General features: G+C 33.6%; 6 protein-coding genes, 2 long non-coding RNA genes, 1 other non-coding gene and 1 pseudogene across 14 annotated transcripts; all 10 read left to right on the top strand.

Moving 5' to 3' along the window:
• The first annotated feature begins 12 nt into the window (after positions 1 to 12).
• Positions 13 to 6,465, top strand: LOC144567379 (uncharacterized). Of its 2 annotated transcripts, none has more exons than XM_078317505.1 (7): positions 13 to 211; positions 3,070 to 3,362; positions 5,189 to 5,330; positions 5,687 to 5,793; positions 5,882 to 5,944; positions 6,018 to 6,086; positions 6,186 to 6,465. In XM_078317505.1, exons 2-7 carry the CDS (start codon positions 3,099 to 3,101, stop codon positions 6,276 to 6,278), a joined length of 738 nt encoding a protein of 245 aa, XP_078173631.1. In that variant the 5' UTR covers positions 13 to 211; positions 3,070 to 3,098; the 3' UTR covers positions 6,279 to 6,465. The 2 variants fall into 2 exon arrangements, with proteins under 2 accessions (XP_078173631.1, XP_078173632.1); XM_078317506.1 differs by lacking the exon at positions 13 to 211 and adding an exon at positions 2,169 to 2,188.
• A 7,061-nt stretch (positions 6,466 to 13,526) lies between these two features.
• LOC144567584 (uncharacterized) lies at positions 13,527 to 15,541 on the top strand. Its single transcript, XM_078317749.1, has one exon. The coding sequence runs from the start codon at positions 14,332 to 14,334 to the stop codon at positions 15,412 to 15,414; it is 1,083 nt and encodes a 360-aa protein (XP_078173875.1). The 5' UTR covers positions 13,527 to 14,331; the 3' UTR covers positions 15,415 to 15,541.
• A 2,606-nt stretch (positions 15,542 to 18,147) lies between these two features.
• LOC144567359 (ubiquitin-conjugating enzyme E2 4-like) lies at positions 18,148 to 21,116 on the top strand. Its single transcript, XM_078317482.1, has 6 exons — positions 18,148 to 18,447; positions 18,547 to 18,626; positions 18,930 to 19,044; positions 19,462 to 19,514; positions 19,623 to 19,751; positions 20,795 to 21,116. The coding sequence occupies exons 1-6, from the start codon at positions 18,404 to 18,406 to the stop codon at positions 20,938 to 20,940; spliced, it is 567 nt and encodes a 188-aa protein (XP_078173608.1). The 5' UTR covers positions 18,148 to 18,403; the 3' UTR covers positions 20,941 to 21,116.
• Positions 21,117 to 23,994: 2,878 nt separating this feature from the next.
• On the top strand, positions 23,995 to 24,097 carry LOC144567889 (small nucleolar RNA R44/J54/Z268 family; annotated as a pseudogene).
• Positions 24,098 to 36,243: 12,146 nt separating this feature from the next.
• Positions 36,244 to 37,620, top strand: LOC144567412 (putative methyltransferase At1g29790). The gene is made up of 2 exons (XM_078317545.1): positions 36,244 to 36,882; positions 36,973 to 37,620. The coding sequence occupies exons 1-2, from the start codon at positions 36,292 to 36,294 to the stop codon at positions 37,513 to 37,515; spliced, it is 1,134 nt and encodes a 377-aa protein (XP_078173671.1). The 5' UTR covers positions 36,244 to 36,291; the 3' UTR covers positions 37,516 to 37,620.
• Positions 37,621 to 39,754: 2,134 nt separating this feature from the next.
• On the top strand, positions 39,755 to 41,168 carry LOC144567418 (LDL receptor wingless signaling/trafficking chaperone). The gene is made up of 3 exons (XM_078317551.1): positions 39,755 to 40,095; positions 40,547 to 40,675; positions 40,774 to 41,168. Exons 1-3 carry the CDS (start codon positions 39,805 to 39,807, stop codon positions 40,927 to 40,929), a joined length of 576 nt encoding a protein of 191 aa, XP_078173677.1. The 5' UTR covers positions 39,755 to 39,804; the 3' UTR covers positions 40,930 to 41,168.
• Positions 41,169 to 50,073: 8,905 nt separating this feature from the next.
• LOC144567317 (UPF0496 protein 3-like) lies at positions 50,074 to 52,777 on the top strand. 4 transcript variants are annotated; one of them, XM_078317422.1, is made up of 4 exons: positions 50,074 to 50,291; positions 50,440 to 50,502; positions 50,747 to 51,240; positions 52,002 to 52,777. In XM_078317422.1, the coding sequence occupies exons 2-4, from the start codon at positions 50,451 to 50,453 to the stop codon at positions 52,557 to 52,559; spliced, it is 1,104 nt and encodes a 367-aa protein (XP_078173548.1). In that variant the 5' UTR covers positions 50,074 to 50,291; positions 50,440 to 50,450; the 3' UTR covers positions 52,560 to 52,777. The 4 variants fall into 4 exon arrangements, with proteins under 4 accessions (XP_078173548.1, XP_078173545.1, XP_078173547.1 ...); XM_078317419.1 differs by having other exon boundaries at positions 50,075 to 50,284; positions 50,417 to 50,502; XM_078317421.1 differs by having other exon boundaries at positions 50,075 to 50,311; positions 50,417 to 50,502.
• Positions 52,778 to 53,049: 272 nt separating this feature from the next.
• TRNAP-CGG (transfer RNA proline (anticodon CGG)) lies at positions 53,050 to 53,121 on the top strand. Its single transcript has one exon. It is a non-coding gene; the product is annotated as a tRNA-Pro (tRNA).
• Positions 53,122 to 54,822: 1,701 nt separating this feature from the next.
• On the top strand, positions 54,823 to 55,340 carry LOC144567003 (uncharacterized). Its single transcript, XR_013515337.1, has 3 exons — positions 54,823 to 54,941; positions 55,026 to 55,137; positions 55,272 to 55,340. It is a non-coding gene; the product is annotated as an uncharacterized LOC144567003 (long non-coding RNA).
• An 11,285-nt stretch (positions 55,341 to 66,625) lies between these two features.
• LOC144567002 (uncharacterized) lies at positions 66,626 to 71,126 on the top strand. Of its 2 annotated transcripts, none has more exons than XR_013515335.1 (3): positions 66,626 to 66,759; positions 70,024 to 70,074; positions 70,437 to 71,126. It is a non-coding gene; the product is annotated as an uncharacterized LOC144567002 (long non-coding RNA). The 2 variants fall into 2 exon arrangements; XR_013515336.1 differs by lacking the exon at positions 66,626 to 66,759 and adding an exon at positions 66,775 to 68,444.
• Positions 71,127 to 71,509: the final 383 nt, after the last annotated feature.

Genomic DNA, 71,509 nt, shown 5'->3' with positions numbered 1-71,509 from the left:
CTCACTAGTTCTTTCCTTTCTTACTTTTATGCTCTCTGTCATTATCTGCTCTCTCTCTCTCCCCCTAAGACCCAACTCTGCCTCGCCTCGCCCCTCTCTCTATTTTTCCCTCAAATTTCCCTAAAAAGACATTCTAAAAACGTTTATTCGAGCACATTTTACCAGATCCGGGGATTTCTCGGCGAATTGGTGCCTGGTATCTGGCTATTAGGTATGCAGATTAAATATAAGGCCTTTTTTAGATGATTTTTATATAATCTACTTCACATAGTATAGTACAATGCAGTGTTTTTCTCACTATTTCGTAAAAAGCTTTTGAATTATGTTGTAATATTTTGAAGATCCGTGCATGCAATATTATGATCTCTACTGTCATTGATTTTATGTTTTTCTTTGAGTTTGAAGCAAATACGTGGTTTTTTTCCATTCTGACTGAAAGAAATGTTTGAGATTTAGCTTTGTTCTGGCGTGCTTTGTAAATTCAAGCTTAAATAAAGATCAGTATTGATTTCCTATGCCGTGTGCGATGTTCCATACCATGTTTTTTGGAGTATTGCGGTTATGATTTCTTTGTTTTTGCATGTACTAAATCTGAGGAGATACTACAATTGGTATAGGCGAATCATTGGGCATAAAAATATTTTTCCCTCATTTGTGGATTTTGATTTTGACCACATTGGCGAGAGCTGTCCTTTCATAAATGTAAATTTTTATTGTGAATTTCCAAAATCAATTTGATGTTTTTGTTTGTATGCACTAAAATCACACTGAATTTCCAGAAAGGTCTTGTCAATCTTTGGTACAATAGTAGTTTGTTCTTTTTCAGTTCCCAATAGTCGTATAACCCTAATTTCGAGTAATATGGTTAGGTTGCTAATTTTGGAAATATTAAATTGTTTCAAGTTTCTAGTATTGTAGTTCTTATAAAATTGGGTAATTTAAGCATCCATTCTTATGTTATTCTTATCATGGCTATTTCAATTTCAAAAACTACAATGTTTAATCATCATCAGTCAAAGTAGCATTTGAAAATGTTGGGTCAATAGGCATCATCAGTTGAAGAAACTGCATGTAATCATACTTTGGTTTGATTGAAACTTCAATTTTGTTAGAACAATCTTAGTTGCTATTATCAAGACCTTGTGATACTATGCATATTCTATTGGAGTGCCTTTTTGATATAAAGAGCTCAAAATATTTCATTGAAGTTCTGATTTTGGAAGCTTTGTCCCTTGAATTGGATCATTTAAAAGAAGTGGTACTTTGAAAATGTTGGGTCAATAGGCATCATCAGTTGAAGAAACTGCATGTAATCATACTTTGGTTTGATTGAAACTTCAATTTTGTTAGAACAATCTAAGTTGCTATTATCAAGACCTTGTGATACTATGCATTTTCTACTAGTATTATATTGGAGTGCCTTTTTGATATAAAGAGCTCAAAATTTTTCATTGAAGTTCTGATTTTGGAAGCTTTGTCCCTTGAATTGGATCATTTGAAAGAAGTGGTTTAATTGGTTAAACTGAATTTATCTTGATTGTAATTGATTATTTCTAGAACTTGTCTGATTGTTATCATGGTGCTATTTCCTTATTCCTTCCTGGTTATTGCACAATTGCATAAAATTTCTACTAAAAAGTTATCTTATTTTAGCTGCGTCAATCTGATTTCATCAAAATCTCAAGACTAACAAATGAGATATAGCGACCGGATAGTCATATTGATTTAATTGTCATTAGCTTGAGCTCTGGAAAATCTTGGTATTAACTTCTTGCATTTCAATTTCAGTCATTATTTATTTTCCAATATGGCAAAAGTAGCAGTACTGAACTTGATGGGTTCGGATGTATTGGGGAAGGGGGGTATGCATGGTTGTCACATAGTTTCATATGTTTATAAATAGGTTATATTTCATATACTTTTTCTTCATCTAAAATAAGTTAATATTTTATTATTTGACCTAGCTTCACTATATATATCAATTGAAAGTTGAAACTAGATAGTGACCCTTCACGAAAAGTCAAATCTTGTTTCCTGAATTGTGATCATCTCTTCTCTACTCAATTCTAAGAAAATATTCTAGGGCTAAATTTATTTATGAGCTGTATGAATTACAAGTTTAAGAGAGCTTTTGGGTGAAAATGAAAGATGGAGAGAGATCATGGTGACTCGGTCTAACTACATGTTTGTGAGTGTGGTTCACTCTTTCTTTGTATAAGATTTTCCCTTTTGGTTGTTACTAAAAGCTTGTCGAAGTACGGAAGTTTCTTGATGCATGTTAGGTATCGTGCTGTTTTTACTGAATGTGATAAAATAGTGGCATGTAATAAATTTGTGCCATTCCCACGTAAGTGGCAAGCCATAAACAGTGTTTAGTTTCCCATGTTTAAATAGCTGCAAAATCATTTTTACATACATTGTTTCCTCTTGTGTCTATCATGACGAACCCTCTTATGTTTATCATAAAGTTCGTCAAAAAGTCAGAAATTTCATCCATACTACATTACAAATTTTTCCCATGTAATTTTTCTAACTTGTCTGTATCTTGTGGTTGGACAACTAGGCAAGATTAATTTTTTTGTATTAGGATGTATAAATAAAACTATATATATTTACATAATATTCTAGCTAGCTCTCTGTCTTGAATATTTTGTTTCAAAGTTTCATTGGAAATACCCTATTCAAGAGAAGAAAAGAAGTATCTAAAGGTCAACATTATTATTCCATGTGATTACAACATCATCGGAACTGATAAACCAAAACATTTGCCCTGAATGATTTTGTATGCTTTATTAGACGGATTTTTTTTTTGTTTTTTTGTTTTGTTGTTTATAACATTAGGTATTGTCCAAATGTTGAAGTCCTTTGTGTGTGATACTTTTGTCCTATGCATGGGTAAATTGGCCACATTAAGATTACCATCTGGGGCCATTATATTGGAATAATACCAAATTGAATTTATGGAATTTTAAATAATGTGCCGGGCAAACAGCATGAACTGAACCTACACATTGTGATTCCGTGCTCCAGAATAAAAATGCACAAACTAACAATTATTAATACTTTCAGGGGGCACACATGCATTACTGTTCAATGCTATGATGGAGGCGGGAGGAAGTAGAGTAATGGAAACAGAGTTGCGGGCAAGCCAAGTGCAGACACCAGTGAGTCACAACCACCACCACCACCATCATCGTGCAGTGACACATCATACCTTCAGAGAGGAGAGTGGAGACGAGGAGCTCTCAGTGTTGCCGAGGCACACCAAAGTCATTGTCACTGGAAATAACAGGACCAAATCTGTCCTTGTTGGTCTCCAAGGCGTTGTCAAATCCGTCGGCTTGGGCGGGTGGCATTTTTTGGTAAGTTATTATTTTTGTTTTTCTTTTTGTGGTGGGAGTTTCATGCATTAGAATTAATTTATGTGGTAGGAGTTATTCGTTCATATGAATTAATCTGCGTGATTATTTTAGCTGGATGTATGTCTTACTTATTTTTAGCTGGTGCATAGTTAACGCAGTATTAGACAACTTGCATAGAACTCCTAGCTTTTTACACTTAAATTGCAAAAATGCCCTTCTTTTGTCCTTAGGGACCAAGGAATAGGATGCATGGATACGGATCTATGTGTCATATCTGATGCGATACAGATACTGCAATATGGTATACAAAATTTTAGGATAATGTTTAATACATATGTTCTTTTATTATTTTTTATCACGGTGCAAAGTTTATTGTTCTAAAATAACTATTATAATAACATATAAATAAATCCCAAAACTATATAATGCGAGTTAATAACAATAAGGGTAAGAAATGGCTACTAGGGAAGTTTCAGGAATGTGAATAAAATGGTTTTCCTTTGTTTTCTTTTATTTTTTTCTTAATGAAATGGAGTATTAAAAACTTTCTGAAAATAAAAAAGTCAAACTAATTGGGAAGTCCAGACCTTTTCATTTAGTCTCACATGGATTGCTGAGCTAACATATCTGGTCCTTGTTCTATAGAAAGGTGGAAGTGAAACATCAAGAAAGCAGGAAAAGGAAGTGTGCGTATGTGTGATTATATGTGGCTGATAAACATAGCCTAGTGTGTGCCTGACCATATCAGTTCAAATGTTATATATTTTGATATGCCAGCTGGTGTATCTGATATCTATTGTATGCATATTTCATATTGCACACGTCTTAGAGACGTGTTAGTCAGGCATATCTTTTAGCCTAGGTAAAAGATTAATCTTTCCTTGTCGTTCAAGGGGTAGTCAGGCATATTAGAATTCTTTCTTTTTTCCTTTTGTTGTTATCATTTTGGGGAAATAAGGAAATTAATGTACCCTTGAAAGGATAGGTAAATTTTTAATATCATTTTCACCCTTTGAAATATGAGAATATGTATCCTTGACCATGGAAAATCATATTTATATTCTCACTACAGCAATCATATACAACCTTCTATTTTCCAATTTCTTTGAAGAGATGTGTGGAGTACCCCTCCTTCCACATTGCTTATCTCCCCCATATAGGTAAAACCAGGTTATTGGGCATTTTGAAAAAAAAAAAATGTATGGAAGGAATATATACTTATGTTTTGCAGGGACAAATGGACTATTCCTGTTTTGAACTAGTTCAAATTTATGGAACTTTAGTTCAAAATCGGAGTTCTTTTCTCATAATTTACCTGTTATCACTATAATCATCAATACTTTATTGTCATATTGGCCATACTTTTATGGATGGAAATAAATCTGCTGCGACTCCAAAGAATCGCAGGGACTCTGTTATTTCAAATCCAGCCCTTCATTTTTTGGAATGCACGAATCTCAAAATCAATTGTTTTTATGCACGGACCTCAAAACAAATGAAGGGCTGGATTTGGAATAACAGGGTCACTGCGATTATTTGGAATCACAGCAGTTTTATTTCCTTAATGGATGGTCATGCTACACTAAGGTTTTTTTTTGTATATATCACTCTTAGCGGGTAAAATTGTTGTATAGTTTTTTGAAAAATTAGTGATGTCATTTAGGTAACCATGATTGCCTGTATTGTTGTCCTTTGTGTAGAAATTCTCCGACTTACAATGAAAAGGGAATTTTAATTACATATTTCATTTAATCCTCACCTGCTGCACTCTTAATCCGAAATTTTTAATAGAAGCCCTAAATTTCTTTGGATTAATTGGATGTTAGGTGCTGAAAAATGGGGAGGAAGTGAAGTTGCAGAGGAATGCATTGAGCGTGTTAGAGCCACCAACTGGCAAGGAAGATGATGCCGATTGCGACAACTCTTTTTGTAGCAGCTCTGACAGGGGCGACAAAGACATTGATTACAGTACGTGTGGGCCGTCAATTCTTGTTTTTTTTAATTGCATTCTTTCTTTTATAGCCATGGGATTTAGGTCTCCTCTAGTAAAGTACAGTAAAAGTTATTGGTAATGTTGCTACTTGCATGCAAAAATTATAAACATAGGCCACTGAGTCCACACCTAATTTGTGAATTTCTAGTGGAGTAAATATTTTGTTACATTCTTGTGGTATATATTTCTGAGATTTTGATTTAGCAATGTATGTGGATGCTATGTGGATGTTATTTTGTTATTTTGAAAGGATATGCGTCCAACTGCACATGCAATGAAAGTTATTCTGACCATTAGGTACTTGTATTTAATTGTCTAATTAATTTTACAGCTAGCTTAGACTACCAGAAATCAACTAAGCCTAGGATTAGGCACACCCGACCAGCTAAGCGAAGCCGGCAAAAGGATCCCCACTCACATAGCCTGAAGCCGCAAGCTGTGAGCATATTATATGATCATTAGTTATAGTCACTTAAACATTAGCTTCTAGAGTCCTGTAGACTATAAACATATTGTTGACTTACAGAGGATAGATCTGTCGAAGCTCGGGACTGCTGCCTTATGGAGATATTGGAAGCACTTCAACTTGGTAATGCAATTATTTACTAATTAAGGTGTCTTTGCCAATCGACTATTTGGTAAATATAATTTTGCTTTTATAGATTAACTTAGATGCAAATCTTACAAAGGAGCAGCTTCTGCATGGTGTCCGTCACCATTTCCTATCAATGGTAATTCAACATTTTAAGGTTCAATTACAACAGAAACCCTTTTGATTATTATTATTATCAAATTACTGATACATTTTTTTTTAAAATGCCCAAATTTAGCAATTGGACGAGATGCAGGTTATTATGAGTTTCATCCAGTCAGCAAGGCGCGTGAAGGTGATTAACTCAGAGGCCGAAGGGCCTGTTAGATGATCAAATAATAATAATATAATGCTGTCAGAGAGATTATGTTGGAATGAGATAAAATTTTCTATGTTGTATGCTTGCAGCAAAATATGAACTTGAATTAGCGTATCTTACTCAACTAATGTTATTATTGTTCCATTTATTTTTACTAATTTATCAGGCTAAATACTTTCAGAGCATAGTTATTCTGGTATTGGTCTCTCTTCTTTCTACTAATTTTGGTGCGGGTGATGATCGCTTAATTTTTTAATTGTGGTTAGTCCTGATAGTAAATGTATCAATGAGAGAGCCCTTCAAAGTTTCACAATTGAAACCATTTGATAAGAAAAATTATTGGATCGCTCATTACTAGTTTGGATTCTTCCCTTGTGCTTGAATTAGATGTCGATCGTCAGATTTTTGTTGAACAGCGTCAGATCTTCAGCAATCATTGCTTATCCTCTCTTAGTTGTAGATGCATTTTTTGATGAAACATGAATGTGGTTGCGGTTGCAATTTAAAGATGACCAGAAAGTGCTGATTTAATAAACAGCGCCTGGCTCTGAAAAGTTGTGCTTCAATAACCACCGACAGATTCTACACCAAGTCAAGTTGTACGCCAGATCCAACAACCATTAATTGAATTGAATGAATCTAAACTTTTAGGAGGACATTTCAAAATCTCTCAATTTTAAAAGAACAAACTACTAACTTTTGGTATCTGGCTTCCTTTTTATAATATTTATTTATCTTTCAATGGTTATTGAGAGCATAAATGATTAATGCATAAAAATTATCGGCATCAGTTAATTTTTTAAAATTCTTGTTTCCAGAAAAACAGAACCAAAATACATAACTTCTCACTTGTTCAAAAGAGGTAATTATATATAACACTTGATGATAGTAGTTTTATTTTTCTTGACACTTAGATATTTAATTTAACAAAAAAAAATGCAGCCATGAGGCATGCAAAACAACTAGGATGGTATGAGAATAGTGCTATTCTCATAATAGCAATGCTATTCTAAGCCAAGTCCATCCAAACAACCACACTTGCTATTTCGAACAAGTAGAACAATGCTATTATGTTGTTCCAACAAAAAGTCGGAATAGCGATTGTTGCAAAGAGTGCAAACTCTATTCCAAAGAGTGCTTCCAAATAATTTTTTAGCTATTCCGAATAGTTTTGAGTTAGCGCTATTTTCAAATAGTAGTTATTCTAACTATTCTTAATTTACTATTCTCAATAGTAGCTATTTTAGAGTGCATCCAAATGTACCCTGGGTGTGTTCTTCTCGAGCTAAAAAAGAATCATTAGATAAATGGCATAAATGGATAATTAGGCCATTTTGCTTTCTATGATACTGTTAGGTTGGAATTATTACCAAACTAAGTGATGATTGCTTCTTCGCTTTTCTCACTTTTTGATGGCAAGGATCTACTAAGATCTCAACCCCAACCCCATGTGCTATCACAGCTAGAGGTGCTACTTTTACCCGATTACTTGGATCTGATCCGGAACCGACCCGGATCCGATTAATTTAGATAGGGTATGGTTTAAAAAATATAACCGATTAAATTATGGGTACGGTTACAAAATTAATAATTTAATATCCGACCTGGATCCAAACCGAAACCGATACTGTAATGGGTAGGATATGAGTTTCATTTAATTATCCTACCCATAACCGAACCCGACCCGATACCCGTATAAATACCCGATAAAACATATATTAATAACTATTAATATATAAAAATACAACTTTGCATATTAAATTTTGCATAAGCCGTGGTGAGCCCAGTACTTTTTTGAATGTGAGAAAATAGAATGCAGTCACATATTCGCTATGTTTATACACATAGATGGATGTCAAATTTATTCCTTCGATAACAGCCGCATTAATTTTTTAAATAAAATTTATTACTATGAATACATCCTTCAATAGTTGCCTTGATATCCTCTACATAATAATGGAAATTTATTGCTCTCATTGATATGTCATTTCTATAAATTATTAGTATTCTATTCATAGATTTTTTAAACCATAGAAAAGAAAATCGTCATCTCCAATATTTTACTTTCTAAAAATTATCTCTTCTTCAATATTTTTATTTTCAAAAGTTATTTTCTCTCCATCCTCCTGATTTTTTTGTGACATATACCCGCTCCAGATCCGGAACCACCCCGTATCCGAACCGGACCCGATAATCTACAAACAAGTTATGGGTATCTATCTACCTGTAACTGAAAGACTGGATCCGAAATATCTACGGGTAGATAGGTATCTGGATCCGGACCCGACCCGATTTGAAACAAATAAGTATTTGGATCGAAATTCGGACCCGAACACTTTTAAGATACGGGTCCAAATATAATAGTATCCGGACCGGACCCGACCCGATAGCACCTCTAATCACAGCTTTGCACAAAATTAATTTTGACTTGCATCTAATTTTCTCTAACCTCTAATTTTCTTAACTAATAACGAGTATATATTTTTTGTTCTCCGTTTTATCTTCATTTTACTTTTATCCCAAGGAGCAGAGAGCATTTAAACTAGACTTTAAAAATCAAAGAGCCTTTTTTTTGTTTTGTTTAGTAAAGGTTGAAGATCAAGCACTTAACTATTTAATATTCACAAAAAAAAATATTCAGATTTCAAACTTGCGACTTTTCATACGAAGAACGTTATCTTTACCACTAAATTAAAAACTAATTATCTTAAATCTGTAAATTCACATAGCAAGCATAACACCCAATTTATGCAAATTACGTCGAAGAGCTTGCTGGAACTTAATAATAAACAGGGCGGGTTCCACCATTCATGAATGAGGTCAATTGACCCCTGTTTTGTTTAGAAATATATGTATTTATACAAGATTTTTTATATATTAGAGTAAAATGGTATGAATACTATGAAATTGATTCTCATTCACAACATGAAAATTTTATATGATTGATCCCCATAATTCGAAATTATAGCTCCGCCCTTGATAATAAGTACGCTAGTTATGATTTGTGGGCATATGGTTACCTAGAAGAATACTAGGCTGTGGCTTAATTTCTTAACAAGTTTATAAATGATGACTTAATTTCTAGTATTTTCTCACAATTACATCATGAAACTACCCAATATCTCATTATATCCTAACATGATTTTGATAATAGGATTGTTTTGTTTTGTTTTTTTTCTTTTTGGTCCATCCACCAATAAATGCACATCAGATCGGTTTGCAAGTATCAATCCTAATTTTTAAGAATTTTTACATAATTAGTATTTCAGAGTTCAGACAAGTAATTATTAATAGGTGAGTTTGAGGTGAAATTAGACCTACGAAAGTTGAAAGGCTTGTTATCTTAATATATTACAAAAATGCATCAATTATTGTTCAACCACTTATTTGTTATAATTACGGTCAACATGTGATTTCCATTCTATTTTATTTATGCAAGTCATCCTATAATTCGAGTAGGATAAAGTATACTAATATGTATGACCATGTCAGTTGGTGTGTCATGAGCCCGACATTTTTATTTTTACCTATTTTTTAAAATATTTTATTAAAAATAACGATATTTTAGAATTTATTTTAAAAATACTCAAACCATAGAAAATATCCATGGTTTGAGTTTTTTTTTTCTTTATATTATATATACATATATACATATACATATATTATATATACATATATCATACATATATTATATATGCATCTACACATATTATATATGAGGAGGGATCCAATTACACCCTTTTTTGGTGATACCGAATTACACTCTCCATTTTTAAAGTTTTCAAATTTCAAACAGTCGATCCAAACCGTTCAACATAATGGATATGTTAAAATGTGCTTGTAGATCAAATTTTACATTTTTTGAATTTTTTTTACTATTTATTAAGTATTTAACAAAATCGCTATATTCAAACTGTTGAATTTTTGTACCCATCTTAATTTAGGTGTAAAAAAATTCAGAAAAATGTAAAATTTGATCTGCAAGCACATTTTAACATATCCATCATGTTGAACGGTTTGAATCGATTGTTTGGACTTTGTGAACATAGAGTGTAATCCGGTGTCACCAAAAAAGATGTAATTGAATCCCTCCTCATTATATATACATATACATATATTATACAAAAAATGAGTTTATCAAAAAAAAAAAATCCAAACCGTGGATATTTTCGACTGTTTGTGTATTTTTAAAAAAAATTGTAAAGCATGGTTATTTTAATAAAATATTTTAGAAAATTGGTAAAAATAAAAATGTCGGGTCACGAGCATATTTTTGCGTTTGTTTAGAATAATTCTACGTGCGGATGGGTTGCTAGTTGCTACGCTGGTGGATCTCTGCATAGTTTGTTATTTTCTTTAAAATGGGCCCTGTAAATTTCAGTATTTATTATTTAAAACATATTTTTCCAGAAATTAAATTTGTTATCTTTGTTGGGTCTGCAAATTAAACCTCTGTACAGTTACTAAAGAGTAATTTGTAACTTAACAACTGTTTTGTATCAATGAAACGAGCCTAGCAGTCTTTTTATATTAAAAAAAAAAAAGTTACTAAAGAGTAAAAATAAATTATTTACATAAAGAATATAGTTCACCAAAAGAAAATAAAGAAAGATATAATAAAATGTCACATGAAAATGTAAGTTTCCATGAAAGGAGGATAAGTTTGGTTGTCATGTGAAATTCTTTTGCATATTCGATAAGGACCCGGAGTTTGGCTCGTCTCCAATTGTAAGAGAAACTATATCTTTATCTAGATAGAATTAGGTGGAATGATTTCTCAGTACCCATCAAAGCCTAGCTTTTATAATATAAAGGGAATTTTATTGCCCTGTCTAGATTTGTCCATATTCTTCCAATAATTATTGTACATAATTCTTTTAAAAACTGTCTAGAGTGGTCAGTAGTTCACTAGTTTCATTTTTTTTTCAAATTTTAATTTTTATACATAATTTTTATTTGAATTTTGAATTTCTCACAAAAAAAATATATTACTCATTGTCATTAGATTATAGTTTGAGATTATCGGTTATATGCAATCTTGTGGAGAGCCTTAAAGATGTAAAAAAAAATATGTCGTGACACGACACGGTACCGGTCATGTGTTGTGATTTAAGTGTATATATTTGTGACAGTGTTGTAAAAAATATCCGTTTAGGTCGATTAATCGGTTGATTAGTTGTTGGCGATGATCAAATCGTTATTATTTTTTCGACTAATCAGCTGATTATTTTTTAATACTACCGATTATTCTCAATTATTTCTGATTAATCGCTTGACGGTACCTTGTCCGTCTGACGACTGTATACTGTTATTTACAACATTGGTTTGTGATTAAGTGTCTGTGTCATGATCATTTGCGTGACACGACCATTAAAAAAAAATAACAGGACACGACACAACATGCGAACTAGTTTGATCATGGCACGTGGTCGCACGAGTTCCGCATGATAAAGACTATTAGATCTCAATTGATTAGTGAATTTTTGAATAAACTAACTTAAATTATGAAAAAATAATTAAACGTAACTAATTACAACATGCCTTAGTCAGAGTGTGATTAATGTGTCGTGGTCATTTCTTTGAATTTAGTCACAATACGATATAATACATAAAAGTCTGACTTAATCACAGTATGACAGAACACAAATTTACATTCTTAGATAACATATTCGAGGATATTATTTTAGTTTTATGATAACATTCCCAGAAATCCACCAATAAATTCAAATCACGCAATGTCAAAATTATGCATTTTAGATAGAATATTGCATAGTCTACCCTATTTTATTTCTCCTCTTATAATTATAGCAGCGATGAAACTGCTCTATAAATCAAACTTGATCTGAACCGTCGAATTTAACAATCGATTTAAATCTTGTAGGACCATCCAAAGATTTTCGTATAATTAAAGGGGATATCACTCTGAATCGAATTATAGAAAGAATAATACAACACGAACAATAAAAATGAAGTCTTTAGTTTCAAATAAATTGAGATAAGCTATAAATAAAACCCAACGAAAGTCCCAAACAAATAATAATAATAATAATAATAATAATAATAATAATAATAATAATAATAATAATAATAATAATAATAATAATAATTATTATTATTATTATTATTGTTTGAATTCAATGTTTATAAGTATCATCTGAATGCATATTTTGAAGATTGAGTGAGTCTATGGTACTATGCATATCACGGGTTGTTACCGTGCTACGGCTCTATATTCGAGTTTTCAAATCCTAACGGTTGATCTGAGCCGTTCATCTTGTTCTCCATATTAATATGTGTTTGGAGACCAAATTTTACATTTTTTGAAATTTTTTTACTATTTTTTTAGATATTTAGAAAATCACTTGATCTGAAAATTCTGGACCATCCAAAAACAGTGATTTTTAATAAATCTAAAAAAATAGTAAAAAAATTTCAAAAAATGTAAAATTTGGTTTCCAAACACATATTAATATGGAGAACAAGATAAATGGTTCGGATCGACCATTAGGATTTGAAAACTCAAATATAGAGCCGTAGCACGATGCCAAATCGTAATATGCATAGTACCACAGACTCACTCTTGAAGATTTATCATTTTTTAAGATCGAAAAAATCATTTTGAGATGTATGAATTCAGAATTATTAAGGTATATTAATATGGTTTCTCTAACACTAAAGTTACTTTTGTTAATTCTTATCAAATGAGTTCGACCAAAAAATATGTTTTACAATAGCAGAAACTTTAGTGATTATTTTAATTTGCTCTAACTTTAATTACTTCTATTATCACTATAATTTGCTATCTTAAGTGTTACATCACAATAATTGTCAATTATAAAATTTTTGCAACCTGATGCCACTTTTCTAAACAGGTTACTAATTTAACAATCTTACAAAAATTAATACTAATTCTATACCTCTCTGGCTTAATATTAATAATAAATATTTTAATTGTTTTGCGGTGCTTGGACAATAAGGAAAATTCTTGCTGTGCTTACCTGTCACGTTCAATGCAGATTTGCACCGTAACGATCTTAAATCCTTGTGGCGCCGACTTTTAAAAATATAAATTCACACGGTTTCATAATTTAATTAGTCCCCACCCGCCGCATAAAATCTCATTTTCTTTTCACTTCTTCTCTCTCTGTTCTCTCTCTCTTTTTTTAGAGAGATCCTCTGGCAAAGCATCCGAGGTGCATCACTCCATCTCCCTCTTAATAATAGCCAACAACTAAAAAAGCCAACAACTTCTGACTTCTCCGTGCTTCTTTTCTTTGATTCGGAAGGGTAAATCAGTCATAATACCGAGAGGCATTTAGCTATTCTTCTCTTCTTCTTTCGATCTAATACTTGCCTGGGTTGCAAATGGACGACATTACGGGGTCCACATGTCAGTGATGAACCACAGAAACACTACATCAAGCACGCAACAACAATTCCGGTCTCACAGTACGCGCCGGCGATTTAATTAGGCCTCGTAAATCAGGCTAGAGAGAGAAAGAACGAGAGAGAGAGGGGGTCACTCCGCGATCGATACGAAAAGGTCCAACCTTTTCTTCTAGGGTTTGGATTTAGAATAGAAAACAAAGAGAGAAAAGGGTTTTAAAAAAAGATGTGCACGTGGAAAGTTGCGATCTTTGCATAGAATTCTCCACAGACTCGACTGGATGCGACGACCTCCTTTCGATTCTTTCCGTTCTCATTCTGCCCCAAAATTCACTTTGTTGAATAGAAGCTAAGCTCTCCAATTGCTTCACATTTTAATTTTATCTTTGGTGCTCATTCCCCCAAGAATTTAACCTTTTCTCATTGTTCGGTTCTGTTAGTCTATGCCCCAAATTCCAATTCGTCTTGGTAATTTGGCATTTTGGGTGAATTCTTTCGCCTTATTTTGCTAATATTTAAAATCTATGAGGTTTTTCCCTAGGATCTTTGCATTTCCTGGGTTAAAGCCCTTTGGGAAATACTCGAGTTTTATACATAGGATTTTGGGCTTGACCGACTTGAAATGTTAAACCTTTTTGGAGTTATCTGATCTTAGAAAGACCCCTTTAAAGCCCCCAAAATGGAGCCTTTGCCCCAAAATGGAGCCCTTGCACAATGTGCAAAACACCCCTCTCAGCTTTTCACTGGTGTCTGCTCTTATTGCTTGATGGAGAGGCTCTCTAGTTTCAATTCGGCACAACCAAACCCTAATTTGAACACGGCCACCACCTCTTCGCAAAGCTGTGAAATCGAAGAAATTCAATCTGTTGCTGCCTCGCCCAATGCAGAGAGAATCACAAATAATAAATCTCCTGAGGTTAAGATGAGAAAAACCCTCCTTTTGTTGTTTCAATTAGATGATGCACGGGAAAATGTTTCTCGAAATGAATCAAATGGAGAGGAGAAAATTTTCAAAGAGCCGCAACAGTGCTTAAGTTCTGATCCTGTAACAGCAATTTCAGCAGGTGGTGACGAAGCCAAGTTGAAGGGAAAAGGCGCCTCCTTTCGGCTAAGTTCAATTGTTCCAAAATGGAGAAAAAGAGAAGCCATCAAGCCCAATCATGTAGACTCTGACCAGCGGGATCCACTTGACCAGAGTGAAAACCGGCATAGTTTTAGGTACCCATTAGATTTGCCAAGGCATTCATGGGATGGTTCAATCGGTAGAGCCATGTCTTGCCCTTTTGCTTGCTTGGAAGAGAGAAAATCAAGACGGAAAAGAGGTGGTATGAGTGAAGAGAGGCAAGAAACCATGAGTGAAACCCTAGAAAATGGCAAGATTGACACTTCTGTACAAGTTTTGGAACGGTCTTTGTCAGAGTCCGGTAAGTATAGAGATAGGAAGTTCACACGAGGATCTTCTAGAAGATTCCGGCGGCCAGTCATGAGGAGTAACGTTACCAGCAGTAATGTTATAAAGAGTAATGGAGATTCGGGTCCGAAAATTGACCCAAAACCCGATAACTCGATCCCAGCTGATGTGAGGAGGAAGAGGGAAATAGGGTTTGGTAGGAGTAGGAGTGTGCATTATCAGTCACCCGGTAATTTAGATAATAATGGGCTTTTACGGTTTTACCTGACCCCTCTAAGATGTAGGAGCATGCACAAGGGTAGGAGGCATAATTCTCGGTTTTTTGCGGGTGGATTGTTTGGTTTTTTCTAATTTAGAAACTTGTTATAGGATGATAACAGCAAGTGTACACATCTGACTCTCAAGGTTTAAACTTGTTGGGGGTTATACTTCTTTCTCTAACAATCTTTCTGATATAATAAAATTATGTCCATTGTTAATTTAATGTTTTTTTTTTTTTGATAGTTTATTGTTGAAATGCTTCTATTGATTGTATAATTCAAATTCTAACTTTTATGTACTTGGCTTACATTATTATGCTTGTTTAGGTGATAAGGACATGATTTTTTTTTTCTTTCTTCTTGCCTTGTATTTGGGTAAAATGATATTGAATTCTCAAATAACCAATAGCAAATCATAGAAGCACAACATGGTAATACCAGTTCTCTTTACTGGTGCGATGTTTTGCATCATGTATGGGTGAATGCTAAACTGATACCTTTGTGACCTGACAATGCCATATCTTGGTGTACCAGTTCGTACCTAATTTTTTACTTAATTAGTGGGTACAATATTCATGAATCTAACTGAATGGTAAAATGTTATTATACTGGTTAAGATCTTGGTATGAGCTTCTCAGTTGTATTGGTAAATATGTATGAATAAAATATTTCAGCTTTATATTTGAACTTTTACTATCATGATATTTGGTGTCTGCGGATGACTTTTTTTTTTTTTAACAATTATCTTAGCAACTCAACTTGTGCAGTAAATATTATTTCTACTGAAATGGCTTTAGTAACTCTGAATATCATTTTTGTTCAGGTGAGATTTTGTTAATATTTTTTCATGTCAAACAGTAGATAAAAACCTAGAGTGCAGGAAATAGACACTGCATTATTCAATTAAAATTTTATTTTTTAAAATGGGAAATTCGGATATCCATCAAAATTTTCAATTTGAATATTTACCTGTCCAAACTTAATATTTGAAAATATATATCCATCAACATATTAAGAGTTGGGATATTTACCTGCCCTTTTCTCTTTTGTTTCTCCGGATCCCTCCTTTTTTTTTCCCCCTTCTTAGAGACAACCCCTGTTCCCCAACAACAATCTCCCTAATCTCTCTCTCTCTCTCTCACACACAAAAAGCTTGGTTGTGGGCTAGTGGCTGTCAAAGATCTCTCTTTTTTTTTCAAAAAGAGATGGTGGTGGTGACTGGTGAAATAACGATTGAGTGAGGCTATGGTAACATAGTAATAATATATGATCCTCCCGTGCATATCTCTATTTTTGAAGTTTCAATAGTCGATCCAAACCGTTAAACATGATCTCCATATGACAATATATTTGAAGACCAAATTTAATATTTTTTACAACTTTTTTATATAGGTAGAAAATCACTTGATCTAAAAATTCTGAAACATATGAAAGCACAGTGATTTTCTACCTATTTAAAAAAATAATTTGGTCTCAAAGTACATTTTCCATAAATGGAGATCGTATTTAACAATGTGAATTAACTTTTCAAAATTTGCAAATAGAATGTAGATTGATCCGTAATATGTATGTTATCATTGCATCACTCATGATGATTAATACATTAAAGAAGGATAATATTTATAGCAGTAAGATATAAACTAAATTCGTTAATCGTTATATATGAGAGCACAACATCAGCTCTAACTAAATAAAACATTTAAATATAAAAAACTGAAATTATTAAATCAAAGTACAAACACTAAAAGTGAATCATCATCGGCCAGTACCAAAAAGTTAATTAGTGGTAGGAGTGAACGTCAGTTGTAAAATTCTGGATTTTCCTTCCTCGAAAGAAACCGATAAGTTGAAAAATAGAAGTTCCAGCATCAGCTTGTACAGGCAAATTTTTAAAAAGATGAACCCTGTATTAAAAAGTGGATTGGAACAAAAATCAATATTTGCTGTGCGAATGAGCATAGAAGATATAAATTTTATGTGCTTTAGTTTCTGAGAAAATGATTATCAAACAGATTGTGCTACCTAAAGAATCATAATTGTCTGCATCATAATGTATGCTTAATTTTTGTTTTCTTATACTGTCAAAGTAATTTTATGAGCTAAATACCTATCATTTTTGCTCAATTTCGCTCAGGCGTAAATGCGCAATTGGGTTATATAAGTGTCTAAGTTAGGCCTGCTTAGGCCTTCCTGCACTGTTGGGCTTAGGTGTAGATGACAAGTGAGGTACAGCACTGCTTTGTTCAAGCTCCTAAACCTTCGTATCCCCTTAAAGTTGTTGTTAATGATGTATATTAATTGTTTATTCTAATCTACAGATTTGGTCAGTAATGCTAATTCATTACCATCATTACTTTATTAGGTAAAGGATTAATTTTTGATTCATCCAATTAAACTTTCCATAAATTGACATGTGAAATGCTCAGCCGGCAGCCCGGCACTACAGAAATATAATTATTTTTAATCATATCAACTTTCTGCATTTCAACATGTGATCATTTTCCACTCACCACCATAGGCTAAATTTATTATGAAACCATACAGTGATCAATTATTCAACTTGTATTTTGGAAAAAAAAAAATGTGACCACCAATTTTCTTTGCTCAATGTTGACATTCTTAAGCCAACATACACAGTACTTATTATAGAAGAAACTTGTTGTTTTTTTTTTTCACAATAATCTTTAACATTTGGGATAATTAATTACCCTATAATTAGATTAGCAAAAGATAGGAGGGATGTCAGATGGTTTAGAATTAATGCAAACAAAATAGCATGGTAAAAATATTAAAAAAAAACAAAAGAGATGACCCTCAATGACTCAATGAGTACAATAATTATTAAAAAAAATAACAAGAAAAGAAGAAAAACAAAATTAAATAGAAAAATGGAGATTAGAATAATAGAACAGCACCTCTAATCTAATCAAGCGTTTCTCCCTTCTTTATCTTTTTGTCCCTTTCCACTGTGCCTTTCTCATCTCCTCCGTCTCTCACAGGGAACAACCCAGAAGAAAATTTTGGAGAAGAAAGCAGAGAAATTTCCGAGACCCAAATCTGATTTTCAAGATTCCATCGCGATGTCTTCTCCTAGCAAGCGCCGTGAAATGGACCTCATGAAACTGTAAATTTGTCTCTTGCTTCTTTGATCTCCGATCCTTCCACCTTTGTTTGATTTCTTGTGGGTTTTGTTGTAATTTTTGTTTTGTTTTGGGTTTTGTAGGATGATGAGCGATTATAAGGTGGAGATGGTGAACGACGGGATGCAAGAGTTCTACGTGGAATTTCATGGACCTAAAGAGAGTATATTTCTGATCCCCCTTTTATTTTATTTTCAATTCAATTACTGTGTTTTCTTCCTGTTTGAACTGGTATTAGACAATTGGGTTTTCAAGTTTTGCAAGAATTAGTTCAATTATCTGAGCTTGAGATATTTGGTTTGATCTGATAAATCCTTTTTCTTTCTGGAAATGTTCTCAGTCTTTAATTTCACTTGAGCTGAAAGCATAACTACTTTGATCTGTATTTACCAAGAAATTGTGGCATTTGCTATTTTAAGTCTAGAGCTAAGAGAAATTTGTCTGTGTTTATATAAAATAATTTTAGGTCTTTATCAAGGAGGTGTATGGAAAATTAGAGTAGAGCTGCCCGATGCCTATCCTTACAAGTCTCCTTCGATAGGTTTCATGAATAAGATCTACCACCCAAATGTTGATGAAATGTGAGTGTTATTTAGTATCTAATTGTCAATTATAAATTTACTTCCTATTTTGAAATATACAAATTTCTATAGTAACGAGAGAGTCACTTTCATCTTATTCTGTTGAAATTTAACTGAATAGAAAGCGAAACTCAGTAATGAATTTACTCCCAATTTTTCTACTGTCGGTAACTCCGAACTGTAATAACTTTCCAGTAGGATACTATTGAAATATTGTCGAGATATGGTACTTTGGGAAAGTTTTTTATGGAAATAATGCCTAATCAGAAGGGTATAATATCAAGTGTTTTTAACTTAGAACATCTAATGGAAACATCTTATAATTTAGATTACACAAACACGTTTTATTCATCATGTAGTAACTAATCTCTAGTTCTTTGTCTTAAAATACTCAATTTTTTCATGTTTAAAATTTAGGTCGGGATCAGTCTGCTTGGATGTGATCAACCAGACTTGGAGCCCCATGTTTGGTAATAAAATCCAACCTTATTTTTTTTTCCAGACATTTCTATTTGCCTCAATGTGATTTTTCTTACATCTATGCTAATTGTTTTTTGTTTTTACATTATTTTTAACAGACCTTATTAATGTATTTGAGTCCTTTCTGCCCCAATTGCTGCTGTACCCGAACCCGTCAGACCCATTGAACGGTGAAGCAGCAGCATTAATGATGCGTGATCGCCCTGCTTACGATAAAAAAGTAAAAGGTATTTCATCTAGTCTAAGTTCTTTATTTAGTGCAGTTAATCTTAAAATTGTATTTTCTTTCCCACTTGAATGTAATTTTGGATATTCATAGATGTAACCGTAATTAATGAAAAAGCATCATTTTAGATGAGTGCGATACAATGTGCTTTGCGGTTTTAGGTCCTTTTGGATTTGAGGCCGGTTCATATTACAAGTAATTAACAAACATTATTATGTATGGCCCGGTGAACCCTCACAATATCTTATACACTGCTGTAAAAAGAGAAATATTATGCAAGTTGCACAAATCACGGAAAATATCTTGTGGCCCCCCTACAAAACATGAAGAATGTCATTATTTACATTTCTTCATTTTACTCTAAATATTCACTTGGTACTGACTCATTTTTTGTGCTATCTCAAGCACAAATGTGTTGGATCGACTGATTATTGGGCGAGAAGGGGCATTAATAATGTTTCTTCATTTTTATTAAACAGTGGATATTTTTCTTGTTTCACACAAATATCTATAGTATTATGAAGTTTTGCAGGGACACAAATAAAGTATATGTGTTTTTGGGGTTTGAGTACTGTGAAACTGTGATGCTAGAGAAATTGTAAAATATTCTGTGGCCTCTTAAAAATGAGTAGGGTTAAAATGCCCCATTGTTTTAGTGAAATAAATATGCCTCGCATTCTTGTCTCCATTTTCAAAGTCCAAACAGTTGATCTGAACCACTGAACAGGATCTCCATATTTTTTGGAAATTTTGTATTATTTTTGTAGTTAGGTACAAAATCACTGTTTTATAAAATTTGGTTTCCATACACATTTTAATATGGAGATCATGTAGAGCGGTTTGGATCGACTGTTTGGACTTTGAAAACGGAGATAAAGATGTGAGGCATGAAAGAAACGAGACATTTGAACTCTACTCATAAATATGCTTGAATAGGAATATTTTGTATTGAAATTTAGAGAACTTAACTTTTTTTTTTTTTTTAAAATCTAATCTTTTTGAGACCTACAAGTTTATTATAATCTGCATTTTACAATGTCCCAGAATACTGCGAAAAGTTTGCTAAGCCTGAAGATGCTGGCGTGCCTGAAGAAGTAAAATCAAGCGATGAAGAACTAAGTGAAGAAGAAGAAGATGATGATGATGATAATGCGAGTGACGAGGGTATAGTGGGTAAACCTGACCCCTAAAAATGGGCGAAAAAAATATAACAAAAAAAGAAGAGAAAACCTAGATTTATGCTGTCTATTTACACTTGTTTTAATTGTGTCGAGAAGCTGAACCTTTTCTGTTTCAGGTCCTGCTGAATGAACTATTTGTAAATACCTGTGCTCCCAATGTTTAATGTCTATTCTCATTTCCAATTTAGAACAAATTAAATTTTAAGTATCTCTAGAAATAAATTATTTTCTTTACTGTGCTTATTTGATGCTGACGGAATTGAAAATTTGAAATAAATAGGAGTTGTGGTAAAATTGAATATATTCTAATTTTCTCCTACCGTACTAAAAGATTGTCACATGATGCACATTTGTTTAGATTCAATTTAATGTAGCAAAAGTGAACATATATGTAACAATTCATCTCAACTCTTGCTTTAAATTTATGCAGGTACGAGTATTTCTTTTTTTATTTATCACCAATCGATTGAAAAATTGACAAACTGTTATGGTGCCTGTACTGGCTGCTTGAGTGCATGATTATTTAATATTTATTGATGAGATTTAAGGGGGCCACCTGAAAAATAGAAAAAATGATGATCCCTAAAAATAGTGCTAATCTGTGGTACAAATACAAATTGGGACCACCAAAATCACCAATAATATGTGCAACTGTATAACTCGTGATTGGTACTTACAAATACACATTTTTTTCTTTTCTAATAGAAGCATTTGAACTCTCTCGGGGAATGTGCATGCATATGTATTGGTAGGGAAGCTTATTTTGTTTAGAAAACAAAAGTAAAATAAAAATTAGCATTTGATAATTGAAATTGAATACCTTTGAAAAACAGAGACTGGATTGACATTCCTTGCAACTGGTTAATAGATAGTTCCAAATAAAAATGAGTTGTTTTAAATCAGACTAATTGCTCATAAAATTTTTATAGCATGAATATAGAGAACAACAACTTGGTTAGATTTGTGAACCGCATATAGAACATTCGCAAATCACAATCTATATATTTATTGGTTGAGTTGGTTGGGACCATTCATTAATTTTCATATCAATGAGAGAAGCAGAATCCGAGACACGGGGCTACAAATCTTGAGATCAAATGCATCCGTTCGAAACGTGCTCTTATTTAAAGTTGTGATTGTAGAGTTGGGCCGGCTAAAGATTTTAAACAGGAGCAGTTTTGATTTCATGCAGCGTACAGAATATTGAACTAAAACAACGCTGCATAAAGCCGAATCTGCTATGTTAAAATATTTACCTGATTGGGCCGTAACTTTTCTATGCTTTTCATTTCTATCCCTCCGTTATAAAAGAAATACAAACATCTTTTATTTTTTTTTTTGATTTAAAAAGGTTCCGCAGAAGGAAGTATATTTTGATTGCTCATTTGAATGATCCAGCACCTCCTAGGTCTACGATTCTCCTCACTTTATGATTTGAGGTTAAATCTCGGCTGGTTTGGAATTTAAGCTTGTGCAGGAGCAATATTATTAGACTTAGATTGTGCCAAGTTAAAAAAAAACAGTCTAGATCCACTAATTGTAAAAGATTTCCTTTTCAGGTCCATTTGAATGCGGCCACAGCTGCATTTCACTGTATTCATTAGTCTTTGTGACCATAGAGACTAACAATACGGATTGCATGCAATGCCACATTTTTATAGTAGCATGTAATCAAAGGATAAAATGAATACTTTATAGATTTGAAATGAGTTTTAATTGAAATGATTATAAATTGAGTAAATTTATGAGTTTTTTATTTTAGAAGGATAAATATGATACTATGAATTTTAAAGAGAATAATATGTAATTTTTAAAGTTTTCGGAGAGTATACATCTAAATTTCATAGGGTTTGAAAATATGTAATTTTTAAATATGTAATTATTTCTTTTTCTAGTGAGGAGCGAATCATCTCAACATAATTGGAGGAAATAAGAACGCATATTAGTCAATCCGTTTACCAGCAGTGTATTTTGTAAGATGTGAAAATCTCAACACAAGTAGCGAAGCTGGTAACTTCCTCCTATACTGAAAAAAGAAAAACGTAAAAAGGAACAAGTTTGAAAATTTGCAAAAATTTGCATTGATTTTGACAGCAATCAAATAAATTTGTATCTCAATTTTTTATTCTGTGCAGCATTGCTTATTTTTTTTCCTTTTTCTTATGGAGCAACTACAGTATATTCTGCAATAAAACTACTGTAAAGCTGACAAGTGGGACTCATAGCAGCATATTTTTTATTCTTCCTTCACATACTTTTATTTTCTTTACGTTCTCTCTCGAACTTTCCTTTTTCACTCTCTTCTCTCTTTTTTCCTCTTTCCGCTGAACCTCACCGCAGTGGCGCAGTGAATTTTTTTCCGCTTTTCTCTGACGCATTTTCTTCTCTCCACCGCTGCGTTCTCTCATGGTGTTGTGCGATCTTCTTTTCCGATCTTCTCAGGTAGCATCTTTCTCTCTTTTTCGTTTAGTATTTAATATTTAATTTCTGCCTTTTCTTTAAGATGATATGAGTCCTCTTGGTACTCATCAAGTTTCAGGGTAGTTTCTCAAAGGTGATAGAACGCTTGCTCAAATTGATAGACAACAATACATTCTATTGGAAATAAAAATGACAAACAAATCACAACAAACACAGGAATTGAAATCAATTTTTTTGTAGTGAGATTTTTTTTAGTATTCAATTTCAACTTTCACACGACCAATGGTTTTGGCAAACTGGTACTTTACCAGTAAGTTGTAACTTCCTTTCTGTAAATACAACAACTATGTCAGAGTATGTACTGTTTTAGATTAATGCTTCCAAAAAAGTATGTACCTCCAGTCTTTGTCAGTCGCATGCGCTGGTGCATAGAAACTCTGTCCAGAGGTGCTCTACCCTTGCCGCTGTCTTAGGTATTAGATCTCTTATTTACTATAATTCTGTGTTTGATGAAAATGAAATCTCCATCTCTTGTGTTCTATTTTGTTGTACACCATCGCGTAATAGTTTGCTGTTTTCTTTTGTGATCATGTAAATTTAATAATTAGTCCATAAAATTCAAGGGATATTGATTGATGAGGTCATGCAAATGATGAAGAGAATGTAGACAGGGATTCTGTACTCTTTTTTGAATTTTTAAAAAGGGATGAAGACTTGGTCTAATTGGAAATCTCTCTGATGCTTTTTCTGTTTTCTTAAATCAATTTTTGCAATCCATTTTTTGGCTTTTTCTATTTAATCTTCCCATGATAAATTTTCAATTTTTCTTGTTGATACAACATCTACTACGTAGTGAAGTATTTAATCTGTTGTTCATTGCATGCTCTTTTCAATGTTTTGGTTTAAAAGTACAATGTATTTATTGTGATGAAGACCTAATGATGTTTAATAAGTATAAGAATGGAGATCTGAAAATGAATGTTCTCTGTTGAAGCCCGATAAATATGGACATAAATTTTGACTTTATGGTTTTGGTTTAAGGGTTTATCGCATGTTCCTCTTCTCCTCCTCCTCTGCTTGTCCTTACTCCTCTGGAGCTTGTGCGTGCATGGAATTCATATCACCTAAACTAAAGTACCTTAAATTTTAAGTTTGGATCCTGACTGTGCAATTAGGGGTGTTCATTGGGTCGGTTTATTTGGTTTTCAACCTAAACAAAAAAGTTTGGATTAAATGGTTCGGTTTAAATGGATCGGTTCGGTTGAGTTTTTGTATTACTTTGGCTTTTTATATTTGGTTCGGTTTTGATCTTTCAAAACCGAAAAGACCAAACTGACCAAACTCTTATTTGTTTCGAGTTACCTCAAGGGATCCGGACTGTGTGTCAAGAGAAACACACATCTGGTGCCATAAAATTTTGTAGAAGCTTTCTGCCTGTGAATTTGCATGCCCAAATATATCTCAAATTTTGAGTTGATCCACACATAATCTGAATCGTTCAGCAAGAATCTTAAAGCAATCCATTTTATATTAATACTGCCCGTGCATCTAAATAGGCACCAAAAATACTTTTTGGCCCTGTTTTTGACATCAACTGAAAAGTTGAGATAACTTGGAGGATACGGATCTGCTTCTTGTTGCATGTGAGACATGTAAATTTTTATATGAGCCCCAGAGAACAGTGTGTTGAAAAACAAGTTATGATACTTATTGAGGATCTTCACAATGCATTTTATACTTCATGTTTGCTTGCCCGCTGATTTTTGTAACTGCATACTTTCCCTTGAGCTTCTTTCTGTTTTGCTTGACTAGGTTTTGATTTCCCTGTTTGCTAATTTGTCCCTTAGCATGCCAAAATGCACGAATTATCAGATTGCAATGTGATGATTTTTCTGTATCAGTGCTGTCCCTAAGGCACAATATTAATCCTTTATCTTCAAATGCTGCTATTGCTCGACTGTTTATTTCTAGCTTTTACTTTTGCATTGTTGTTGCCTTGTTGGGTTGATGGCTTGATGCTGCACATCATCTGTTGCCTTTACTAAATGTTTTTTTTTATTCTTTTATTCTAAATTATTGCCTGATGATGAAAAAAAATCTGGTAAAAGAATATCTCAAATTCCATGTCACTATTGGAGTCCAATATATAATGTTGTTGGATTGATCGATGGATGGATGGATGGATGGCTAGAAGAGTATCCCCTATGGTACCACAGGAGCCTAATTGGAACGTGGGAGGGAAGGGGGTTCCTCAAGATTTGTGCCAGATTATAACAGACGACTCATATCTCATTTTACATGGTCAGGTATTGCACTGGATCTGAATTCTGGATAGGAGGGGAGAGAGAGATTTGTAATTGCTAATATGGACCAATTACATTACCGGAGGGATCATTTGACAATGGTTATCTTGGCAATCTTGATGATGGATTTTCAAATGAATTCAAACCGAATTCGTACTGAAATATTTATTCTCTTTAAACATGCCAAAATCACTGGAGCCCAAATATATAATATTTCACCATTGTCAAAATATCACTGGAGCCTTCAGAATTCGGGGGGCAGTACTGTTTGGGCTTTGAGATTTGTGTCAAAACATCTTAACGACATCATCATCAACAACAATCATAAAAACATGTACCTTATTCAGATATATCTATAGTAGATACTACGAGAATAGAATGAATTCACAACATCCTCAGTCAAACCTGAAAAGTCGAGACAAATCGAAAAATAGTGATCAGATTTACTAGACGGAAGCACATACTCGGACGGATGACAAAACAAAACCTAGAACGAAGCAGACTTCGATTTCTTTTTTAGTTCACAGTGGATTTTTAATCTGCATTGATTTGTAAAAAAAAAAAAAAAAAAAAAAAAAAAAAAAAATGAAGAACACATCCTAATTTACAGAAACAAAATTCACAACCATATTTTTTGAGCTCTGCTGAGCTGCAGTCAGCAAAATTTCTAATATTCTGAAGAGTTGTCAATATCCAAAATATCTATGAATTGCTCGTGGAGTAAATCTTATTTTTGAAATCCGGAATTTTTATTTGATGATGACATGACTAATTCAATCTTTTATTTTTTTTAATTGTCAGTTAGTTTCTGTATTACTGTAAACTAAATGTAAATATATAAAATCAGTATAATTACTCATTATTTGATATTTCCTTATCTTTTATTGCGAAATTATGAACATATAAAATCTCAGATAATTACTAAAAGTAAGTTTTTTGCTACCAAGAAGGTAAAATAAATTACTTTGCTAACAACTTTTTTAATAATTTTTTAATGAAGAAAATGATAACAAGTTTACTTTCATATAATACACAAGATATTTAGAGTCTACTGAATGTCCAATAAAGTCTGCTGAAACATTATCATTTATGATAGGTTCTCTGATTAAATTCTAGTATCTACAAAGTCGGAATTTTTATTTGGATTTGACCAAATGACTAATTCCATATATTTTTTTCTTTTTTAAAATTGTCTTTTAGAATTTGTATTACTCTAAACTAAAAGCAAATATATAAAATCAAGTATAATTACTCATTATTTGATATTCTCTGGTCTCTTATTCTCAATTTACGAACATATAAAATCTCAAATATAATTACTAGAAGTATGCATTTCGTACTACAAGTAAAATAAATTACTTGCTTACAGTTTTTTGGACCATTTTTTTCTTATCGAAGAAAATGATAACAAGTTTGATTTATATAATTTACAAGATATTTAAATCTATGCATGATCAAATAACATATGAATAATTGATCATATAAAACTCCTCTTCCTGTCATGTATAACTTCTTTTGATGTGCATTCATGCATGACTCTCTTTCATGCTACACTTTAACGGTTCAACTTAACAATAGTTACAAGAGCATTTATCACTGTGCGATTCTTAAAGTAGAAGAATGTAATCAAATGATAGAGCTTTCTTTATTAATTTTTTATTTTATTTTTTTGCATCCGTGCTCCTTTTTTCTTTTCTTTACTTCATCATGATGACATATGAAGTTGTGATTCTTACATCATTTTTATCTAAAAGGAAATTTATATTAGAATAAAATTAAAAACAAAATTCTCATATAATTGTTTTCTAAAATAAAAACATATCAAGCCTCCCAATTTAAATATTTATATTTTTTTTATCAGTTTTCAAATACACCTCTTTTCACTCGAAAAAAATATTATCTTTGACCACTAAACCGTTCTCAAGTTTTATATATTTAAGAATAGTATTATGGAGAGTTTCTAGACATAGAAAGTAATGAGTTGCATGCTAATTGTCTACCCCGTTGCATTCCATTACTATTTTAGACAAAATAGTAACGAACTAACTTGCTTAAAAAAAAATGTTCAATGTCTCTCAGGGATTAAATTAAAATTGAGTGATCAATTAATGACAAATAACAAAGTTTAGTAACTTCCAACGAAATTTACCCTATTTGAATCTTCTGATTTTTTAGGAGATTTTGAGAACCTTTTTATAATTTTCTGTGTTTCCAGGGAGCTCATGCAAACTTCTTGCTTATTTTGTAATTTTCTTGGTTTAAAGGGATGTTTCTGGAAATTTTCATGGCTTCTGGGGTATTTCAGCTATTTTATAAAAGTTCGGGGGCTTGTGGAATGTTTCAGGCCCTTAGGAAACTTTTGAAGGGTTATCTTTGGTTCTTTTAAACTTCCAGGGTATACTCTGCGAATTTGCCATATCTGCCACCGCAATTCAAAATCTGGAACCTCATCGAGATCCGTGCATCGGGATCTGTGGTGCATGATGACTGCTTTTGCTTTTCTTTTTAATATTTCATTTTTTTTGGGTGTTTCCTTCATATTTGCTCGAATCTTTCACCAAATGGGGTGTTCTTTGCGGCGATTTTTATTAATATCCCTAAAACAAATCAAAATTTTAAAAATGCCCCTGCTCCCAATTTTTTTTTAAAAATGCCCTGACCGCCTGGGCTTCGGGCGGCCCAAAAAAGCCTGTGAGGCGCCGGCCCAAATGGCGGCCCACAACACCAGTGAGGCGCCCCCCCATCTGGCGCCCCATGGTTTTTTTGTTTTTTTTTGTTTTTATATAGATCTGATAATTTTGATTTGAAGAATTTTGTGAAGAAAAACGGATTAAAATTCATAATAAATCCAGGAATTTAAAATTCAAATACATTACTAAATAATACAGTACCGTCGAGTCCATAGAATAAGGTAACATAAAATTCATACAGCAACAACCAGTTCAAATATCAATTATACAAACCGTTACAGTTAAAACATAAAATACTACAACAACATACAATTGGGGTCTAAGCCTTACGAGACGAGGAGCTTGCTCCCTTTTTTTCCTCAGCCCGACGGACGCACGCAGGACACTCCCACGTAGTGAGACGAGCGTCGTTCAGCAGATCTGCATGCGGGTCCATGCAATTGGGATGAACAGCTTTGCCACATTTATAACAGAAGAACATATCCACCATATCTCCGTTCAGCTCACATAAGCAGCACTGTCCCCATCCAGGTGGAGGGACCCTGTCCACCCAGCCTTCCATTAGCATTTTTCTAATTGATGGATCAAGAGTGCTCAGAAATGCTTCTTTATTTTTGGGTGAAAACAATCTTTCCAAATTCCTCATCGCGTAGGCTTCAGCCGTCCAAAAATTATTAATGAGTGCTCTTTTTGCTTCGCGTTCGGTTTCAGTTCTTCCTCTATTTTTTCCAACTTTGGGTGCCATTATAACTAGGGTTTGAAGTGACAACAATTGATTAGGAAGGCTAATTATGTGCGTAATTAAATACTAAATGTACAGTAATCAACGGCTAATTAGAAAATAATTAGAAAATATATAAAAAATAATTGAAATAAATATTTTAAAAATAATTAAAAGAAATATTTAAAAAATAATTACCAAAAATATTTAAAGAATAATTTAAAAAATATTTAAATTACCTGTAGCTGTAGTCGACCAGAAAATCGCCCGAAATCGTCCGAAATCGCCTTGAGCGCTTTCTCCCTTCTTTCCGCCTTTGAGGTGGAAGGTAGACTGATGTTGGAGTGAGAAGAGAGAGAGAAAAAACGAATAAATAGGCATCCCTAGTGGACCGCCCGTGGCCTAGGCGGTCAGGACCCTAGCAAACCGCCCCTGTCACAGGCAAAATAATTGAGTCTCAATAATTGAGACGGTTGAGCAAAATAATTGAGACGGTTGAGCAACTACTAAGTTAATTTAAAGAGTGTAATAGTACCTCCTGACCGCCTCAATGTCATCAGTATCAACATCTATCTGATTCTGGAAGAAGTGAGACCGGAGTGCCTTTAGAGAAATGCAGTACCCAGAATAACGAAACTCCTCCTCCTCCCCCTTCTTCTTCTTATATTTCTTCTGCAGAGTCTTCGGATCACACCCTAACAACTCCGGTATCATCCTCTGCAGCTCTGGATGGTCTGAGATGCCGCCTATGGGGTCGCCATCGATACGTAAACCCCATAAGGCGCTCACATCACCAAGGGTGACTGTCATCTCCCCGACCGGGAGATGAAATGTATGAGTCTCAGGTCGCCATCTCTCCGCTAGACCCTGCATCAGAGACACATCGATCCTACTCTGCGGCATGGTGGCAAGCTGATACAAGCCGAGGTTCAAGATGTATCGCTGCATTTCTTTGTGGGGGACGTACGGAATCTCAGACCTGCGGTGCCTCACCGTAAGCATGACATCGTCCTGTATTTATTATCAATTTGTCAGACTCAAATCGTGCATTTTTTTTAATAACTCAACAGAATGTCATTTTTTAAAGTATAAAATTCACGTACCTCAAGAGATGCCAATGAGACGCGGTGCTTAACATGATGGGTCCATAGAAGAGGACTAAATGTGTCAGGATCATGCACACCATCTGGAAAATCGGCCTGAGACGACGGATCCGCTCCAGTCGGATCCTCAAAACCCCTGCCAGTCGTATCATCATACGACGACGGGCCCTCTCCAGTCAGATCCACCGAGGACGTGCCAGCTCCACTCGGATCCACAGGATCTGCATCCTCTGCAGGCTCAGCTCGTACTCCCCACCGTCTAACTCTAGGCATACTATATTTGCCAAAAAATATTAATCAAAACATACAATTTATATAAATTTTTTTTAATAAGAAGCATATACAATTCTGGGTTTACTTTTTTAATAAGAATTGCATGTATATAATCCAAAAATAATTGTATGTAAATAAATTGCATTTATATGATGTTCAAAAATATACAATTAATTTTGTTGCATGCATATGCATTTGCATGTATATACAATTAATTTACACTTTGCATGTAAGTAAATTGCATGCATACGCATTTTTTTTTTACAAAAATTAATTTTGTTGAAAATAAATAAACTTTACAAAAAAAAATGCATATACAATTCTGGGTTTATTTTTTGGGTGTATATGCAATTTGTTTACAAAATTAATTTTGCATGTACATGCATTTTTTTTTGGTAAACAAATGCATGCAATTTACTTACAATAAAAAAAATGAGATATATATGCAATTTACTTACAATAAAAAAATATATATATCATTTTTAAACAAATATTGATATACTTTAAAATAATTAGTTTTACTTCAAATCTTTTATATTCATATATACATGTTTTTTATAAACTATCACAAAAATAATTTTCAAAAAATAAATATGCATATTTTTAAATCATAAACCCTAAATTGAAGTGTAAACCCTAAATTTGTAAGTAATTCACAATTGACAACCATAAACCCTAAATTTAACTATAAACCCTAAATTTAAAAAAAAAATCACAATTCACAACTACAAACCCTAAATTCAACCATATGTCATTCAAGCAATTTTACCATAAATCATAATCCTAAATTCGAGCAATTGCACCAATTCAAGCAATTCAAGCATCCAATTCAAGCAATCAAGCAATTCAACCATCTAATTCAAGCAATCAAGCAATTCAACCATCTAATTCAAGCAATCAAGCAATTCAATCATCTAATTCAAGCATCCAATCGAACCAATTCGACCAATTCAATCAATTCAACTAATTACTAACATTTCACCCTAAACATCGAATCAAACAAAACCGAATCACATTACATCATTTAATCACATTTAACCGAAACCCTAAACCCTAATCAAATCGAAAAAAAGAAAACTTACTTGTTCGATCGAGAGAGAAGCGAATCGAGGCGCGAGGCAGAGAGGGGTCGGCTCGGAACGGCTTCTTTCTTCTTCTTTCTTCTCTTTTTTTCTCTTTTTTTCCTCTTTTTTCGGCAGAAACAATGGGGGAGAGAGAGGAGGGGCGGCTCAGATGGTGGGGTTATAGTTGGGCAGTGGGGCGCCAGATGGGGGGGCGCCTCACTTGGCTTATGGGGCGCCCGATGGGGGGGCGCCTCACTGGTGTTGTGGGCCGCCATTTGGGCCGGCGCCTCACAAGCTTTTTTGGGCCGCCCGAAGCCCAGGCGGTCAGGGCATTTTTAAAAAAAAATTGAGAGCAGGGGGATTTTTAAAATTTTGATTTGTTTTAGGGATATTAATAAAAATCGCCGTGTTCTTTGTATCAAGGATTCAAGATTTATCAAATTTTCTTGTCTACATTATAGTTCTTATATTTAGGACATGTTTCCGTCCCAAAATTTGCTTGTTTTGTTTAACTTTTTTTTTTAATTATTTCTTATTAAATTTTACATTTTTACTCAAATAAAAAATTACAATTGCCTTCTCTATCATATACAGGATTTTTCCAAACAGAAAACATGAGAAGATATATATTATTTTTGAATAATGATTTTTTTATGATTAATCAAATGTAGGCTATTTTATAAAAAAAAGGCTAAAAATAATCATTTTAACTTCTTTATCTATTTCCTTAATGTTATAATAACCGTAAAAGACCTCTGAAATTATTACGCTTATAATTCGCCGCATCTTTTGTTGAATGCAAATATGCTCCCAATTCGAAATTTGGATTGATCGATCATAGCAATCGCGTTGCAACTTGTTTGCCTTAATTAAGGTGATGCATTCATTTTCAAGCAAATTCGTTTGTTAATTATTAATTATTGTCAATGCACTGCTGCGCAAGTGCGCAGTTGACTATTTGACATTTCTTATGCAAGGAACATTGTTATTGAAATACCCACAAGCGAATTTTATTATGGCCTCGGACCATTCAACTATTCAAGACAAAACAAAACTTAATAAAATTTGATCAAAAGTAGCTTGGGGCAATTTTGCCATTTCTTATATTATTAAAATTAAAAAAATAATTAATTCTCAATGAATTGAACCTTATTATTTTTATGAGTAGGATTAAAATGCTCTATTACATGCTTTATATTTTTATTTTTAATTTCAAGTTCAAATAATTCATTGGAATTGTTCAATACTATTTTTATATTAAAATATTTTTGAGATCAAATTATATATTTTTGCAAATCTTAACTATTTTTTAAATAGATATAAAATCATTATTTTCGAATGGTACATAATCTTTTGAAAAAAATGACTTTGTACTTGTCTAGAACATAGTAAAATCAAATTTAAAAAAATATATAAATTTTGATCTTTAAGTATATTTTTAATATAAAAATCATGTTGAGTGGTTGAGAACACCTCCTTAAGGCTTAATATGCTTCCTTTAATTAGCTTTCTTAGCCGCTTAAACCTACCAAACACCAGTTTCTTAGCGTGGATTAAGAACATCTCCTTTAGCCTCCTTTTGCCCATATCTTAATCCTCTGTCTGGACTTTAAGGCACCCATATCCTTTCCTTTAGCTTCCTTAGTTTTTACTCACGGATTAAGATAATCGAACATCGGTTCCTTAGCGCTCCTTAAACTCTTAATCCCTCACTCTTAATTCTTTGTTGCCAAACGACCCCAATGATGAGAACATCCTCAAACTTTTAAACTTTGTAATAGAGCCCATATTAGTTCCAGCTAGGGGTGTAAACGGATCGGATAATATCTGATTTCGTCCGAATTCGAATCTGAAAAAGTACTTAAATTATTCGATCCGTATCCGTATCCGTATCCATATCCGAGACTATCCATATCCGTATCTGTATCCGAAAAATTATAACGGATACGGATACAGTAAGACTTTTTACTATCCATATCTAACCGTTTACACTTTAAACCACAACAAATGTGATATATGTTCTTAAATTGATTTATTAAATTATATATTGTACGAATAATTTATTAAAGAGGAGGGTTCAAATGCACCCAAATTTTTGTGCACCCAAATGCACCATATTTTTCAAATCCTTTTTCTCCGTTTTCAAAGTCCGAATAGTCAATCCGAACCATTAGATGCGATCTATATATTAAGATGTGCTTGGAGACCAAATTTTACATTTTTTGGAATTTTTTTACTATTTATTAAGCCACTTTGAAAATCGCTGATTTTACATTTTCTGGACCATTGGATCAGCGATTTTCAAAGTGGCTTAATAAATAGTAAAAAAATTCCAAAAAAAATGTAAAATTTGGTCTCCAAGCACATCTTAATATGTAGATCGCATCTAACAGTTCGGATTGACTATTCGGACTTTGAAAACAGAGAAAAAGAATAGGGTGCATTTGGGTGCACAAAAATTTGGGTGCATTTGAACCCTCCTCTTTATTAAATTGCATATAGATATATATTTTGATGAACAATATAACACTATGACATAATTAGTGACTAATATTTTAATAATATAATAAATGCTTTGTAACTAACAAGTTAATTATAAAAAAATATCTGTATCTGTCTGATATCCGATTCGTATCCGTATCGGAAAAATTATAACAGATACGGATATGGTAAGACCACTATCCGAGAATTTTTTTATAAACCATAATTAATTAAATCAAATTTAGCAAACTAGTATGATTAGTTTTTTTTTTCAAAAACCATAAAGACTGAAATAGCTATTTGGTCTCCAAATTTTTTTTTCTCCAGACCAAAATGGCCATTCGGTCTCCACTAATTTTTTACTTTTTCATAATTTTTCGTGCAGCCTACCGTGTAAGAACGTATTTCTCCAGACCGAAATGGCCATTCAATCTCCATGTATTTTTTTAAAAAAAAAAACTCATTTTTTTTATAATATACATATATATACATATATTATAAAATAAATGAGTTTATAAGAAAAAAAAATTCAAACGACGTTTATAAACAAAATATCGATCGTTGTATGCCTACTTTTGAATGAAAACTTAAACTGAATTTTTGAGGCACTAAACGATATTTTTTTGAAATTCTGATGCTTCAAATATTTGGGGGTGACCCCCAAGTGATATTCGGATCCGTCTCGTCCCTCCTTTTTCGAAAAGTGGTCATACACGCAAATCCGACTTTCTTAGCCAAAGTTATGGCTGTTTAAATTTTTTTTGAAAGCTGAACTTTGAAAATTCATAACTAACTATAGAAAAATCCAAATAAATTAAAATTTGTGTCAATTCTGTGTATTTTTGAATGCTCTACATGCTAGTATAATCACTTTTGCAATTTAGTCCCTATATCAGTCCAGACTTGCTGATTTATCAGTAGAGATCAAATTTGATATACATATACATATATAATGCATATATTATACATATATTATAGAGTAGAACTAGGGTGTTCTTAAGCTCACCAAAGTGTTTGGTGAGCTTAACTCCAAAACCCATCAAATAAATTTCAAATGACGAATCCGAATCGTTAAAGCCCGCCTACCTTATGAGTGATGAGTCTACATGTGAAAATTTTAAACATTCGAATTAATTTAGTATAAAGTGAAGCGGTCAAAAATCGTTCAAAAAATGAATGCACTAAAATTAATGTATGACCCTTCTAATTTTGACCGATTGACTTTATACTAAACTAATTCGAATGTTTAAAATTTTCGTATGTAGATGCATCACACGTAAGCTAGACAGGTTCCAATGGTTTGAATTCGTCATTTGAAACCGATTTAATGAATTTTGGAGTTAAGCTCACCAAACACTTTGGTGAGCTTAAGAACACCCTAGTTCTACTCTATATTATATATACATATGGAGCTGGGCTACGGTGAGTTGCGAAGTAAAGCGACTATTTTACTTCACGCTCATATTTTGTGATTTTAAAGTTCAAAACGTAGATCCGAACCATTCATCTTGTTCTCCATATTGAAATGTGCTTGGAGACCAAATTTTACATTTTTTGGAATTTTTTTACTATTTATTAAGCAATTTTGAATGCCGCTGATCTGAGGGTTCACAAAATTTTACTGTTTTTTACTGTTCACAGCAAAACAGCAGTTTTCAAAAATGCTTAATAAATAGTAAAAAAATTCCAAAAAATGTAAAATTTGGTCTCCAAGCACATTTCAATATGGATTAAACATCTAACGGTTCGGATCGGTCGTTTGGTCTTTCAAAATAAAAATACGGCGTGAAGTAGAAACGCGTTTTACTTCGCAACTCACCGTAGCCTATCTCTATACATATGTATTATTATATACATATATATACATATATTATATTATATATACATATCCCTATACATAATTAGTCGGATCTTTTGTGGAGACTGAAATGAGCATTCGGTCTGAGGTAAAAAGGTGTCCATTCGGATCTTCTGTGGCCGCAGCTTGGAGACCGAATGACCATTTTGGTCTTTATGGTATTTGATAAGAAAAACTAATCATACTTATTTGTTAAATTTAATTTAATTAATTATGATTTATAAAAAAAAAAATCACTATCCGATCCGTATCCAACCGTTTACACCCCTAGTTCCAGCCTCCACCTCACAGTTCAATTTCAGACTAATAATGAGAATCTTTAGTTACCTAATCAATCTTTTACTCATCATTTCATGACTCTGTATTAGTGCATTATATTGTGTAGACACTAGACACCAAGCATCTAAACCCAACAACTCTCTGTTTCTCTCCCTCTTCTCTCTCTAATGGATACCAAAACACCCCACCATTTCCCTCTTCAGCACCACCTCTTCTACATCCTCCTCCTCCTTTCCTCTAACCTTCTCACCTTTTACCTCTTCTTCTCTTCCCCTCATTACTATCCTTCTCTCTCCTCTCCTCTTCCCTCTACCACCCCTTCCCTTCCCTCCGAATATTATGCTTTCACTGGGCCCCACAAGCTCCCCTTTGGCCACAACCCCCATCTGGACTCCTCTCTCCTCAACCCTCCATTGGCTCACCCCTGCCTCCTCTCCAGTTCTCTCTTGACCACTTTTCTCTCCTACACTGTCAACTCTTCATGCCCTGATGACGAACCCCTCTCGCAAAAGCTTCTCCTACGAGGCTGTGATCCATTACCGATACGACGATGCCGACCTGCTTCGCCAAAGAATCCAGTTGCACCGTTACCATACCCAAACAGCCTGTGGGGCACACCGCCTGATGAAAACATTCATTGGTCGGCTTACACATGCAAGTCTTTTAAGTGCCTGGTAGACCGAATTAAAACTCGATCTTTTGATGATTGCAAGGACTGCTTTGATCTTTCTTCCTCTGGCCGTGAAGTCAGGAGATGGGTATGTAATATCTGATAACAATCATATATAAATCAGTATATCAGCTCTTAAAAGAAGAATTAATGATCAATATATATTTCTGGTGAACAGGTAACACCTTCCACCAATCCGCTAGATTTCACGATTGATGAGGTCTTATCCTTGGCGAAACCAACCGGTTCCATCAGAATCGGGCTTGATCTCGGAGGCGGGTCCGGTACGTTTGCAGTACGCATGCGGGAACGCAATGTGACAATGGTGGCATCTACGTTGAATCTCAACGGTCCATTCAGCAATTTCATCGCATCTCGGGGAGTAATACCGCTGTACATAACTGTCGGTAAACGGCTACCGTTTTTCGACAACACGCTAGATATTGTGCACTCCATGCATGTGTTGAGCAACTGGATACCTACAGTGGTGTTGCAATTTGTACTTTTTGATGTGTATAGAGTGTTGAGGCCAGGAGGTTTGTTCTGGTTAGATCATTTTTTCTTTGTAGAGGGGCAACTGGAGGAGTATGTTGGTGTTATAGAGAGCGTGGGGTTTGCAAAATTAAAATGGGAAATTGGGAGAAAATTGGATAGAGGTGCTGAGATGAAGGAGATGTACATCTCTGCTTTGCTGGAGAAACCTCTTAAAAATTCTTGGTGAGATTTTCCTTTTTTACTGTTGAAATTTAGTTGTTAGCGTCTAATTACTTCTGAAGTCAAATTTGGTGTGTGTAGCAAAAATGGAAATGCAATGGATTATGCCTAATTTTATGGCACTTGGTGTTGACCAATGCATGTTGTATCTAGTGCACATCTACCCAATCTGCTGAGCTATTTTTCTGGGGCGTGTTCCTGTTTTGCCTGTTTCAAGTTTCTATTTTCTTTTGCCAATTGGTAAATAAACTATTTTTTAATGGAACGGGACTTACGGAGAATCTGTTGTGAAACGAGCTGGAACAGATTATTTTTTGGACGGGCCTTTTTTCAATTTGAGTCAGTTTCATTTTTTTTTTTAAAACTCGGTGATTAAATATTACTAGGAAAGATGGACTTTTCATGAGTTGTGACGGTCGGACTTGAGTCAACCAATTTGGATTTGTAAAATAGAAACATAAATCTTTTAGAGACACTTTTCATCTACTATATTCCTTTTTTTTTTTTTTTTTTAACGATGTTTGATATTCCAATTTTCTTTAAAAACTTAATGATTTTTGAAATCTTTTTAAAACACCATCTTCAATATCTTTTATTTCTCCTAAAAAAAAAATATTTTATTTTATTTTTCTTTTTTTGAGGGTCAGTGAGCAAATAGCTCACCAACAATTTGTATTAAGAAAAAGATTTACAATATGTACGGCACCGTCTATCCTACCACCTTATTAATTAATCATTCTACTTTTATTTGATTGTTCATAGTGATTTTCTGGAATCAGACTTGTGTGCTTCAGAATACTCTATTCGTTTAGAGCTAATATTTGAACTATTTATTGCAGTTTTCTTTTTATAATAGTGGTATTATCACCGATTTACGACAATTATATTGTTCTTATAAAAGTCATGCAAAGAAGCATAGTTACTTATTCAAAAATAATGCTAAGTTAACAAGAACGGTCCAAATCTAGTAATTGTAAAATATTTCCTATTACAGTACTGGAGAGGATGTGAATTCAATCTCCCTTCTGTCAAAATATTTTTAAACTATACTTTTGAACTCAAATAGCTTGTAAAAATACACATGAATTTCAAAATAGTAATGAAGCTATTTCACAAATAGCTTGTAAAATGTCTGTATAACCATACTGATGTACAAAAAGAATAATGAAAGTAAATTTAATATATAACATAATTATAAAATTATATCATAATAAAAATTTTGGTCACACCTTATCTCACGCCGAGACTCGCCCCTGACAATCCTAAAAGTGTAATGAACTCTCAAGATTTGTAATCCAAAATGTCATATCCAAAACTTCACCTAGGGATCTTATGTGATTTTTTGAAATGAGGGATTTTATGTGATTGCTTCATTTGTATTAAAAAAAGGGTATACTCTTATAGTCAAGTGGATGGTCTTATCAAAATTCAAGCTAAAGAAATATCCATTTTGTAAATGAGGTCAACAAGAATTAGTGACCCTCCTTAAAAATGACTCATTTCAGACTTTTATAGGTATCGTTGGCTCCACAAACAAGCCACAGAGAGAAATGGCAACTGGGCAGAGGTGACCAAGCTAAGAGAGTCAACCAAAAATATTTAATCTGCCTTCTCTATACTAATTCGTATAGTTGATAGTATTTTTTGAAATTTTGAATGATAGTACAAAAAACAACGTGTCATGGGGCAAATTCGAAAAATGTACGGAAACTGACTCCATCTAAGGTTTTATCAGGTGGGTTTTTTGTCCAAAGGGCATCGGAGAAAGTTTTATTCAATATCGGATCTAAATCATCTTATTCGCGTCAAAATTTATGTACATGGTTTAAATACACGGGACTTCAAATTTATCAAGCTTTAAATATATTTACACAAATCTAGATGTAGATGTAGATCTAAACATTTTGATCCGACTTTAAAAAAAAGTTGCTCAAAATCTTTGGAACAAAACCCAATCACTTTATGTAAACCTCAAACTGAGCAAAATGTAATAAGCTTAAATACTGGATCCGTTGTCAAGCTCGTTAGGCTGAGCTAGAAATTTCCCAAAAACAGAATCGGGTCATAATTGGGCTTCAGTTTTTCACTTTTTTGAAATAACGTAAACTTGCCCGTTTCACTAAAATTGAAATGTAATTGGGCTTAATGGTTACGGGCTTAATTTTAATCCGATCCGACAAGCGGCCGTTCCCCTCTCTTCTAATTGAACTCTAACACCTTTATTGTTCTGATCAGTGTGAATCGTCTACCAATTTTAAGAGAACAATCGAATCATCGCAAAAAATTCTGTTTGGCAATGCGTCGAACACTTGTCGTGCTCTTCTTTATCTCGATTTTAGTTGCATCAGAGGGGTACAAGAGGAAGAGGGTGGCCATACCGGACGATCTGGATGACGTGGTTGATGACGAAGATGATGAGGCATGGGAGCAATGGGGTTTAAAGAAGAGCGGGTCCAGACCCGATAAGAACCTACCCCCGCCAGATTTCTCGAAAATGGATCCGAGTAAGATACAAGAGTTGATGAAGCAACACACTGGGCCTAGTTACGGTTTTGTCAAGCTCAAATTTGGTGTCTCTCGTTCTAAGGTAAAGCCTTCGTACGCAAAATATGGATGATGGTTCTCCTTCATGAATTTAGCTGAGATTAGTTGGCATTAGGAACATTGATTGAATCTGGCAATTGGTACTATACCAGTACTTTTCGAATCTGGTACAACTATAGTGTTGAATCAGGAGGTAACTTATCAGGTGCAGCTGTGCTAAGTCCATTTAATTTCTTTGTTCAGTGATTTTGGCCAGATAGGAACTGGATCATGTCTGGTTTTGTTCAATTTAAAAGCATTGAATTTCAGGTTGTGCCAAGCTTAGGGGTCAATCTGAGTACCAAGTTATTCGGGTTTGTTTAGTTGGTTGGATTTGGGATTTAGTTTTTGGTTATTTTCTTAATGAACTGATTTGGAGTTTATGTTGCTTATATTTAAATTTTCACTTGAGGAGTTTGACCTTAAATTGATCCAAGCATATGAAATTTTTGTAGGAGGATGTACAAAATATTGCAACAAAATGGAGCAAAATGCTCAAAGCTGGATCTATTGATGTTCGTTTCATGGCAGTCGATCTGAAGACATTCATGTTTACCATGGAGAAGGGTCAGGATTTGGAAGAGGTACACACACATATACACAAAGAATTCATTTTTCTCTAAGAAATTCTCGTTGAACTCCATTACAAGCACCTAATTGATAATCATGCTACTGATTTTAGTTGAAGGAGTTTATCTTGAGCCAAAGCGATGCATATGAGGTAAAGATCGGTGATCAGACCTATAGAAGGCCGGGAGATCCATCGCTGGACCAGGTTATAGAGAGACTACGCAGAGAGAAGCACACTTCTGATAAGAGTTACAATAATGAGCTTTAAAAAATTTGGTGACTTTTTCAGGGATCTAACAAAAATACAAAGTGACATGTGGAGGATTTATGTGTTTTTTTTATTTTTATTTTTTTGAAAAAAAGGCTGATAGCCCACTTCGTTTACCAGAATGTAAACGTTTACATATTACATCTAGCAGGAAAAAAAAAAAAAAAATCTAGAAAACCCCAGGGAGCACCAAAACATGTGCCTCAGCTACACACACACTTCATTGTTTTTTATTTGCATCCTTTGTATTTTGTGTCCCTAAACACAAAATCCTACCCAACAACCTTAAAAAAGTCTATGAGCTTGTTATTACATAGACAACTTAACAAAGAATATTCAGCTTCAACCGATGGTACCAGTTGTACCAGCCTTGAGCTTATTTGTGTATCAGGTAAACAGCTGAGAGGGGGCAAGCTTTGTATAGGGATCTCATCAAAGTTCTCTAGCAACCAATTCTTCAAAAGCACTTGAATCTCAGCTAGACTTGCCCAATAATTCACAAAGGAAGATATCAGTATAATCATATTTCTAGTAGTTTTCTAGTAAACAAGTGTTCATTTCTCATCTTCCAAGTTCTCCAACAAGCAGCAGTAACTACCACAGGAAAGGCAGTCTGCTGCTGCAAAGGCAATGTACCAGCAAAAGTGATTATATCCTGATAAGTATAACAGGTACAAAATATTTGTTGACAGCTACATTGAAGACTATTCTCAAAACTGTGGTGCATGAGTTGCAATAGTGTGAGTTTATATTACTTTGTGAATTTAAACAAATTTTCTCTCAAATCTGTGGATTTAGACAAATGTAAGATGGCTACTTGCCACTTTACCCTCAAAAAAATAATAGTTAGGTTCAGAATTAAATCTGTCTAGAACAATTTTTTTTTTGCTTCCAAAAGGGGAATATTAGTCTAAGATTTGTTGGGCTATTATTAATGGAATTGTCTGATGGTGAGAAAGTGTATAGTACTTGAAATCTAACATTCTTTTTAATTTAAATGAAATCTGACCGTATCATTATCTGAACCTTACCACACTTTGGATGAGCTATAAATCAGATATCACACTATATATGTAACAAAAAGGTTGGTATAATACTACAAAGAAAAAAAAAAAAATCCAAACTTTGGAAGGCTATTCACGCATACAAAACAATTCAAATGGAGACTAATTAAAAAATTTTAAGCCTTGACAAATAGACAAATGATGCGCGGGCGCGTGCAATATGCAGATATGTCTATATCTCAGATAATCTAAAAAAACCAAAGAACGGACAACGCGTGTTATGATAAACTCATAAAAGGATGGGAATTGTATCCAATATCTAGTTTTCTGATAGATAATTGTATATGTATATGCCTAATTAGTTGTCTTTAATATTAAGTTAGTTGCTTTTAACATGTTATATTGAAAAAATGATTGAATGACTATGTATTTTTAACATTAAATTAATTATTTTCAACAAAAATATTGTTCGTAAACACTTAGTTATTTTATAAAAATTTCTTTGTTCAATCTAATATTTATATATTTCTAATTTTTAAAATGTGTCCGATGATGGTACGAAAGTGTAACAATGATCAATGTGTTTATACCATGGTTAAACATAACTAGAAAATGGTAAAAGAAATTAAATAAGTGTTTACAGGAAGAGGAGGGTTCAAATGCCTCCATGTTTTTGTGCCTCCATCATGCCTCCATCTTTCTCCATCATTTTCAAAGTTCAAACAGTCGATCCGAACCGCTCAACCTAACCTCCATACTAAAATATGTTTGGAGACCAAATTTTATATTTTTAGGAATTTTTTTACTATTTTTTTAGATAGGTACAAAAATACTGTTTTTAGATGGTTCAGATTTACTGATTTTGTACTTATCTAAACAAATAGTAAACAAATTCCTAAAAAATATAAAATTTGGTCTCCAAACATATTTTAGTATGGAGGTTAGGTTGAGCGGTTCGGATCGATTGTTTGAACTTTGAAAATGACGGAGAGAGATGGAGGCACAAAAACATGGAGGCATTTGAACCCTCCTCTTACAGGAATAATATTTTGTTAAAAATAATTTGTGTTTCTAAAGTACATGTCCCACTCCGCGGCCACGGGTCGCGACAGTACCCAGCCATAAGCATACAACACCGTGTATGCTTACAAGACAATTAACATTTCAATCGGGCAATCAAGACAATAAATAATATAAAACAAGTTTCTAAATATAAATCAGAGTACACAGTCTGGTCAGAGTATAATACATCAAAAGTATCTCCCCTGGATACTAACCGTAAGGCCTAACCTAGATCCATACAACAAAATATGTCTAGGGTCATAGAAGGGTAGACTACCAAAGGCCTACTACTCGCGTGCCTCCCCGAAGTCAGTCGCACCAGAACCTGTAAAATAACCCGAAGGGTGGGGGTGAGAATAAATTCTCAGTGCGAATTTGCCACAGTTAGATTATTGGACTTGCAATCAAACTCCATATTCAAAAATGAAACCCATACAATAGCAATTCAAACGGATATATATTCATAAATAACAGAATGCCAATGCTCGACAATAATTAATCAAACTGAATCACAATTAACGGAATTTCCAAGATGAATTTCAAAACACAACACATGTTGACTTAACTTGACTTATTAGGGCTTGTAGCGACTGCAGATGCTCAACCGAGCTGGACCCTTTATCCGACCCTCATTTGTAGGATTACTGACACCTACAGACGTCCCACCGAGCTGGACCCTTTATCTGACACCCATCTGCAATTGCTTGGCTTAACAGTTTATTAAAGTCTGGTTCAAGTCACATAAAGAAAATTCACTCTGAAATCATTCCAAGTTTCGTAATATTCAATTGACCATCCAAATGGATTAACTCGTTGGTTAATGTCCCCGAGCCACAAACGTTACACACTAGTCACCCACGATTTCAATACCCCAGTGCGGACGCACTCAGTACTTAGTCAAATTTTCATGAAAACGACACTGAACAAGGAAAAGTCTGAGCCTAATGTAGGGCTGGGCAAAAAAGCTCGAACTCGTAACTCGCTCATTTACAGCTCGTTTAACTCGGCTCATTTACAGCTCAGCTCATTTACAACTCGAGTTGGCCAACTCCTTTAATAAATGAGCCGAGTTCGAGTTGGCCCCAACTCGCTCATTTATAACTCGAGTTGCAAATTATTGGTCATAATAAATTCCAAAATAATCAAACCCGAATCTCTAGACTGTTATTTGTGCTTTGAGATTCGTGCAAAATATGTTTGAACTTGTGTTGTAATACTATCATTGGTTAAACGAGTTGTGAGCCAACTCGAGTTGATAACGAGCCGAGTTCGAGTTGGCTCTACAACTCGTTATTACCATCTCAACTCGAGTTGGCTCGCTCGTTTATTAAACGAGCTGAGTTCGAGTTGGGGGTAACTCGCTCAAACTCGGCTCATTTACAGCCCTAGCCTAATGTGTCCGCATTGAATTTCAGTGCGGGTCAAGACACCCGCACTCAGGACTTAGTCAGAATTGGAGAAAAGAGAAATTGGAGTCAGTGCGGATCACCCATCTGCACTCACCACCAGTGTAGACGCACTGAGAAGAAATTCAGAAAACAATCTAACGAAAACAGAGGCCAGTGCGGGTCAGCCACCCGTACTCACCACCAGTGCGGACGCACTGAGCCTATAAAGTGTCAAAATCTCAAAATTTCAACGCGGTTTCGATTCACACTTGACTTACTTATTTAGAGAAACATTAATTAAGGTTTAACTTCTATTTGTTAGCACGATTTTCGATTCTTGCTTTTAAATCATTTGAATCTTTTTATTGTAAAGATTTCGTAACGTAACAATACACGTTATACGATCAGTGGCGTAGCCGGAATTTTTATCAGAGGTAGGCAAAAAATAAATTATTAATTAATTTAATTTTTATTTTTTAATAAAAATTTAAAATTGTCAATGCACTCTTTCTTAATTTTTTTTTTCTAAACAGTTTGATTAAAAAAATCAAGTTAAAAATTATTTTTTCTTTTACTCTAGTTTGTGATTAAGATAATTTTTTATTTTTGTGATAGTTTAAAAATAAATAGATTCACTATATATTAAAATCGTCAAATAGAAAGGCATAATAATATGAAACTCTGAAATGAAATGTTAAGACCCAAATAATTTCTAGATGCTCCTGGTTCTCTGTGAACTAATAACTTTTTATATTTTTATATGTAATGAATCAATACACTAAGTCTATTTAGAAAGAAGTATGAAATTATCTTCTTCTTTTGTTTTTTTTCCAAAAAACTATTGTTCTTTCAAATTAACAAAATTCAATTTTGTTAAATTCAAAATTGATACAAAAAAGACCTGTCAAGTCACAACTAAAAGAGAATCGCGACAGGAGTATGCAATGGATCGAAATAGAGATAACTAATGACCTAACTTTATATGAATGTATAGATAATTTTCAAAATTCAGAGATAAGCGGTTGTCTACCCTTATCTGTATACGATCATATTTTTTCATAATTATATGTTAAGACTAATCACCTAATTTAAAATTATCTGCTAATAAACTTCAACTAGATACGTGTAAAATTGAACGCGAAGTGAACTTATAAAAAATTGACCCCTCTCGCCTCTAGAAAGATAACAACACTCGGCGTGTCTCAGGTTTTTCAGTTTTTTTTTTTTTTGTTGTTGTTGTTGTTGTTTTTGGCTCATGCAGAGTGTGATTAGGATCTCCACATCATATCACTGCAATTTCAACAAGCCTGATTCAAAATGATCTTATTACGCAATTATTACTCTTGCCATATGTTGCTGCCATAACTGTTTGCATGATGAATTATTAAATCACTAGTATCGTGCTGTATTGCTAGGGGGGGTAAACGGTTGAATATAGTGATCAAACTGTATAAAGATACTGTTGAGTTTTTGAGTTTTGAGACAGAAAAATTTGAATAAGAATTTTTTGTAGTATTATTATCAAATTTTATAGTACAATATAGAGCTTTTTATAGGCTTAAGCAAAAAATAGCTGTTGGACACATAACAGCTCCCTATTAATTCTAACGGGTGCCTATACCTATAGTTGCTCTCTTTTAATTTTAAAAGGATTCCTAAATGGGTTTGAAGATTAATGTGAGTGTTCGGCAGTGAGGCTTAGAGCCTTGTAGCTTAAGAGTTAAGCTGTACTAAGGAGGAGTTGTTCGGCTGATTTTGGCTTAAAGCAATGAAGCTTAAGAGCAATAAAGGTGCTAAGGAGGAGCTTAAGGAGGCACTGTGCCTTAAGCCTAGGTTTTTGTCAGCTTAAGAATTTGCTCTAAGGAAGCTTAAGAAAGGTGCTCTAAGCCTCTCTAAGGCACAGCTGTTCAGCCAGCTTAAGCAGCTAAGGAGGCTAAAGCCTGTCTAAGGAGGCTAAAGCCTCACTGCCGAACACTCTCAACGGGTCTAATACTATTTTATTCTTCATTCTCAACAGATACTCGTTATAATTTTTCGAATATAGATACGGATACGAATACAGATTGGATATTAAATGCTACGGATACGGATCGGATATCGGACAGATACATATATTAGATCTAATATTTTCATAATATATTTATTGATTACAAAACATTAGTCACTAATCATGCCATAGTGTTATATTATTTATCAAAATAGATATGTATATGTAGTTTAATAAATCATTGGTATGAATATGTTATCTAATAAATCAATTTAAGAACATGGAGTATATTTGTTGTGGTTTAGAGATGTAAACGGTCGGATACGGATAGTTAAAAATATAATAGTATCTTTATCTACTATAATTTTTCTGAACAGATATAGATATAGATAGTCTCGAATACAGATACGAATTAGATAATTTAATTAATTTTTCATATTCGGATTCGAACGAAATCGGATTATATCCAATCCGTTTACACCCTTATGTATTGCAATGGATGAATGGAGTTTTATTATAAGAGATAAAAACAATTATCATAAAGCATGGTTCTAAATAGCTAGCTATAGCTACACAATAGCTATGTAATAGTTATGCAATAGCATTTTCAGATCTCAAAAGCTATAACGCTATTACCGTTTTTCTTTTATAATGATTCTAAATAGCTAGTTATGATTGCGCTATAGCTTTTTTGAACCTTAAAAGCTATAGCGCTATAATCGTTATTTAGAAGTTTGTCATAAATAAATAAAAATTCTCATAAAAATAATAGACCAATAATTTTTTTAATTATTTAACAACATTCATGAATAATGTTAAAAATATATTTTTCACCAGTGACATATTATAAGAGAGCAAATATGTTCAAAATTCAATATTTTATAGAAAATAAGTCGGATGACTTTGAATACATACGTACGTTAATTTTGTGTGGTATTTTCTATCATAGTAAAATACTGCAATTTCTTATTTTACTATTTTATCAATCTATTATATTCTTATTGCATGAAAATTTGTATAGTTTTGCTATTAATGTGGATCTGTAATCCTTATTGCTGTTACGTGTGTATCTGTATTTTTAAATGACATATGAAATCAATAATTGCAGCAATTGTTGTGAACATGTACCCTTAAATGATAATTTAATGGAAATAAATCGAGTATCTGACAATCAAATAAGGAGGGTTAATAATTTTTTTTTTAAAAAAAATATAGAAATCATGACATCTACATGTGGCGAGTATATATCTAAATAAATTCAAACCTGTATATGTAGAAAAACATTAAAAGATGCATATAATAAAAAAGGGGGCCGACTATTTGATTGGAGTCATGATATTCAATCCGAAAATTCATCTTTTAATCACAGTTGTTAGCGGGTCAGGATATCCACGTACTTAATATAGTAATGGAGATAATTGGGCATTTTGAATTTAGAATTGTATGAAAATCTTTTTATTACTATATACTATTAATTTTATAGTTTAAAGAACTACAATTTTAGAAAATTAATGGGCATAAGAATTGTTGAGCAGTAATGTAAATTTATTCAACAATTGGAAGGAATGAAACAATATGATAATAAATTATGTGTCTGCACCCTGATTAAATCCTGCAAAATATATTCGGATAATTTCAATTTCCTATGCCTTTTCTTTTCCTGTTTAGATTACTCTTGACAACATGTGGTTTAGTTTTTTGTGAAATGAATACTCAACTCTTGACAACATTGACAGATCTGGATGTTAATAAGAGCCGATTTTTTTTACGGGAATAAAAAATAAATAAACTAAATGCATAGCACAATGGACTACAATTTTGTAGATATAGTATAGAGTTTGGACCACCGCTGTGGTAACACAGTTGGAAGTGGTACAGCTCTTCATTCAGAAGGGCATAGGATCGAACCCTGCAGTCCGCAGGGATTTAGGGAATGAGTTGTGGGGTGAGTGTGTAGCCTACAGACAGTGATAAAAAAAAAAAAATATAGAGTTTGGCAGTACAAAAGTCCAATTTTGTGCCAGTGTCGCTCTTTTTCACAAAAACGCTAGCATTGCCAATGCTGCTTTTTTTTGTTTCTCAAAATCCTACCTTCTTCCCTTCTAAATATATCAATTGCAAATTTGCAATTTTAAGCTGATCAACAGTGAAGTTGGCACTATCAGTGTTCATCTTGAAAGCAGAATATTAACAACCACAACAACAAAGTGACATTTTTCGCGAGAGAAAAAACACGTTTATGACGGTACTCCGTCGTGAAAAATCATTTTTTACCCTCGTGAAAAGTATCAGTCTTTTGTAGAGCGCCACTATTCGTGCTATTTCATTTTGAGTTTGAATGTTGGTATTGTCAGCGTAAACTATTTCTACAAATTTATAATCTGCTATGTTATGCATTTAATTTGTTTATTTTTTATATCATAAAAAAAATCTGTATAAAAATGAAGGTAATTGTCCATCATTATTTTGTTATATAAATAGTATTTTTTTTCTAGAAACTCGTATTTTGACTATAATTATGAAAGATACTATTATATTGAGGTTGGCAAAAATAAAAATAGTAGTTCTTGAGTCTTGGTGCTACCAATTGATTTTTGCAGTTTTTAAAGTTCAAATAGTCGATGAAGTGCTCAACATGTTCTCCATATTAAAATGTACTTGGGGACCAAATTTTACATTTTTTGAAATTTTTTTACTATGTTTTATGGATTTTTTAAAAATCACTGTTTTTCATATTTTTTATTTTTCAAAACATTGATTTTCAAAAATCCTTAAAAAATAGTAAATTTTTTCAAAATAATATAAAATATGGTTTCCAATAAGCACATTTTAATATGAATAACATATTGAGCATTTCAGATTGACTATTTGAACTTTAAAATCACAAAAACCAATTGGTAGCATCAAAACTCATGAACTACCATTATATTATAAGTTAAACCTCAATATGTATTTCTAATGTAATTATAATATTATTTAAAATTGAATATAATATTTTATTTGCATTAAAATACTTTTGACTACACTTTGGGCATGCATAGTTTGCTTTCCTAACCAAGAAATCGCTCTTTAATTATGAGTTATGAGTTATGACTGTGTGTGATTATACATATAATTGTCGTTTAAAAACAGAAAAGTTTAGACAAAATAACGTAAACATAATGCCATTAAGGCTACAATTAGAACCTACATGGCATTAATTTCTCCTCTCTGTGTCCCCTGTTGCTTGTACAAAAATCTCAACATCTCTTGGTCCAAGGGATGCCACGTCAGCTAATAAAAGTATAAAACCAATAATATCAGAAACGCCGGAGATATTAATATTTTTTAAAATTAGCGGATCTTGGGCTCTCACCCGACTCCGAAGTGCATCCAATAACCCGTCTTTAATTTTAATTCTGCAGGAGCAAAGCTGTACAAACAAAAATATCACCATCATTTGTACAGCAATTTAATATCACTAAATTAGTTACTGACAAATCATAAATTAGATAATTTTGTTATGTTACGGAAATCGGGTTGGCCTGATAAACTCAAATCCAAACCCGTTTACACCACGAAATAAGAACTGATTGCTTTTCCGACGGCTGAGATAAAAAAAACCAGAATTTAAGGAAATCATATCCTCTCTTTCACTGGAATATATCCGACCCATCTTTAGTATAACCACAAGTTTTCTTTTGATTTGAGTATGTGTTGTCTTGGTCTTGCTTCTAAGCCTCTACCAACTCCAAAGCAATCAATCTAAGCCTCAAATCTATATATGCTTCCAAGTGTCACATTGAAAGAGATATGTCAAATCTTTTTCTTTATCCTCCTTGATCTCTCTCTTACTGCCCCTTCTGTCTATACTTGGATTCAAAGTCTCCTCTTGTGCACAATTGCTGAACTCATACCTAGCTAGCCCATTTAAGGTAAAGAGTGGGGGCATCTTCTCACATGTATAAACACTTGTCTTTTATCTATTGGTACTTTTGCCTTTCATTTCTCCTGCTCAAATTTGGATATAGACCTTTAACCGTTTTCTCGTATATAATTTTTGGTAGATTGATCACAAGTCAACGATAAGCAGCAAGAAGCATGCGCATGAAGTTCAACATTTTCCGTGGATGTAATTGCATATATCCAAAAGGTATACAACTTTTTTCCTACTAAGATACGTAACGCAATGATTCAGAATGTTATGTAATATGTTAATCAAGCTCCAAGCTTTGATATATCAATTATCACCATCCATGCATCTTAATATCTTATGGTACTTCTCTTTATGGAATTATTACTTCTCTGTAAGTTACAAATATGTTTATATATATATAATAACATTATTGTGCCAGTGTTTAAATCTTTATGGAACTCATATTTTGCCTCTTTATCAGCTGAAGAAGTGTCGTCTCCGACGTCATCATCAAGGTTTGACCTACGCGAAGAATACACAAGTGCCTTCAGAACCGAATCATATAACGAATTTTGGGCACGGGTTTTGGACCTTACATTATCTCACGGAAAGGCCCTTCAAGGCCATAGCCCCAACAAGATCCCTTCTTCACATTTCTTCACTGAGCAACTTCTTGACCCTGATCAAGAAACCGCCAAAAAGGTCCTTGCCGGCACCAGAAAAGATAACCATCCTGAGGCACACAATTTGTTGAGTGATTATTATTTGGAGACGGCAAATGCATCGCTTGTCTGCGGGCAGCTACTGAAAGACATAGAGCAGATTAGACTTCGGTACCGGCCACTGAAGTTGGATCTCCGATCAATTAGTTCTGACGGACCGACAAAAGGTGGTTTTGATAAACGCTTTGCTGATCTTGCAAGAACTTTCGATCCATTTGACTACTTTGCCACATCTCAGCAACAGCTTAGAAAGGTAATCTTCACTTAAATGTTATCATGCAAATGTGTGTGTTTTAAGTTATGTTTTTACTTTCAAGTTTCCACTTAACTGCACGTTAAACCTATATGCAAGGTAATATACATATAATTTGTTAATTAACAACCGAGTTGCTTTAGAAGTTCAAGTTGACAACGTAGATTGGCAGTCATTTAGTATCTTAAAGTTATGGATATATAATATATTAATTTTATTAAAACCTCGTGGTATTTGAATTTAGGAGTTAGTACCTCTAATTTTATACTGGTTATAGGATAAAATTAGCTGTTTTAATTCAAATAGTTTATCTAATACTTAACATACTTTTAAATCTAATGTATAATGCATGTATTAGTACAGCATCAGACTGGACATGTGGGGCTCAGTGTTCCTTAACTATTTTTGTGGCTTTAGATTAAAGATCTAAATACGCTTCTTCTTCTTTTTTTAAATTATCTTGTTTTCTCTACTCACACTTTCGAAAACCTTCTATGTTCAATTGTTCATTATTCTATTTCTTCATAAACGACTTAAAAGCAGAGGATTTTTTTTTTAATTTCATAAGTAATTAATACCGAAGAAAATAATATATCAAACATAGGACTGAGTAGTGAGTACGATGATAGTTGTGGAACTGTACTCGTCAGTCTTGATTTTCAAAACAAATATGTGGCTTCACTAAATAATTAAGTACATAAACTTTATTTGAGTACCTTACGTGGCAAATGGATTAATATTGAATTATTGACTAAGTGTAGGTTCAAGACGGTTCCTCGAGCCTACTTAAGCGGCTTAATCTGTGGCGTAGAAAGGCTCTTGCCAAGCTCAATCACATTACCAATATAAAGACAGTACTCTCAATCTCTTTTGTTATAATCACAACCACAGCAGCGGTGATTGGTGCATGCATTGCAGTTAATATACTTGTTGCTCCTCTATTCTTCTTTCCAACAATACTTCCTAGACTGTTTCGCGTTATCTCGAACAAATCTCTTCGACACATTGTGTCTCAGCTTGATGCCGCTGCAAAGGGGGCATATATATTGAACCGAAATTTGGACACAATTAGTCGGTTGGTCGAGAGGTTGAGAGACGAGGTGGAGCACATGATGGATTTGATTAAGATGTGCTTTGTGAGGAGGGATGATGGTAAGAGGAGATTGGCACTAGAGGTGGTGAGGCAGCTGTGGAGAAATGATGCTAGTTTTAACCAACAGTTGGATGAATTGGAGGAGCATTTGTACTTGTGCTTTATGACTATTAACAAGACAAGGAATATGGTGATGAAAGAGATTCTAGTAGGAAGTAGGATTTAAGGCATGTGCTTGTAATCACGAAGACGAATTTTTTTTTTTTGAAATAGTAGGCTAAAGGCCTAAAATATTTCATTAAAGAAAAAAAAGAATTGCACAGTGTTTACATAATACAATTAGTTAGATTGTACATAATTCTTTTTTATTAAGAAGTATCTTCTCTTTTGCTTTTATTCTGTACCTTTTCTTTTTATGAGAAAACCAAAGCTTGAGGGATATAAGTATAATCCAAGAGTAATTAAGTTATCTTTACTAATGTCAATATGATTTGAGATTTCCCTGGACTTGAATTTCCAGTAGTTACAGTACTTTGTTGAACACAAACTAACTCTGAAAACGTATAGATCAAAGAAAACTAAGCTGGGCTCATATCTAAAAGCGCGTTTCGTGTAGTATATTTTACTAGACCAGGAATCCAGGATCACAAACAGGCACAGCACACAACAAAAAAATTATTTATAAATAATATAATTTGCTTTATATTGACATCTAAGGGTGTTTGGTCTAGTGGTATGATTCTCGCTTCGGGTGCGAGAGGTCCCGAGTTCGATTCTCGGAACACCCCCATTTCGTTTCGATAATTTTGGGTTCGGTTCGTTCTCCTGTGTGATTGATGCAGCCAGTTACAGTTCCTAATTAGTGTGTGTTAGCCTGTTGGGCCTACTCTCTATTGAGTGAAGACTACATGGGCCTAAAAGAAACTCAGCTATATAATATAATGTTATTACTTATTACACTAGTTGTTTACAGAAATTTCAGTACAACTTGTCATGTCTTTTACATTTTAATAAATTATCCGAACTAAAAACAAAATTGAGTAAAATCCGGGAAATAAAATTTGCTTCAATAACGTCTCTCGGTTATAAAAAAAATCTTGTTTTTTTATTTAAAATAAAATTTTAGATGCGTGAGACTTGATAGAATTCCATATTTTTTTTCTAGAAAAGTGAGAATTACTATCTTAAACTTAGGGAAAGTAATAGTTTTGAAGTTTTGAAAGTATATGGCACATGAGAAGCACTCCAGCTTCGGTTACAATTTTAACCCCATCCATATATCCAAAGACTGTTTCTCACGTTTTTTTTATTTCTCAATAACATAATTAACTATGTTAACTAATGTAAATTGGATATATGGCTCATGCTAATTCAGTTAATTAATGACTTAATGTCATGTCTCAATTAAATTGAATGGTATTATAATTGTGTCTTACTATTCCATTTTTTTTAGTGAATCACTATATCTATAAATGCTTGGATGAAAAGTTTGTCAAGTTGATCTATTTAATTTCTCTCGCTAATTTGTATTTGTCATCTATGTAAACATGCGTCATTTGTATTCTAACATACAAAATTTGTTGACATCAAACATACAAATTAAGAAGGTTATGACAAGAGCATTTTAGACTAATGCTTGTATAAGACTAATGCATTTTAGGCTTGTTTAGACTAATCCATGCTTTTTACTAGTCAGTTAATTTTTCTAATCAGAATTTTACTTGTATGATTCAATGGGCCATACGCAAAGGTATGCCACTTTTACCAACTATTTTCAATATAAAAAAAAATAAAATATACTAAAACTTGATTTGGGAGAGGGATATAACTAGAGGATAAAATTTTATATCCCCACCTCTCACAAAAAATAATTTTATCCTCGATTTATGCCCAACTTTTCCTCCAAACGGAACCTAAAAAGATATAGCTAGAGAGAAATTAAAATGTTTTACTTACTAAATTTAGAGAGAGAAAATCATTACACTCACTAAGTGCTCACACTGATATATGCTGAGTCGGTAAATCTATACTACCGTGTGGGTGACAAAAAGAAAATTTGACCATAATTGGCACCAGTGGAATAAATAAATGATTGATAAATTTACCTTTTGAAGAATTTCAGGATTAATTTCAGTTCCTGAGCATTCCACCAAATCTCTTTATCGTACCAAACTTCTAAACATAACGCATAAATGTTTCCTAATATAAATTCGAGTCTGATACATTGATTAACAGATATGAGATAACTCATGATCAGTAAATCTTTTATTCCAGAATAGATTCCACGTGGAGCCTCACCTCTCCTTTTGTCCAATACACTCTCTCTTCTTACCGTTTCCTTTTGCTTGGTTGCCCTAATTTTGCAGTGCTATATATACATATATTGCTCCATTTCTTGTCTTCATCCCTCGCTTGGGCCGACGATTATTAATTGCTAACGTCTTTTGCTCACACTCTCTCTTTCATTGAAATTTTTTGCATCCAAGTCTCTGTTTCTCTATTTCTCTCGTTAGCAATCAATGGAATCTCCAGAAAGCTCAGTTCATTCAAGTTCGGACTGGAGGTATCATCTCAGATCAGACGTCAGACATGGGATAATCAACCAAATGTAAGTGTTACATTCAATCACTGATCAAATAATTACGCTCTTTCTATATTGGATTGGGTTTAAATTTGCATTTTTTACGTGTAGGGTGGTTGTCCTGACAAGAACATCTAATCGGATAGTTACCGAAAGAGCATATGATTTTCGAACAGTAGGGGTTCAGTTGGAGGAAGCAGCATATAATGTTGCTAATTGCCAAGTAACATAGAGACTCTTCTTTTATATCTCTTTACAATTAATACTTAAGCACTGATAATTAGAAAATTTCTTTCTACTTGATTTTGTTGTGAATTTATTTGTAAACTTTCAGCTTTACGCAATTATTCTTTCCAGGAGGAATATGTCCACAGAATTTGTGCTAAGTTGGCACAATTTTGGATGCAAACCATAAGTCATCCAGCGAATTCTGCATATTCGGATGTGAATTATGTGCACCCAGGTAATTAAACAGTTCTCCTCTATTCATATTTTAAATTCGTTGATCTTGATACTGCGTGCTGGAACTGATTGCTAGCAAAAATAATATGCTACATTATTTTAATATTTTTCTATTTGATTAATTGCAGTAACAACAACGAGCTCAAGAAGTACTGCAAATATGACTGACTGGCAAGAAGTGGCTTACCAGAAGGTCTTTTAATGTTCGCTTCCATTGTCATTTCAAGTATTAGTTGGTGAATATATATATAATTATAATATATATTTGGTTAGTAATGATCCATATTTCCGTATATATATGCCATCTCCAAATTCGTAAGGTAAATAAATATTTGTAGAGATATTAATATGCAGCACTAATTGCTGGCATTTAATTATGACAACATGTTCAAATTGCAAACCCTAATTAAAGATTTCGAGGATAATGTGCTCGATCTTAACCCTTCTTAATAGTGATTGATTATTTGAGGCCAGCTTCTCAGTGACCAAAAAAGGACACCACAATACATATTCAGTTTGATTCAAGTTCATATATTTATAAATGTATATATTAGTAATATCCTTAATTATCGGTCTTGATATATATAGAGGTGAATAATGGCCATTTTGGTACGCATAAAATTTTGAATACCAAAGTTATTAAAGAGTTCTTTTATTCCATCGATAGAACTTAACATGATAAGATGTTATATATTCGATCGATAGAACTTATTTTATCATGACTACTGATAAAATTATAATTAAAATTATAATTGTAAAATTTAAGATATATTCATTATAGGTTTGAAAAATGTAAAACTATATATAATTAATTGTTATACAACTCAAAGATATCTATTTTTTTTAATTAATTAATCACATATATGTTATAGTTTCGCAGACATCGTATGCGAAAAGTTGCAAATTCTTGAACTAGTCCCTGAATTTTTGAAAATAGAAATTGTCGATACTAACTATAAAATTATTAATACCATATAATTATCAAATTTTAATTTGACACAATTTTTTTAAAATGTCGATAGACGATAGTACTAATCTGGTCCTCATATAAATATGAATATTGATAGATAAGAGTACATTAATTATTTGACAACCATAACTACTGAAAATATTTTTACTAAATTCAAAATATAAAAGTAAAATTAATTTTTTTTTAGTTATAAATACTTTCAAATGTCGTCATATTTGAAAATAACCTATCTAAACTATATAAATCAGAATCAGATGTACAATTGAAATTTTTAATCATATATTTTTTTTATTATCTTATTTGTGAAATAAATTAAATTATAAAGATTTCTTATTTTCATAATTAGCTTATCATTTGGGTCAACAGGGCTCACTTCTTGTTTAAACAATGCAGATCATATAATACAATAATATTAAACAACAGTATATTACTGCTTAATTATCCATGGCATGCTCACATAATTAAGTTTCATCGATCGAGTACCCTTTCCTGTTGTAATCGTATATCCTTTTTTGGTATCTAGAAATATTTTTCTTTGCATAATTACTTCCTTTTTTTGTGTTAATAGATTCAACAGATGAAGACGCAGCACTTCGCAGATCTTAAGGCTATCTTCGAGGAGCTCTGCTGGTACTTCAACGAGGTGCTTAATGGTCCTCTTTGTTCATATGTATTAAATTTGAAGCCAAAACTTGAAAAACAAATTATCACTATCAAACGATTCTAAAGTTAATGCATGTCTCAAGTTTGATATATACACAATATCATATATACATGTACATTAACAATTTATAAACACACATGATTATATTATTATATTTTTATAAATTTTGACTATGTACAAATCTTGGGCACCAGATCTATAGACATTTTAATTAATTTTATGTCAGTGTAGTTAATATTGCAACAAATCTTGCTCACCAGATTTATAGACAACTATTGCGCACCAGATATATGGCAATATATATAATGTGCACATATACATATTAATATATATATATGTAGTTAATATAATAATATTGCAAATTTGCAACAACAAATTACTAAAAGAAGGTAAATAATTAGACATGCCGTGTGTGTTATAATTTCATTTTCTCCTGTAGCTCGGAGGAGTGTTCATGCAAGGTTGGCAAGGACTGGAATTTCTTGTCAAGATGAGAGCAAGCATGAATACTATTGTTCTTATCATGAAGGATCTACAAGTCCAGAAATCCTCCATCGACACCGTGCTTATTAGGAAGATTTCATCGTATGAGGCGCGCCTTCTGCATTTCATTGGTAATCATAGAAGCCTTATAGATCGTTTAGCAAATGCTAGACAGCTTGTTGGATAGCATCATTAGTTGTATTTGTTAAATATGCCAGGGTTTGTTTTGATATTAGAACAATTTTCTTGGTATATATATGTAATTATGTATAATTTAATTAGCTTAGTTGGTTGCCTGTATGAAAATTTTAATATTCTCTTAGTTATTTCATCTTTTAGATTTTGATTTCATTTTCGATATAAATTATTAATAATCATTTTTTTCGGTAATTATAACCTTTTGATTTTTCTCTTTACAACCAAACCTTTTCTATAATGCTCTCTGGCCCTTACACTTTTCTCATCTTTCAGATGTAAGCAGATATTCAATCAATCCTTGAAGAATATTTCTCTCGATTATCATTCCATGTTTTTGTGATCATATTGTTTTGTAATTAACATTTTAACACCGAACAATCAGATCTTTTACCCTTTTGGTTTGCTATATATGTTAAAACGTACTAGAGAATCTTGGAGAAAGTATAACGCACCTATGACCTATCAGTAATGGTGAAATGAAATTTGAACATGGCATTTGATATAATAATTGATAAAAATATTGTTAATACAATTTAATAAAGCTACAAACAAATTATACTCAAGCAAGGAACATTCGGAAATTTCGTATTAATTCGTAAGCGTAATTTTGCTAAATTAGTTCGATTAATTAAATGTAAATAGCTTCTAGGGCTGGGCAAAATAGCTCAAACTCGTAACTCGCTCATTTACAGCTCGTTTAACTCGGCTCATTTACAACTCGAGTTGGCCAACTCGTTTAATAAATGAGCTGAGTTCGAGTTGGCCCCAACTCGCTCATTTATAACTCGAGTTACATAGTATTGGTCACAATAAATTCCAAAATAATCAAACTCGAATCTCTAGACTGTTATTTGTGCTTTGAGATTCGTGCAAAATATGTTTAAACTTGTGTTGTAATACTATCACTAGTTAAACGAGTTGTGAGCCAACTCGAGTTGATAACGAGCTGAGTTTGAACTTGTGTTGTAATACTATCACTGGTTAAACGAGTTATAAACGAGTTGTGAGCCAACTCGAGTTGATAACGAGCCGAGTTCGAGTTGGCTCTACAACTCGTTATTACCATCTCAACTCGAGTTGGCTCGCTCGTTTATTAAACGAGCCGAGTTCGAGTTGGGGGTAACTGTCAAAAAATTAAAGATTAAAGAACACAACACTCCCTCCAACCCTCCCTTTTCTTTATTTCATAATAATTTTTTCTAAGTTACAGAAATTATTCATATTACAAGAAAAAAAGCATACTCCTTACACGGGTTGTATTTCCCTTTATAGAGTAGTGCAGCCAATAACTAAACAGAGGAAATAAATCTTACCCCTGATTCTAATATTTTAATTATAGAAACAACATTACACACCAAATAAATATAAAGGAAATGAAGATTTCTACAATATTTGTTAACTGACATAGGCGCTCCAGGAATCATAATGATTTTATTTCCTGATTCCGTCCCTCTTGGATCCAGTGTGCCATACACTCTACGTGCAGCTTGGAGTTTCAACACTCCCCCTCAAGTCGGCACGAAGATATCCGTCATGCCTAGTTTATCCAGAGAGTTGTAAAATGCATTGCTTGATACTGCTTTCGTCAGCATGTCAGCTAGCTGTTCGTTTGACCTCACAAATGGCAGTGAGATAATCTTTGAATCGAGATTCTCCTTAATGAAGTGTCTATCCACCTCAATATGTTTTGTTCTGTCATGCTGAACAGGGTTATGGGATATATCTATAGCAGCCTTATTATCACAAAACAATTTCATCGCGTTAGTTGGTCCATACCCAAGTTCATTTAGCAATCTCTTTAGCCACATAAGTTCACATATACCTTTTGTCATACCTCTGAATTCTGCTTCGGCACTTGACAAGGTTACCACATTTTGCTTCTTACTTCTCCAGGTGACAAGATTTCCACCAACGAATGTAAAGTATCCAGATGTAGATCTTCGATCAGTTATACTCCCAGCCCAGTCAGCATCTGTGTACCCTTCAACATTGAGGTGTCCATGATTCTCAAACTTAATGCCTCGTCCAGGTGCTCCCTTTAGGTACCTAATGATTCTCAAAACGGCCTCCATATGCTCTCCACTTGGAGCATGCATGAATTGACTAACACAACTCACTGCATAAGCTATGTCAGGTCTAGTATGGGACAGGTAAATTAGCTTTTCCACTAATCTTTGGTATGTTTCTTTATTTGTTGGGCTTTGATTCGGGTCTATGCCTAACTTCACATTTTGTATCATTGGTGTATCTGCGGGTTTGCATTCAAGCATGCCGACTTCAGTCAACAAATCAAGGATATACTTTCTTTGAGATAGAAAGATTCCATTCTTATTCCGGGATACCTCAATTCCAAGGAAATATTTTAACCCACCCAAATTCTTCATTTCAAATTCCTTTGACAACTGTTTCTCTAACAGACTAATTTCTGTATGGTCATTACCAGTAATAATCATATCATCTACATATATGATTAAAACTGTTATTTTTCCTTGATTTCTCTTAAAAAACATGGTGTGATCTGAGTTACCTTGCGTATAGCCAAAATCTTTCATTGCTTTACAAAATCTGCCGAACCATGCCCTTGGTGACTGCTTTAGTCCATACAAAGCCTTCTCTAGTTTACACACCTTTTCGATTGACTCTGAGTGTTGATATCCGGGTGGAACATCCATGTAAATTTCTTCATCTAGATCTCCATGTAAAAATGCATTCTTTACATCAAACTGATGTAATGGCCAATCAAGATTTGCTGCAAGAGATAAAAGGACTCGGATCGTGTTTAGTTTAGCAACTGGTGAAAAAGTTTCCTGAAAATCAATCCCATAAGTCTGTGTGTACCCCTTTGCCACTAATCGGGCTTTATATCTCTCTATTTTTCCTTCTGCATTGTATTTCACCGAAAAAACCCATTTACACCCAACAGTTTTCTTCCCTTTTGGTAATTCAACTAATTTCCACGTACCAGAATTTTTTAGAGCATTCATTTCAACTTTCATTGCCTCTACCCATTTTGGATCTTTAAGAGTTTCTTCCACACTATTTGGTACAGTTACAGAAGATATCTGATTTGAAAAATCTTTTAATGGCTTTGGTAATTTTTCAACTGTGGTATAGTTAGCAATTGGATATCTTATTTCTTTACTTGTTCCATCTTCAGGAACATACCGTTTTGGTGGTTTTCCACGGTTCATTCTAGGTGGTAATTTAAAACAAGTCTCAAGAGAACTTACCATTGAATTATCCTCAGGAGAACATGGCCCTTGTGGTTGAGAGTCAGATTGTATTACTGTGTTAAGAGGCTGGTCTAGCTGGGGCGAGTTTGGTTCTGTAGTTCTTCTGACTTCAACATTTCGATCACTGTTGCTTGTCTCAATTTCGGAAATAAAATTCTGGACTTCATATTCGGCAATATCTTGGGCTTCCATATTCGGAATATTAGGCATATTAGGCATATCTTGGATTTCAATTTCGGAAATATTCAAATCAAATAAATTTGATTCTTGCCTTGGCAGCAACGATATTTTAGGCAAATTCAACTCTTGTAATGTTTGACTTGGAGGCATATTAGGTAGTGAATCTCGTTCAATCTGAGGCAGTAGCTGATTGGGTAATGAATCCCTTTCAATTTGATGGCTAAGGAAATTAAAGTTTTGTTCACACCTCAAGTTCAAGTTCGGTTCACATGTATTCCCCCCCTGAGCCGAAACTTGGTTTTTAAAAAATGCTTCATGTTCTAAAAAAGTAACATCCATAGTTGTATAAAATTTTCGTGTGGTAGGATTGTAACATTTGTATCCCTTTTGATGTGCTCCAAAACCCAAAAATACACATTTTTCGGCACATGGTTCTAATTTTGATCGAAATTTCTTTTGAACATGGACATAGGCTATGCACCCAAAGATTTTTGGTGGTAAGGTTAGAATTGACGGAATAGTGGTTTGGGAGGAAAGAATTTGTAACGGGGTTTTGAAATGGTTTATTTTTGTTGGAGTTCGATTTATTAGGTAGACCGAAAAAGAAACTGCATTATCCCAGAAAACCGGGGGTACATGATTTTCAAATAAAATAGACCGTGCTGTTTCAAGAATGTGTCTATTTTTCCGTTCAGCTACTCCATTTTGTTGAGGTGTCCCGACACACGAGGTTTCATGTAAAATTCCTTTCTCCTTAAAGAATTCTTGTAATTTATTGTTCACAAATTCAGTTCCATTGTCACTTCTTACAACCTTTATTTCCCTTTCAAATTGGGTTTTTACCATTTTATAATAATTTTGAAAAACTACCGGGACTTCATCTTTGGTTTTAAGTAAATATATCCATGTCATACGGCTAAAGTCATCTGTAAAAAGAATGAACCATCTACATCCAGATTTAGAGACAATTGGGGAAGGACCCCACACATCGGTATGAATTAAATCAAAAGGAGAGGAGCTTTTACTTAAACTATTCGGATAAATTGTACGATGGCTTTTTGCCTTAACACAAGTTTCACAATTAAATTCTTCATTATTCAAACCCAAAAATAAATGAGGGGAAAGCTTTCTCATATACCCAAACGAGGGGTGTCCCAACCTCTTGTGCCATAACCAAACCTTGTCTCTCAATTTCATCGAATCTTCCCTTGCCAGACATGTCTTTCCAATCTTCGGATCTTCCAAGTAATACAATCCGTCTCGTTTAGTACCACGGCCAATGATCTCCTTGGTGAGGATATCCTGCACAATACAGTAGTCGGGAAACATAAGTACAACACATTTTAGTTCTTCAGTTAATTGACCTACTGATACCAATTTTGTAGCTAATGATGGTACCAACAAAGTATTTTTAAGGGTTAAAGTCTGTGAAAAAGTCACATCTCCGGCTCCTTGTACAGGATAAGCTATTCCATTTGCATTTAATATACCATTTCTTCGAGGGTTTTTCAGATTTATAAGATCACTACTAGCATAAGTCATGTGATCAGTAGCTCCTGAGTCGATTACCCATTTTTGCAAATTTAAATTACCACTTGAGTTAGAAAGATTACCTTGACCGGTTTGCTTACCAAAATTTTCGACATTAGAAGCCAATTGAAGATTTTCAGAACTGTTTGCAGTCACACACTGGGTTGAACCTAGATCCGAATTGGACCCATGCTCCATAGACCCTTTGCTCTGGTTGATGGTTGCAAACTGGACAGAACCCGAATTCAACAGGTTCGGGTCAGCAGGGGCTTCTTTAGAATTTATGGAATTGGCTCGACCTTTTGACGAAGCCTTGTTCTTTGGATCTTTCCACCAGTCAGGGTATTTACCAGTTAATTTGAAACAATTCTCTCTAACATGCCTTATTCCTCCACAATAAGTACATTTCAACTTTGATTTATCTAGAAATGAAGAATTTTTGTTGAGAGAGAGATTTACCGATGGTTGTCTATACCCTTTTGACACCATTGCCATTGACTCGTGACTTATCTCTTCTTTCATCATGATTCCCTGCCGGGTTGCCTCCCTTCGTACCCGAGCGTAAGCTTGCTCTACCGTGGGGAAAGGAGTCATCTGCAACACATCTGCTCTCACATTGTCTAGACGGTCATCAAGACCATCTAAGAAGGTATACACCCGAGTTTCTTGAATAAAATTATTAAATTTCTCAATATCTTCTTTATGAATCATTGGGTTAGGTCGGCGAAAATCAATTTCACGCCACAAAGTCATTAATTCATTGTAATACACCTCAATTGCCCTACCCGACTGTTTCAGTCGAGTTACCCTTTTGTTGAGATCAAATACCTGAGCGGTGTCATTACCATCATAGAAGGTGGTTGCTATAGCGTCCCATACGTCTCTCGCAGTCGGATATCGAATGAAGTTTGCGAACAGCTTTTCGTCTAGAGAGTTGAGCAGCCATCCTTTGACTACTGAGTCATCAATGTCCCACTTTGCATACCCCGGGTTACCAGGTTGTGGTGGGTTAAATTCACCTTTGATGTGCTTCAATTTGTCACGCCCTTTGACAAACATTTCAGCTGCTTGAGACCATAACGCATAGTTGGATCCATCTAACTTGATAGAGATTGGGCTGGGATGTAGGGTGCCTTCTATCGCAGGAGCATGGTGTATAGGTGGTTGTTGTACAGCGGTTCTCTGTAGTAGAACAAGTTCAGTCAGTTTTTCAAGGAGGGATTTTGTAAGGGCAGCATCATTTGATGTAATGGCAGTCTCACTTGATTCTGCCATTTAACTATTAGAAGGAACACAAACTCCTTTCTAATTTTTTTGTGGATCGGTTTTGCTCTGAAGCGTAACACCTTAGATCAATATAGTATGGAGAACAGAGAGGGGACAAGAAGGACTCCGATTCTCCTAACTATATCAACAGGTTACAATCAGCTGAGCTCTGATACCATGTCAAAAAATTAAAGATTAAAGAACACAACACTCCCTCCAACCCTCCCTTTTCTTTATTTCATAATAATTTTTTCTAAGTTACAGAAATTGTTCATATTACAAGAAAAAAAGCATACTCCTTACACGGGTTGTATTTCCCTTTATAGAGTAGTGCAGCCAATAACTAAACAGAGGAAATAAATCTTACCCCTGATTCTAATATTTTAATTATAGAAACAACATTACACACCAAATAAATATAAAGGAAATGAAGATTTCTACAATATTTGTTAACTGACATAGGCGCTCCAGGAATCATAATGATTTTATTTCCTGATTCCGTCCCTCTTGGATCCAGTGTGCCATACACTCTACGTGCAGCTTGGAGTTTCAACAGTAACTCGCTCAAACTCGGCTCATTTACAGCCCTAATAGCTTCGATTGGTATTATGCTTCCAAATTTTGAAAATTTCTCAACCGTTCAAATAAGTTTGCACGAATTTTGAAGCATCCCCTTTTAAAGGCCTTACCCCTCTCCCTTTCTTTCCCTGCCACTGGGCCCTCTTTCTTTTCGCATTTTGGATGGGAGAATCCTTTAGGGTTTTCCCGCTCTCGCCTTTGCGCGGCTAGCCCTTGTGGTTGACCTGCTCCCGTCCCATCTCTGAGGGGATAATTCTAGGTCACATACTGGGTGATTAGTCGCTCACCCACAAGTTGTTTTATGAGGCATTTTGCAGCAAGAGCTGTCCCCGATGGTCACTTCGTTTGAATACCTACTTTTAAGGCCTTTTTGATTAGGTTTACGAGTCCTTGTGTTATTGTATTATGCATGGGGCCAGTGTTGTAAATAACGGTATGCGGTTGTTGGACGGACGGGGTACCGCCAATCGATTAATCAATATGCAGCCGATTAATCAGAATTATGCGGACAATTTAAGCTTTTTATTAAATTTATGTATATATATATCATAATTTATTAAAAATAATTTATTTAACTCATTAAACTTATCAAATAAACTTAATTTAACTTAATTTTATTATTATAACATGACACTACACTTTTTTTTAACGCATAAGCACTTTACATTTGTCAGTAGCACATTTATTTAATGAAAAAATAAATTCAAGAGGTAAACTTTTTTCAAATACTAATAACATATTATGTGAAAGAAATGAAACACTCCAACATAAAATCACTAAATTTTGTTTATAATAACAACTTAGTTTCATAAATGAATATATCGTACAAATTGAAAAAATTACATCAGTAATTAGTAAGAAAAATATATGATAAATAAATAGAAGAAGAATTAATTAATTTTAAAGTAAGTAAGAAGAAAAAACATATATAAAAAATATTGAATGTATGTACAAGCACCAACATAATTGCAATACATGATTTATAAAACTTATTATCACATACTATCACATAAAAAAGTCAATGTGAAATTTTTTTTTTACTGAAATAAATTGAAATAAACGGGAATAATCGAGAATAAATGGGAATAAAGGTAAAACGGCCGATTAATTGGAAAAAAATGGTCGATTAATCGAAAAAACGGTCGATTAATCAGAAAAATCCTCAAAAAGTCATCCGTTAAGTGTATTTGTAACGGTTTGGCCGCCGTTTCCGATTAAACGGCCAATTAATCGACCGCTAAGGCCGTTTTTTACAACATTGCATGGGACTCGATAGATCATGTATCCCCTTGCCCTAGCTTATTGATTAGGTACATTGTGGATTAAGTTTATATGAAAATTACCAAAAAAACAAAGAGATCATATGGTTTAATGAGAGAGTGCAGATTCACCTTTCTCGAAAATTGTGGTTTTTCTACTTTAAATCGGTTTTTTCATAAATTGGTTTAGCGGTTTTAAATACAATTTGGCCGGTTCAACTATTTTTTTTCCGGTTTAGTAACACATCCGATCTATTAAGTGAACCAAATCAGACAGGTAACCGGTTCCAGTTTTTTCCGATCAAACCGACTTGATCTGGTTCTGATAACACCGGTGAAAACCAATATATTTTTTATAATTTATAAACAACTTGTATTTGATGAATTAATATAAAATATCTTTCGTGTTTAGTCAAATTAAATTTGAATCGGGTTGATAGGATCGAACAGATTAGTCGAATAGTATTTGTTTATCCATCCTACATATTCATATTCGTGACCTCAAAGATATCTCATATTTTGCGTGACCGACGTGTCCGGTGGGATAGCGTGGGGCCCAGTATTATTGTAGCTTTAAAATTAGTGTAGAAAGTATTTGAACGGTCGAGATTTTACATAAAATCAAGCAAAATATGAGATATCTCAGAGATAGCGAATTCGAGGAGAACGACTGAGTAATTATTAGAGCGTCGATCCGAGTCCATATCTTCCTCTAAGATAACAGAATATTTCTGTTAGATCTGAACCGTCCAATCAGAATCTGGCCCAATCCGACCCGAGTAACATCGACGAGATCCCTTTAATGTTCGTGGGGATATGATCGGACAGTTCTGATTTAAACAGAAATATTTTGTTACCTTTGGTGATATGAACTCTATCCAGTGGATCCGTTATCCTCTCCACCGCGAACCCTCTTTTTTACTCTTGACGAGAGAGTGCAGACGGGTCTCTTCTCTGTTCGCTGTCTGTCAGGCGACCGCTTTGCCATCGCCTTCTCTCCGCCGCAGCCCTCAGCCCTCAGGTGACCGTTCCTTTCCTGTCCTTTAAGCACTCCTTCACGTTATTCATTTTCTAAGTTTCTCCCATTTTTTTTGTTTTGTTTTGTGTAAATAGTTGTTAAGTGTTGAATTTGTAATTCCTTTGCAGTTTGATAGGTTTATATGTCCGATAATTTGATCAATTTCAGTGTTATGGTTTAACTTGATTCGGATAAAATGATTATTTTCACCCTTTAGTTGGATCTGTTTCAAATTCGTAGCAATGATGTAGTTCTTGGTTAATAAATTCCTTCAACAAAAACTTTAGTACTTTTCCCAAAAGCCTTTACCTAAGGAATCTTTAATGCAATAGTACTTTTTGTTTTTTTCCCTAGTAAGGGTGGAGAAAGAAATGGTTAAATGAATTATTCTTCTAAAAGTGTATATACTTCTTTTGCTTCATATTTAATTTAATTGATAACAGAGTGTAGTAATTTTAGTAATTTCACTGGTTCAAGAGGTGTGGAAATAAATAAGTTTGCAGTTGATGGGGATATAAGCAATTTTGGGAATTTGATGGTCATATGGGCAATTAGCCCTATTATTATGATTAGCCTAATGTGTTTGGTACGCTATTTATATGTGCACACGTTTAGGAAATAGTGTTTATCACTTATAGTCTGATACCATGTATGAGTAATCTTAATGAGGGCTATTGTCAGGAAACTATTGGAGTAACTTCCGCAAAAAAAAAAAGAAAAAAGTAAAATACAGTTTCCGTCTGGCTTGAATATTTTTGGGCTTTTCCTTCTATCTATTTACTCTGCACTTGTGCAGTTTATCTTACAAAAAAAGCCAAAGAACGGTGATCCGTATATTTATTAAATTGAGGCCCAATTATTAACTACTACGTAAATCTGCTGGCTTCATTTTTTGTGATGTGTTAAGTCCAACCTGGTTGTGTATTTTTACAAGGTAATCCATAGATTATTAGAAAGATGCCCGGCTATTAAGTAAATCTGTTGACTGGATATTTGTGTCATTTGTGAAGTACAGCTTGGTTGTGTATTTGTATATGGTAATCCATAGATTTATTAGAAAGATGTCTGGCTATTAAGTAAATCCTTTGGCTAGATTTTTGGTTAACGTGTTAAGTCGATCTTAGTTGTGTGTTTTTATAAGGTAATATTTGAAAGATGCCCTGCTATCAAGTAAACCTGCTGGCTAGATTTTTGTGTGACGTGTTTAGTTCAGATTGGTTGACTATTTTTATTGGCGTCAGTATGAGCCTCGTTCAACTTATAAGTAACACACAGTTGTTACTTTTGTTTGGGATGCATATTGTTTGTGTACAAGCAATGTACGTTTAGCGCATCAACTGACTTCAAAACGGTGAGCGCTTTAAACCATCAAACAATTGAAGAAACCACGGCGCTCCAATCCACAAACTACGGCTGTTTAGGGTTTTGGATATGTAGCATTTATCCCTTGTTTCATTCAAGGGCTACGATGTACTTCACGAAAATAAATTGATGGTTACGATCAAACTTTTCTCCCTATAAAATGCCTTCAGTTGAGTCTTCCTGGATCGTGTATGGCCGAGATAGGTATATAGATAAATAGAGAGAGAGGTTCAGAGAAAAGAGAGAGAAAGCTTGATCATGTCATGTTTGGCGAAGGATTCATAGTAAAACAACCTGAAAATGGTGGAAGTTTTGGCGAATTTGTTGTGAGTCATCTTCTCCCTCTTAGTATTTTATTCTATTGTCTCTTGTACCCTTTTTTGTGACACGGTCTTTCTTTTCCGTAGTTATCTCTATGTTTTTTTTTATTAATAGGTTCTTTGATTTTGACAAAGTAACATAAATAACATGGGATTTAAGTCCAATCTGACCGACCTGACTTGATTTTGCAGATTTATATCTCGTATTTGTGGTTAAAGATTAAATTTTCATTAATTAAAATGGGATTTATGTCCAACCTGACCAACATAAATTACATGGAATTTAAGTCTAATCTGACTTGAATTTGCAGATTTATATCTAGTATTTGTGGTAAATATTGAATTTTCATTAATTAGACCGATAATTTGTGAGTATGGTTTGTGATTAAGAGACCAGATAAAACCTGACCTGATCTGTCTATGTAACATATAGTGATTGTAGTAAGTAATAATGCTATTGAAAGATGTGATGATGTAGAATTGAGATTAATGGCAATGAAAATAAAAATCAACTTTTGACAAATATTGAAAGGATCTGACAAAGCTGAACATATTGCTCTTTATTGCTATTATCCTTCATTCACCTTTTATATTTTCAGTAGACATTATCATATTAACTATAATGCTATTTTAATGAACAATTTAGTATTTTGTGTTTGTAATTTTCAATAAATAGTTCCATTATATTAAATGTTATTTTAAATGTTTTAATTTAAATTTCATTAGTAAATTTTACTAATTTATTAAAATTTATATTAACAAATGGAACTCATGAAATCTGCAAAATCTGAGCGTTTAAAATACCTGATATTTGTAAATATTTTGATCTTGCTTACATGCAATGTGCGTCTGGCTCTTATAAATAACTTAGCCTGGGTATCATGTGATGTGCATATATGACTACTGTGAATTGGAAGATATCAGATGTTACCATCTCTTTACTTGAAAGTCTGTCATATTTTTATTCTGACAAAATCCAATATATCATGTTAAAATCATTATTGCAATTGATTGGAAAAAGTTCATATGTTTTGAACAATTGATACTCATGCTTCTTTATGTTCTCTCTTTCACTAAAATTATAATATTTAATAATGATAATAGATATAAACAAAGTTTCAAGTATAGCTCATTGAACTTGCAGACATCCTGCTAATTATTTCAGTTTGTTAGCATTGTCTCCTAAAAAATTTAATAGGTTCATGGAAAACAATATTACCTAAAGTTTATTTCATGGACGAATAGGTTTAACAGCAGAAATGCTGTAATATGTGTGTTTCTCCTAAGTGGATATTATTCATTTTCTATGAATCTTGTTCTTCATGACAAGAAAAATATGAAAAAGCTTAAAACTCATAGTAGTCCGGTTAATGTGAAATAAGTGGCTCAAGGCCACTGATTTCTTTTCAAGATAGAAACCCTTACATGGTATACAGAAACAAAACAAAGGACAGTTTGCATGGTAAACAATTTGCATGATAGGTTTGCACGAGTACCCTATATCATTTCCAGTAGCAATTGTCGATTTCATTTTTTATTACAATTGTTTTATCTGTTTTTCTTGTTTTGTTTTTTGTGTAAATAGATTCAGTGCGTAGCACATTTAGTGAGGGGCTCTGCTGGAATTTTTAGCGAGGTATACCCAGTTCTCCTCTTTGCTTTAAATATTGAAATACTTATATTTGTGCACAAATTATAAATTTCTGGTTGTGAGCCTGATCAAATCGATTGACCTGATATTAAGTACAAAATAGTCCAAAAAAGTTGGTGATATTACTTCTACAAAAAGTGCTGTGTATTTTTTGTTAGCTGATTGACCTGATATTGCTTCTTATGCCACCTATTGGAAGTATTAGCGAATATGCATAAGAAAATTTGATGGCTTTTCACAATTAATCCTTACTAGCTAGTGGTAGCACAGTTAGTAAATTTCTTTCTTCCTGTTTTTGTTGTGAAATTATTTGTAAACTTTGAGCTTTACGTAATTAGTCTTTCCAGGAGGAATACATAATGGTATGGTGCAGCAGAGACGACAGCACCAGGATGGCTCAGCCCGCCGTAAGAGAAGGCATAAAACACAGCATGGATTAACTGGGTGGACCCGACTCTGACAATGATGCGGCGATTGTCAGTCACGGCGTTTCCAACGATGGTGTGGAGACGGCGCACCTCCTGGCAAATCTGGGCTCGAGAAACCAGCAGAGTTCGCCGGTGTCAGAGAAGTAACTCATGGTGTGCCATCCGGAAATCACTACCGTCGCCTTATGCCCGGCCTCCTTCCAGAAGGTTGTTATCCCTTCTTCCAAGTTCTCTTCTATTGTCAAGATGAGCTAAATATGAATACTATATTTCTTATCTCGAGGGATCTACAAGTCCAGAAATCCTCCATCGACAATGCGCATAAGGAAGATCCCATCTAATGAGGTGTGCAGCCTTTTAGATCGTTTAGAGACTGCTAGACGGCTCGCTGGGTGGCATCATTAGTTGTATTTCTTATATTTGCTAGGGTGGTTATGAAAAATTAAAACAATTTCCTTGGTACATATATGTAATTATGTATAAATCAATTGTCTTTGTTGGATGTCTGTATGTATAAGCTTTGTTTGGTGATCGAAAAGTCGATCTCATTAATTTATATGCTCTGTACTCTAAAATATTATAATAGTTTTTAGTTATGCCAATCTCTTATATGATAGCGTTGTATTGTTTGCAATAGCATGAATTGACTTGATACTTAAATTATCTCTATAAAACCATGTGCAGTTCATTTGCTTTGGCAATGCCGCAATGCCCATCTGTAAACGGCCGTAGTTTAATTAGAAGTGATAAATTGATAATAAACAAAAAGGAAGTATTAAAAACTCAACTAATTTGCATGGAACAATTGAAGTTATTTGTACAGTGGAACAAATTTATTAGACCAACAATAATGCGCCTAGAAATATAAATTAATATAATTAGAGCTTAAATCAATGTTCACACCAGGCCTACTCCATGAAACATACAAACATGCCGAGTATTTATCTTTGATAGAAATTTCATACCTTGTTATCGTAAGGCTATTTGAAAGT

Source organism: Carex rostrata, chromosome 16, assembly GCF_964058835.1.
Source record: "Carex rostrata chromosome 16, lpCarRost1.2, whole genome shotgun sequence".
Lineage (NCBI taxonomy): Eukaryota > Viridiplantae > Streptophyta > Magnoliopsida > Poales > Cyperaceae > Carex > Carex rostrata.
Note: the sequence above shows the minus strand (reverse complement) of the source record. Positions and strands in the feature narration are given on the sequence as shown.

Coding starts and splice junctions, on each gene's coding strand:
- LOC144567379 (XM_078317505.1), top strand. CDS start 3,099: ATGATGGAGGCGGGAGGAAGTAGAGTAATGGAAACAGAGTTGCGGGCA. Junction 5,331..5,686: donor CGACAAAGACATTGATTACA/GTACGTGTGGGC, acceptor TTAATTTTACAG/CTAGCTTAGACTACCAGAAA. Junction 6,087..6,185: donor GTCACCATTTCCTATCAATG/GTAATTCAACAT, acceptor GCCCAAATTTAG/CAATTGGACGAGATGCAGGT.
- LOC144567584 (XM_078317749.1), top strand. CDS start 14,332: ATGGAGCCTTTGCCCCAAAATGGAGCCCTTGCACAATGTGCAAAACAC.
- LOC144567359 (XM_078317482.1), top strand. CDS start 18,404: ATGTCTTCTCCTAGCAAGCGCCGTGAAATGGACCTCATGAAACT. Junction 19,045..19,461: donor CACCCAAATGTTGATGAAAT/GTGAGTGTTATT, acceptor TTTAAAATTTAG/GTCGGGATCAGTCTGCTTGG. Junction 19,752..20,794: donor TTACGATAAAAAAGTAAAAG/GTATTTCATCTA, acceptor ACAATGTCCCAG/AATACTGCGAAAAGTTTGCT.
- LOC144567412 (XM_078317545.1), top strand. CDS start 36,292: ATGGATACCAAAACACCCCACCATTTCCCTCTTCAGCACCACCTCTTC. Junction 36,883..36,972: donor GCCGTGAAGTCAGGAGATGG/GTATGTAATATC, acceptor TCTGGTGAACAG/GTAACACCTTCCACCAATCC.
- LOC144567418 (XM_078317551.1), top strand. CDS start 39,805: ATGCGTCGAACACTTGTCGTGCTCTTCTTTATCTCGATTTTAGTTGCA. Junction 40,096..40,546: donor TTGGTGTCTCTCGTTCTAAG/GTAAAGCCTTCG, acceptor AAATTTTTGTAG/GAGGATGTACAAAATATTGC. Junction 40,676..40,773: donor AGGGTCAGGATTTGGAAGAG/GTACACACACAT, acceptor TACTGATTTTAG/TTGAAGGAGTTTATCTTGAG.
- LOC144567317 (XM_078317422.1), top strand. CDS start 50,451: ATGCGCATGAAGTTCAACATTTTCCGTGGATGTAATTGCATATATCCA. Junction 50,503..50,746: donor TAATTGCATATATCCAAAAG/GTATACAACTTT, acceptor CCTCTTTATCAG/CTGAAGAAGTGTCGTCTCCG. Junction 51,241..52,001: donor CTCAGCAACAGCTTAGAAAG/GTAATCTTCACT, acceptor GACTAAGTGTAG/GTTCAAGACGGTTCCTCGAG.